The following is a 60,948-nucleotide window of genomic DNA, read 5'->3' on the forward strand; positions in this document are numbered from 1 at the left end:
TGTGGCCTCTCCCGTTGCGGAGCACAGGCTCCGGACGCGCAGGCTCAGTGGCCATGGCTCAGGGGCCCAGCCGCTCCGCGGCATGTGGGATCTTCCCAGACCGGGGCACGAACCCGTGTCCCCTGCATCGGCAGGCGGACTCTCAACCACTGCGCCACCAGGGAAGCCCAGCCGAACTATGTTTTTTAAGACGCATAACATAAACTATATGGGATTACAAAAGACTCCAATTATATTGAAATCATTGTCAAAACATTTTCAAAACCAAAATTATAGAAATGTGTCTTCTTTATGCTTTAAATAATACAAGAGTGCTAATAATCACTGTACTTGTGAAGTGGTAATGAGCAGAAACGATATTTCAAGAAATCTGCCATGACTGTAACATGATATGAAAATACTGTGCTTTCTATGGATGATAAAGTCACAGGTGCTATTGATACTACTGTGGTTTGTTACCTACACTATAATTGAAAGAAATGCTAAAGTTCAGTTAGACGTTAGTGAAAATAAAGTTGCAATTTTTCCCCAAGTTCATGTACCCCCTAAATTAAGAATTCCTGCCCTAATTTATCACTTATAAGTCACACTTTTATATACATATGACATTCCATTACTGATGCAGAGCCCTCAGAGTCTCCTTAATATTTCTCCTTAGGCATGGGGATGTGGATGGCTTGGCATACACTATTCTCTCAAGAAAGAGAAAAGCATTCCTTAATATCCAGGAGCTGGGGCTTCCCTGGTGGCACAGTGGGTAATAATCCACCTGCCAGTGCAGGGGACACGGGTTCAAGCCCTGGTCCAGGAAGATCCCACATGCCACAAAGCAACTAAGCCCATGCACCACAACTACTGAGCCTACACTCTAGAGCCCACAAGCCACAACTACTGAGCCCGTGTGCCACAACTACTGAGCCCGTGTGCCACAACTACTGAGCCTGTGTGCCACAACTACTGAACCCATGAGCCACAACTACTGAAGCCCGTGTGCCTAGAGCCCGTGCTCCACAAGAGAAGCCACCGCAATGAGAAGCCTGCGCACGGCAACGAAGAGTAGCCCCTGCTCACCGCAACTAGAGAAAAGCCTGCACGCAGCAATGAGGACCCAATGCAGCCATAAATAAATAAATCTATATTAAAAAATATATCCAGGAGCTGGCCTGGCACTCACAGATGGGCTTTAGTGTTAACCCTGGCTTCCTAACACCACCGAACCCAGAGCAAAGCCCTGTTTCCTTGAACCCGCCCCCAAATCACCCAACCAAAGCCCAAATCCTAGAATAAATCTTTCTAACACCCTCTTACTGAGATGCCCCACTGTTTCCCAAGGTGTGCGTTTTCCTAGGAGCAACAAGAAAAAAACCCAACTTGTTCAACTACAGATATGTTCCTAGTGGTCTTTGGCTGGAGGGCAGTGACACAGCACCACAAAAATCCCCCAAATCTTCTGGATGCCTGCCTGGATGGGCTTACACTTGCTATAGGGTTAGAATATAAAATACAGAATGAAATATGAAACACAACCCCATTATGAGCCGCTGTAACAATTGTTTAGGTGAGATCACAGGCTTTAAAGCCTGACAACTTAGATTTGGATCCAGACTTCCCACTTTCCTTCTGTGTGGCCTTGCACATATTACTTGTCTGTGCCTCAGTTTCATCTATAAGATGGGAAGTAATAATCGTGCCCACCTACTTGGGTTGTTGGAAAGAGAAGACTATGTATAAGGAGTTTAGGTCAGACCCTGGCATATAGTAAATGCTATTGGTGGTTGCTACTCTTGTTAATAAGATAATTATTGTCATTATTACTTATTTTTACTAGCATTAAGGGACAAACATTTGATTCCCACTGAGGGACAGAAAGAAGCTTAAGGATTTTCAAGAGGAAAAAAAAAAAGTCAGGTCTTTCGAGATTAAAGGACGTGGCAAATTAGTTTAAATTTAAAATCTTAGAAACGTCCAGCCCAGAGTTAAAAAACAACAACAAAATCCCCACAAAACTAAAAACCTTTTGCGAGGTAAATCCAGGCCCCAGAGGTCGGCAGCCACGGCTGCTAGGCTTTCGAAGCCGCCCGAGGCCTGCCGAGCGCCCCCGCCCGGCGGCCTCCGCACACACGATTCTCAGCCCACACCACTGGTCGCCCAATCGCAACCGCAAAGGCCGATTCCCAGCGGGGCGCTGGGCCGGGACCTCCCTCCTCTCACCCCCGCGTGCCGCCCACACTGAGGTGGCGCTTTCCCGCCGCCTAGCAACCGCCGGCGCAGGGGTGGAGCCTCTGGAAGGAGGGGCTTGCGTTCGCTCGCCGCTCGAGGCGCGACGCGCTGCAGTTCAACGTCGCGGTTTCCAGACGAGGCTTTTCGAGCCTTGGCCGGATCGAATTGGCTGTACGGCCGTCACCCGCACCGCGGCCCATTTGCGGTCGGAGGAATCGGGCCCTAGCCGGCCGCCGTAGCTAACCTCTCTGTAGTGGGCGGGGTCAAGGCCGGGTGACCCCCGCCGGAGCCGCCGCTGCCAGCGACATGTTCAAGGTGAGAGAGTGGCGCCGGGTCACAGCTGTCACCGCCCCTTCCCGGCCTCCTGGAGCCCTCCCCGCGCTCTCGTGGGCCTCTCCGGGGACCAGGCCCGGCTCGCCCCGAGGTTTTTCCCGCCTCCGGGCCGGCTGCGTCCTGGCCCCGCAGTTTATTCACTGGTCCGCGTGGAACGAGGCGCTGCCGGGCGGAGGCGTGAGACCCGGGGGTGGGTGGGTGAGGCCCTTTGGGTTGTGCTCTCGTGAATAAAACACTTAAAAACTTAAAGTACAAAGTATCCATCCTCCGTCTGGTGCCCTCTTGGGTTCGCGAGTAGTGTTAGGCCATTTCAGGGCACTGCGGGGTTCGGTTCTGGTTGCCTGGCAAGGTCAGGTTTCAGAACCTGGTGTATGAATGGGGGAGGGTCACCTTCGGAGAAACTGCTGCAGGAAGTCGGGGAGGCTGGCATGGGAATGGCTGGGTGAGAGGGAGAAGCTGGAACTTCTCTGCCATTTCCAGTGAACAGTATATGGTATGGATAGGTCAACTCCCTTCTTTGCATTCTATGAACTCGTGTCCTTTGAAAGAAATACACTTTTACAGGGAAGACTGTTTCGAAAATATGTGCACATGAAGGTGTTATTCTCCTAGTTTTAAAAAAGGTAAATGATATTTTCTATCATGAAAAACAAATCACAGGCTACTAGAAAGGAGTCTACAAATCGAGTCTTGAAGAAGCAGTGAACCCATAAAATATTGCTAATGAAATCTCAGAATTACACTACTCATTTAAAAGTCTTATTGAGCTTCTGCAATGTGCTTTGGGTGCATTAGGACAGACAATAAAATCAGAACATGGATTTGGCCATCCAATCCTGGCATTGCCACTTTCTAGCTGTATCACCTTGGACAAGTCACTTAACCTCTCTGAGCCTGTTTTCCTATTGGTGAAATTGGGGAAATAACATCTACCTCATAGGGTTGTTACAAGGAATAAATAAGTTAGTATGTGTTAAGCACTTGGAAGAGGTCCTGGCACACAGAAGTGACATCCAAGTATTTGCTTTTATTTTGTTTTCAGGCAGCTCACCATTTAGTTAGGACAACAGTTTCTTATGGGATACATAAGAAACTTGGTTCATTTGATAAATTTTTGTTGAACATCTATTACGTGCTAGGAGCTCGGCTCAGTTTTAAGGTTGGAACAACAAAGGATATGCTGTGATTAGTTTATATGGTTATCAATGTACTGTGGTAGTAAAAAGAGCAGGATCTGTCTGACCAGGGGTTTGTGGTTATTGGCCCTTCAGAGGGTCTGTGAATAGCATTCAGGGGGTCCCTGAACTCTGAGGGGAAAAAATACTCTTTTTCACTAATCTTTCACTGGAGTTTATCATTTCCTTCAGTTATGAATGTAGGTAACTTTGTTATCTATTTCTGGATAACGATCTTAAAACAACAATGATTTATTATTTCTCACCATCTATAGGTTAGCTGGGCAGTTCTGCTGGCCTCTCCCAGTGGCTGAATTCAGCTGGTGGCTAGACTATGAGGTGGACTTATTCCCATATCTGTGGGCCTAGGGCCCCTCAGTGTGGCTATCCTGGGCTTCCTAACATGGTTACTGGGTTCCAAGAAGGCTAGTCCTGATGCTAAACACCTGCTTGGACCACATTTGTTGATGTCAAAATGAGTCATATGGCCAAGCCCAGAGTCAATATGGTGGGGGACTACACAGCATGGATATGAGGACATGGGGTTGATTGGGAGCAATTCATTTAATAAGCTACTACAGCAACAAACTACAGTAGTATTAACAGTACCTGTCACCAGTCGAAGTTAACAGGACCAGTGTATGTCAAAGACATTGTCATGTCACATTACAGTTGTTGCAGATCTCCAAATATCATTTATGCTCACCAGTACATCAAAGTTATAGTAGTTATGACTCACAACTAGATCTTTTTAGTATTAATGAGCCAATAAAGAAGCAAATATTACTGTATCAGATTTTGGGTCTTAAAAACAATTATATTGCACTATAATTGGCATTTATGCAATTAGAAGCATTATGTTGAGAAGGGGTCCATAGGGCTCACCAGACTGCCAAAGAGGTCTATGGCACAAAAAAGGCAAGGAACCCCTGGGGACTTCAGGGGAGGCAAGTTTTGAGAGACAGGAGTTCCTCAGGTGGATGAGCTGGGGGACAGCAGCAGTGGTACTCCATTGAGGAAGTGCCAGTAGCTCAGCTGTGCTGTGTCAAGGGAATGCTAAAGGGGGCTGACATTGGTGAAACGTGTGCTTTGAGTAGGAAAACTCAGGACAAACCTTCGTGGATACCAAGATGTAAGGAGGAGGAAGAGGAAGAGGGGAGGCCAGAGATTTTCGAGAAGCAACTTTTGATAAGTAGAAGTAGGAGCACAAGAATGAGGTTTAGAAAATTAAGGGAGGAAAGTTTCCAGGACAGGCTATGTTAGGGTGCTTCCAGTTGAGAAAACCCAATTGCTTAAATAGTAAGGAAAATTATCTCACAAAGTCCAGAGGAAGGGTGGACGCCAGTGGGTCAACGATGTCCTCAAGGTCCGCATCTCTTTTCTTGGCTTTCCGAAGTAAGATTGGTTCCCCTTATGGGTGCAAGGTGACTGCCAGTAACACATGCTTTCCCATCCACTAGAGCAAGAGAAAGAGAGAGGACAAAACTCCCAGACTTGAATTACACTCTTCAGTCTGATTGGACCAGTGCCCCTGACCCAATAGCCAGTGCCAGGGGAATGCCATGCCCTGATTGGCTTAGACTAAACAGGATCAGCTCAGGATGGGATCACTACATTAATCACCTGGGAGAGAAATGAATCCATGAACACAGTGGGGGAATGGAGACTGGATGTGCAACAACAATGTCTATTACAGAAAGATGAGTTAGATGGGTTTGGAGAAGTGTTCACTGTTTTGGGCAATTTGGTTGGAAGGCTTTCACAATGTTTATACATGTAGGTTTACTGATGGAAGTGAAAGCTAGGTTAATAGGGGTTAGTGGCTGAAAGATGAGTAAATGGGGTTTATAAGCTTGACTGTCAAGGGAAGGAGGGATAATATAGTAACTAGAGGGACATGTTTGGTCAAGATTCTAGAGTTGTTTTGTGGTTGTTCCAGTATTTAAGATTTGGCAATGTTTATGGCCTCGGGAGGAATGTAGGGAGGGAACTTTTATAAAAGAGAATCCCTTAGCTTTGAAAAGGAGGAGAGATAGTCACTTCCACCGGTGAGATAGAGGGGAACGAAGGATGGCAGTAATTGTAGACTAGTGGTTCTCATCTGGATGGTACCACCTGCCTCGAGCGTGTTTTAGAAACTTGGTTGGTTCTTCACATCTTTAATTTAGTTGTGTTGAACATTCATATGCTGAAATACAATGCTTATAAGTCTTTCCTTTTTGTTCTCCATTGTGTTACCCGCAAATTAATATATGGGTCTCTTTTTTTTTTTGGACTTATGTATGTAGGTGGGTGATGAATTTTACTTCAAGATAGCAAGAGTTACTTAGAAAATTATTTGTCATAAAACGGCGGTGTCAGGTCTAGTAGGTGAGGAGCAGTGCTTCTCAAGCTTTCATGTGCATGCGACTCTTGTTAAAATGCAGATTCTGATCCAGGAAGTCTGGGTGGGGGCTTCAGAGTCTTCATTTTTTAACAAGCTCCTGGGTGATGTAGATGCTGCTCGTCTCCTGTCATACTTTGAATAGTAAGAACTGAGGCAAACTGGTAGATGAAGGGTTTCTTGTGTTTTTCAGGTGAGTGATTTTGAGTGTGGTGGGATTTGGAAGAGGCATTGGCCAAAGAACAGAAAAGATAAGTGAGAGGCTTTGAGGGCGCTGCTGAGAACTGCTACTGGCCGTCTTTCATGATTGCAGCCTGGAGTGGGGCTGAGCACATGGTAGAGCTTGATCATGTTTGAGAGTTACCAGCTTGGGTCAACTAGGACTGGAGGGCAGAAAAGTTGATAGTATAGGTGTTGGTGGAAAAAGTACAGTTTGTGTGGCTAGTTATGTGCATATACAATTAAAATATTTGTGTTTTAACCATTGTTTTGATTTAGCTATCCATCTTCAAGTCAGTAGGGGGCACTGGTGGATCACAAAACACATTTGAAGAGCTGCCCAGTGTTTGCATTCTATTGGAGGAAGCAGCTTTTCCAGGTGCTGCTGCAAGAAGCTTGAATACTACACCCAGTCTTCAGATTCATGTTACTAGGATTTCATTTGTTGCACAGATGTTTATCACAGTTCATGTATGGGCTGGGCACTCTGCGGTACCTTGGCAGGTATAAATGAAAAGACCCATTTTTTACCTAGGAGAGAGTCCCCCAATTTGGCCACGTATCAGAATTATTTGTGAGACAGTTTCCAAGGCCTTGCCCATGGGTCGGATTTAGTTTATAAGTGAGGTCCAGGAATCTCTAGTTTTGAAAAAGCCCCCCAGGTGACTGTGAAACTTGGGTTTCAGGAGCTTACAGTGTAATTAGTGGCACAGACAGGAACAGTTCATTCAGATGCAGTGGGATAAGTGCTCTGATGTAAAAGGGTTGGGGAAATGTAGAGCAGTAGGTAACCTTGACTGCGTATTAGACCCACCTGGGTTGCTTTTGTAAGTCCTTGTGTCCAGACTGCACCCAGACCAGTGCTATCAGAATCTCTGGGGTTGAGATTTAGGCATCTAGTTTATAGGGCATATAGGGCATGTAGCCAACCTTGAGAACTACTGACTTAGAGGAACAAGCACCAGCAGGGGGCATCAGGAGACTTGATAGAGGAGAACATGCCTTTGAAGCTGAGCAGACATGGTTGAAAGGGCCTTCCAAGCAGAGCAGAAGAGCTCATGCAAGGACACAGAAGTGAGAGTTCAGTGCCAAGTTAAAACCGTGTTCCCTAGGGTGAGACACTAAAGTTCTCTGTAGCTGTGTCCTCATCTATAAGACAAGGATAAGACTAGTACCAACCTTAAATTGTTGCGTGGATTAAATTAACTCAAACCCAAAGTTTAGCACAGTGTTTGGTACAAAGTAAGTTCTCTGTAAATGTGAGCTATTAATAACTTTTAGTTGGCGTCTTGTAGGAGGCTGCTACAGTAGTGTTCTGGTGGTGCACAGTCTTGGGACTTTACAGAAGTATTTTTTAGTGTCAGATCTTGGTAGTTCATTGGATGTGGCAGAGTTGGGAGAAGGAGAGTTTAAGGATGCTTCCCAGGCTTTTGGCTTGGAAAATTGAGTGGGTCTTAGAACTGTTGATTGAGATGGGAAAGTGGAAGAAGGCTGAGTTCGGTTTGCGGGGAGGTGATAACTTGCTTTTGAATAGGTTGGACTTGGAGAAGTATCTGTGGACATTAAGAGGTAATCAGTTGACATGGAATCCAGGAGTGAGGAGTTTTCCTGAGAGAGTTGTAGGCTGGAGATGGAGGGATCATCAGATGCTTCAAAGGCCAGAAGATGGCCTGGTGAAAGCTGGTCTGCATCACTTCCTTCCTGAAGGACAGAGATGTGAGCTTCCCTTAGAGCTCACTGCTCTTAGGAGCCTGAGATGACTGTATCCTTGGCTATAAGGGATTATTACCTATTGTGGCTCTTTGGTCTTGATGTAATGCCTTTATTGCCTATCTTTCTGAAATAAATTTTTTTTTTTTTTTTTTTGGCTGCGTTGGGTCTTCCTTGCTGCACACAGGCTTTCTCTAGTTGCATCGAGCGGGGGCTGCTCTTCGTTGCTGTGCACGGGCTTCTCATTGCAGTGGCTTGATGGCTTCTTGTGACAGAGCACGGGCTCTAGACGTGCAGGCTTCAGTAGTTGCAGCACACAGGCTCGGTAGTTGTGGCACGTGGGCCCTAGAGCGCACGGGCTTCAGTAGTTGTGGCACATGGGCTCTAGAGCACGCGGGCTTAAGTAGTTGTGGCACACGGGCTCAGTAGTTGTGGCTTGCGGGCTTTAGGGTGCAGGCTTCAGTAGTTGTGGTGCACGGGCTTAGTTGCTCCACGACACGTGGGATCTTCCCAGACCAGGACTCAAACCCATGTCTCCTGCATTGGCGGGTGGGTTCTTAACCACCATGCCATCAGGGAAGCCCTGAAATAAATTTTCTTGTCGTGAATAGTATGTTACTAGTACAAACTAAGGGGAGAATTACACTGATAACTGGAAAAGGAAAATCATCTGTAAATTGGAAAAGTACTGTAAGTTTATTTTACTTGAATATTATTTTAAATGTCACATATTTTGAAAGATAATAAAGATTTTCTGCCCTTACAGTTAAAACATCTCCGAGGGAATTCTCCTTGAGGAATTATAGTTTGTATCAGTTAATTTTCCCCAGTAATGCTTAAGCGGAAATTTATGGTTAGTGCATACAGCATGAAACTATGTGGATATTTTCAGGGGAAATAAAAACTCAGTCTAAAGGTATATTTTAGAATTTGGAAGCTATTTGTTTTTCACTTTTGCTGAGTTTTTCCTGATTTTTGCATGGCCTTATGCCAGTTTTATTAGAAAACTGGAACAGTGCCAGTTTCTTAATTTAGTGGGTTTTAAAACTTGTGTTCATTGTACACTAAAACTTGTAGAAGGAAGAATTTAGAGCAAGGGTTGTAGAGTTTTCATTATGCCGAGAGCCTATAACTTTGAATATTAAGCTATATTTTCATGATAATACCATTATAGTCAGTAAGTTGTATTTTGAATGAATATTGTTTTAAAGGCACTTTAAATACAGTCACGCTTTGTCTTTCTACTTCTTTCTAAGTCTTTGAAGCAGCGTGTTTTGTTCAAAGCCCACACTGGCTCCAACTTAAGGACGTCTTTGTTTGGTTGGGTGAGGAGCTAGAGATAGGTTCACAAGTGCATGTTCATTGCTTTAGCTGGGAGGGATACCCAGTGGTTTCTTTTTTTCAGATGTTCCTATTCATTCCTTTGAACAGTCTTTTTAAATAGGATATATGAAAATAATAAAGGTTCATTTTTGTTTTTTCCCCCATTCCGTAGATGTCAGTCCTTGTGAAATAACAGCCTACTTTTCTTTGTGCTTGCTGAAATGAATCTCCTCTCCCATTAGAGGTGCTGCTTCGTGTGTCGTATTGTGCCATGGGTTAAACTGGTGAGTGAGTAAGTAAGAACCAAGTGATACAGGGACTCCAACAAGTTTCCTAAATTGTTTGTTGATGGCTTACCTCACTTGGCAAATATTGACTGAGCCTGTTTGTGGAGTCACATCTTTCGGGAGCACTGTTAAAAATTGCTGTGTTTAGTCCAAATATTGACTTTTCTTGTTTTTGTTCCTTCAGAGATTTTCATTATGAATCCAGATTGTCATCAGCTGAATTCAGCCTTGCCCATGATTTTTTTCCCAAAAGAATGTTGTAGTTTCCTTTTCCTTAAAGAAGGAAAAGCCTGTGAATAACTGAGATGAGGTTGAAGGCAGTTTGTTGTCAGTGAGTTTGGCATTCTCTGTGCACACAGCGGTCTATTAGGAAATGAAACTTGGGTCTAGATAGACTTTACTTTGACAGAATACCTCTTCCTCTTAGAAGATGGAATTTTTTTTAGTTGTTTGAAAATGTAGAAGCATTTGAAAGGCAAATCTTGAAGTAAATGTTCCTCTGATTTTTTTTCCTGCCTATATTTCCTTAACTCATTAAAGATTGAATGGATCTTGGGATGCCATTCCAAGAGAGAAAAGAAATATGTATGTATTTTGGAGTTTTAGGTAAGCACTGTTAAGTTTCTGTGTGAATGAGGAAGTTCAAAATAAATTTGCAACACGGTAAATTATGTGTCATCTGTGTTCCAAGACTGTGCAACCAGTACAGCCCAACCAGATGACTCAAAACCTGCCTGAAAGAAACAATTATCTCACTCTTTGGCTCTGATGTTTCCTTCCTGTTTATCAGACAAGTTTATTATTTTTTTGCATGAATTTAACAAAATCCAATGATTATTTTTAAAGGTGAAACAATTGCAAATGAAACATATTTGCTTTGCTGTGCTGACCTAATTTTGGGTGAATTCTGCCCTCCAAAGATAAAATAGAAGCTGTCTTTCTCTTTAAAAAAAAAAGATAATGTTAATCTTGAAAACAGCGTTGGTTTTTTTTTCTTCACTTATCTCTTTAGACCACAGTGTGTTTATAGTGGATGAGGGAGAACTAGGAAATATCAGTTACCCCAGTACAGAATTACAGAATTGAAAGTTTATCATAAGATAGTTCTATGTTTGTCATAGTTGGAAGACAGTTTTTCTTTTAGTTGGTTAAAGTCTGAACTCTTAAAATATTGGCTTCATAATCCATTCACTATGAAACAGATTGAAATGATTGTGGTTTGTCTTGTTGTTGTTGAAGTGTAAGTGCTCCCAGATTTATACATCCAAATGAGTGCCTGTCAAAACTCCAAATGAGTCGTTATTGAGAGGACAGATTTAATTATCTTGTCAATACATCTCTTCCAAACATGCCGTCACTGATCAATATATTTGTTCCAGAAATATCATCCCTGATCAAAACATTTTGTCTCTTTTCATTTGGAGTTATCATCATACTCTCTGACAGATTGTTTAGAATATCCTCAGGAGCCAGCTATTTTTGTTTCTTGCATGTTACAAAACAAATTAATATTCATTGCAAAAACTTCAGGAAATTCAGTTAATACTGAAGAATCACCCTGTAGATAACCGTTGTTAACATCGTTTTCAGACTCGTTTCTGGGCATACTTAAATAGACCTCCTCAGTTTAACATTTTCAAAAACCTCACAAATCCTCCCCCCTCTTTTTAAAACAATCTAATTTATTTCATTTTCTAATCTGCTTTTATTTCAAATATATTGAGACTGATTTTCTTATAGGCTTAAAATTTGATGTGAAGGCATTTAGAAATGGAAGCTGTATGATCACATGTTAAAAGTAAATTTCCTTTATTAATGTGTTATATAAATAGTTACAGTGAGTCCTGATATGATCCATCAAGGTTACTGCTTTGGAGAGAAAATACTTATTTTTGAGGAGGAGGAGGCATACTGTTTGTTTTTTTTTCTGGTTGCATTTTTTTTTTTAAGTTCAGTAGTTTTTAATTATGCTGATAAAACCCACATAACATAAAATTTACCATCTTAACCATTTTTAAGTGTACACTTCAGTTGTGTTATATATATTCACATTGTCGTGGAAAAGATCTCCAGAACTTTTTCATGTTGCCAAACTGAAACTCTGTACCCATTAAACAAAAACTTCCCATTTTCTCCTCCCCATTTTCTCCTCCCCCACAGCTTCTGGTAACCACCAGTCTACTTTCTGTTTCTATGAATTCGACTACTTTAGACACTTCATATAGATGAAATCATACAGTATTTGTCTTTTGTGACTGACTTATTTCTCTTAACATAATATCCTCGAGGTTCTATATTTCATTGTATGTATATACATTTTACTTATCCATGCATCTGTCCACGGGCACTTGGGTGACTTTTCACCTTTTGGCTGTTGTGAATAATGCTGCTATGAACATGGGTGTGCAGATACATCCTTGAGACCCTGCTTTCAATTCTTTTGGATGTATACCCAAAAGGGGAGTTGCTGAATCATATGGTAATTCTATTTTTAATTTTTTGCAGAACCTTCATATTGTTTTCCTTAGTGATTGCACCATTTTATAATCCCACCAACAGTGCACAAGGGTTCCAGTTTCTCTGTATCTTCTCCAACACTTGTTATTTTCTGTTTTTTTGATAGTGGCCATCCTGAGGGGTATGAGGTAAGAATATATCTATTTTAAAAATTGTGTAAGTAATGCTGAAATAACTTGTAAAAAGTCAAACAGTACAGTTACAATAATTATATGGTTCCCATTATCTGCTTCCCTCTAATTCTCTTCTCAGAGAAAGCCTCTGTTACCAGTTTGGTGTATGGCCCTCCAGATTAGAAAGGATTGCTGTATAAAATGTAGGAACTGTACTGAATGCTCACTATGGGGGGGAGGCATATTCTTTTGATCTTTGGAGATTATGGACTCATTTAGTTTCTCTTTATTAATTCAGTTTATGACACAGTAAGGACAGCAATGCAGCCTGATGTGGGCAAAATTGTTGATTGTTTTCATCATTTTGTTTTACCCTAAGTTCTTTTACATAATTTATTTTTTGTTTTATGTTGTTGTTTTTTTTTTTTTTTTTTTTTGCGGTACGCGGGCCACTCTCTGTTGTGGCCTCTCCCGTTGCGGAGCACAGGCTCCGGACGCACAGGCTCAGCGGCCATGGCTCACGGGCCCAGCCGGAGCGGCACGTGGGATCGTTCCAAACCGGGGCACGAACCCATGTCCCCTGCATCGGCAGGCGGGCTCTCAACCACTGCACCACCAGGGAAGCCCTCTGGTTTCTTTTTAACTTCTTTTTTTAATATGGCTACTAGAAATTTTTTTTTTTTTTGCGGTACGCGGGCCTCTCGCTGTTGTGGCCTCTCCCGTTGTGGAGCACAGGCTCCGGACGCACAGGCTCAGCGGCCATGGCTCACGGGCCCAGCCGCTCCGTGGCATGTGGGATCTTCCCGGACCGGGGCTCGAACCCATGTCCCCTGCATCGGCAGGCGGACTCTCAACCACTGCGCCACCAGGGAAGCCCGGCAGGTGGATTCTTAACCATTGTGCTACCAGCGAAGTCCCACCTCATCTGATCTTGATATTAAAAGGGAACTTGTGGATTGAGAATGTTGATATGTAGCAGTCATGGTTTATGGTTGCCTATATTTGCTCCATCTAGAGATTGTAGCTACTTATGAGTATAGCTGAAAAGATTGTAGTGTGTCAGAAATCATCCTCATGTTCCAAACCTTTGTTTCTTTTGTTACTGCTCTTTACAGAGGCTGTTACTAGTGACTCTGAGTCTTTACATCAATCTGCTGGGTGACTTTGCTTAAAAAAGAAAGGAAGGAAGGCAGGCAGAAAGGCATAAACTTTGTTGATTCTGCCTTCTCTCTACAGTTGTTTCCCAGAATTTCCAGTCGTGGTACATTATTCCTTTTTCTGTGTTACTCCTGTCCTTTTTCTGGTAATGCATTTATCACAAGTGGTGTAATTATTCGTTTATCTGCTTTATTAGATTGTGGAGGCAGTGACCACATCTTATTGTCTTTGAAGTCTCTTTTCATTGTTTCATTAAAGAGTTGCATTGATGTTGTCCTTTGTGTGGCTTGTAAGGCTATTAAATGAGGTAGGGAAACCCAGAGAAAAAGAGGTTTTTGGAGAAAGAGAATTCATTATGAGGTAGCAATTGAAAAACCTGGTGAAGATGTCCATGGGGAGTTAGACAAACAAGCCTGAGCCTTAGGGAGTGGCCAGGCCTGGGAATACTGATTTGGGTATCAATAGCATAGGGCGGGAGTTGAAAAGTTAGATTTAAGTGAAATTGCTCTGGAGTGAGAAGAGGGTTGGTTAAGTACTACTCTGACTCATCAGCCTTGAAGAGATGGGCAGACAGGAAGAAAAGGCCCAAAGAGAGATGGAAGGAGTGCCCTACAGAGCTTATAGAATGGAGCTAGAGTAGAAACTTGGAAACCAAAGGAAGAGAGAGTTTGAAGATGGTGGAGTGATCCCCAGTTTCAGGGTACAACTGAGGTGCCAGATGTCCATTGGAGTTTAGTTACTGGGAGGCCATTGGTGGCTTTGGGAAGGCCAGTTTTAGATATCTTGAGTAGTGAGGGAAGGAGGGAATAAAGCAGAGAAAGCAGGCAGAATCTTTCTAACTTTGTGTTGACATATAACATACATACAGGAAGGTGCACAGATCACAAGGAATTTTTGAAAACTGACCATACTGGTATATCTTGCAGTCAAGAAGCCTTCAGGGCCCTTCTAGTCACTCCCCAGCTTGCTAAGGATATCCATTATTCTGCCTTCTAACCAGTCTTTTTTAAAAAATAATTTTGTCAGTGGAGGGAGATAGAAGAATAGGGTGGTAGTTAGAAAGGGGATTAGGGGTGGAGGGTATTGTTTGTATTGTGTTTAAGATGGGAAAGATTTTCTTGAATGTAAATAAATCCCATAACTTCTCTAGACTGGTTGACCAGTCACTGTTTCTTTTTATGTTTAAGATAGTTTTCATTTCATTCTTTCAGATGTTTTTAAGAGTAAGTACAATTGAGTATTTATACAAACTTAAGTTGAATAACTGTTCCCCAAGCATCTGCTTTCAGAATAGTGGTTTTCTAAACTTGGCTGATTGTGGGAATAGATTCTTGGGACTCCCTTAGGTTTACTGAGTCAGATACTCTGGGGGAAGGCAATGGAATCTGTGATTCTAAAAAACTCCCCAGGTGCTTCTGAAACTTTTTATGTTACACAGTCCTGGAAAATGAGGCTTAACGTTTTATGGAGAAGGAAACTGGTGTATGTATGTATATATTTTAAATTTATTTTACTGAAGTATAGTTGATTTAAAATGTTGTTAGGAAACTGGTATATATTTTGAGTGGAAGGTCTAATAAAATAATAGATCTGTTAATTGTGGGGGAATAAAAGTATACCCTTTTTGTTGTTTATTTATTTTTGGCTGTGTTGGGTCTTCGTTGCTGCACACGGGCTTTCTCTAGTTGCGGCGAGCAGGGTCTACTCTTCCTTGCGGTGCGCGGGCTTCTCATTGCAGTGGCTTCTCTTGTTGCGGAGCACAGGCTCTAGGCACGCGGGCTTCGGTAGTTGTGACTTGCGGGCTCTAGAGCGCAGGCTCAGTAGTTGTGGCGCACGGGCTTACTTGCTTCGTGGCATGTGGGATCTTCCCGGACCAGGGCTCGAACCCGTGTCCCCTGCATTGGCAGGCGGATTCTTAACCACTGAGCCACCAGGGAAGCCCCAAAGCATGCCCTTCTTAATAATGCGAGAGACTATATACTGGGTTTTCCATAAAGTTGATAGGGAAAGCAAATCGTCAGGGTTTTGAGCCCCACCATTCCTGAGCATCCTTGAATAATTCTGAGGGTGGCTTATTCAGTTTGAGAGTTTTACTTGTCCTTGAAGCAGTTTTACTGGGACGCGATCAGGAAGTGGTCCTGGAGCTAGAGTTCTGGGCAGTACACTTTTATTTGCAAAACAAGGATAGTTTAGCCTTCTGGGTACCCATTATGATCTGAGTGTAACCTCACCCGATTCATATCTTAGTTAACTGTGTACAAGAATCTGCCCTTGCTGCTAGAGCTGAAGGCTAAACTCAATCTTATGCCTCAGTCTTAAAAAACATTTTTTTAAGTTGTAACCTGAGTTTTTTTGAGTAAACTCTTAAGCTTCCTGGAAACTGTAAGGGCAGGGACCATGTCTGCTTAAGGGTTGTGTCCTGTTTAGCATGGTACCTGATGTGGAAAAAAGTCTAAGATGGAGAATATACCTTGATAGGCAGAGTATATAAGATATCTTGCTGGGGAATATAATCAGACAGAAAGAAAGAGTGTTTAACCACATGAGCCAGGGAACTCGGTGACACTCCCTCTGAGGTTTGCAAAGCTCACGGTCACCAATTCACCTGTTTCCCCTATGACTGTGGGTCTCTTACAGCTATATTTAAAACCTCAAACAAGCCAATACGTTGGGTCCTTAATTTGAGACCCTCAACTAGCTGAATTCCAGGAGGGGCATCTAGTGACTGAAGGGCACACTCCAGACGATAGGCTGGATGTAAAGCAATGCAGCCTTTGGATCTAGTTAGTCTGTAGCTGTAGCTTAGCACTCATTGAACATACAGCTCTTAACAGAGTGGGCTTGACTTTGATCTAGCAAGCCAAACTCATCTAATCCAAAGTAGAGAATGTTTAATCAGCTCTTGGAAGGTGCATGTGTACCCAGTTTCTGAGCCAAGCCATGTGCCCTGGGTGGAGAGTGAGCCTGGCAAACAAGGATTCTCAAAGACTGTCACTTGGGACAGTGAGTGCTTAGGTCATGGGTACACACAGTCTAGAAGTTCCAGCCCCTCATCAGAAGAGGTCCAGGGGAGATCTCACTTCCCAGGAGGTATTTTCATTCTGGTTGTACCATAATGGGTCAGGACCCCTCATGGAGAGAGAAAGCCTTTGTGTTCGTGTCTCACAAGGCAGTCCAACAGGAGTACCCATGGGAGAAAAGGTGATAAAGCTAGAGCTTTAGTGATTATGACCCAATTGGTTAAATCTTTCTTCAGGAGATCTAACTTCCAGGTTCATATTCTTTTTCTTCCTTGGGTAGACAAAAGGTTAAGAAGAAGATTCTTTGCCCCCTTTATTGCCCTCACACTTTCCTGGGGTGATCTCTGCCCATTTTAACAGACTTTCCTTCTTAAATTCTGATATTGAATGGGTTAGCCTGTATAATCAATATGAGCTCTAACAAATTATGATGGCCACCCAGTAGGGACTCAGCATTGAGAATCCCCATTTGTGATAACATCTGGTCAAGGCAGGATGGGGTAGTCTCTCACTATGAGGAGCCCTCTTTGATGCCAGAAAAGAAAGTGAACCACCCAAGATGCTGGGTAGTGCATCAGTGTCGGGCTTGTCTGCCTGTGGATCTTTTACCCAGGCTCTTCCTGTGAGTTTCCATTGCACAGGTCAGTACCACCTAGATCCTTACCATGGTCAGGTGTATGGCTGACTCCTTCCTAAGAATTACCCTTGACTAGCAATTCCCACCCATATTTTGGCATAAACTTGACATGGTTTAGGTCTGTGTGGATTTTTTTTTGACATGTAATTTACATACAGTGAGATGCACAGATTGTACATTGTACAGATTGTGCAACAATTTGAGTTTTGACAAGTGTATACACCTTCTGTAGCTCACACCCAATGAAGATATAGATCATTTCTGTCACTGCAGAAAGTTCCTTGTGCCCCTTCTTATTAGTAAGTCTACCCCGTGCAAGCTTCACCTCCCAGGCATCGACTATTCTGATTTCTATCACTGTGTATTAGGTTTAAGGCCACAGATCTTAAAATCTAGATGGTGGCTGCTTTGCAGACGCCGTCACCCTGGAACCTCCCACGCTGCCCAACCATGGTCGGCCCTACTGTGTTCTTTGACATTGCCATTGATGGTGAGCCCTTGGGCCGTGTCTCCTTTGAGGTAAGGGACCTGGAAACCAAGAAGTGACGGCTCATCCAATCCATAAAGCTATGTTAACAGATTGGAGCTGTTTGCAGACAAAGTTCCAAAGACAGCAGAAAACTTTCATGCTCTGAGCACTGGGGAGAAAGGCTTTGGTTATAAAGGCTCCTGCTTTCACAGAATAATTCCGGGATTTATGTGCCAGGGTGGTGACTTCACACGCCATAATGGCACTGGTGGCAAGTCCATCTATGGGGAGAAATTTGATGATGAGAATTTCCTCCTGAAGCATACGGGTCCTGGCATCTTGTCCGTGGCAAATGCTGGCCCCAGCACAGACAGTTCCCATTTTTTCATCTGCACTGCGAAGACTGAGTGGTTGGATGGCAAGCATGTGATCTTTGGCTGGGTGGAAGAGGGCATGAATATTGTGGAAACCAATGAGCGCTTTGGGTCCAGGAATGGCAAGACCAGCAAGAAGATCACCACTGCTGACTGTGGACAAATCTAACAATAAATTTGACTTGTGTTTTATCTTTAAAAAAATCTAGATGGTGAGAGATATCAGAAAATAATATTTATTCATGTAAATTGGTGCTTCTTAAAGCCGGAGGATGCCCCCCAGGAGACTTTTGTTAATGTCTAGACACATTTGTTTTGTTTTGTTTTGCGTTACGCGGGCCTCTCACTGCTGTGGCCTCTCCCATTGCGGAGCACAGACTCCGGACGTGCAGGCCCAGCGGCCATGGCTCATGGGCCCAGCCGCTCCGCGGCATGTGGGATCTTCCCGGACCGGGGCACGAACCCGTGTCCCCTGCATCGGCAGGCAGATTCTCAGCCACTGTACCACCAGGGAAGCCCAAGGCGCATTTTTGACTTATGGCTGGGAGTGATTGGCAGTGGCATCTAGTGGGTAGAGGCCAGGGTTGCTGCTAAGCCTCCTACAATGCACAGGACAGCCTCCCAACAAAGGATGATCCAGCTCAAAATGTCAACAGTGCTGAGATTGATAAACCCTGAAGTAAACCTCTGCAGAGAGAATTGTGGCCCTGGGGAGTGTTAATCTCTAGATCTCCCAAGTCTCTGGGGATGAGGTTTGTTTTTTGTTTGTTTTGTTTTGTTTGTTGAGAGCTTGCAGGAAATGGAAAGGGCAACTGCAAGAGGGACCTTTCTTGATTGCTACCACCCTTGTGGCCACAGTTCTTGCTGTGGAATGGGAGTGACTAACAGGAGAAGAGGGAGATGAAGAAAACAACTTGGGCAATAAAAGGGCAGGCTTAGCATAATATTAAAACTAGAAAAATGGACAAGAGGGAAAAATAAAGTAGAAATTAATGACACATAAAGTACAAGCAGCAAAATAAAAAATGAACAGGTGAGACTACATCAAACTGAAAAACCTCTGCACAGCAAAAGAAACCATCAAGAAAGCAAAAAAGACAACCTACAGAACAGAAAAAGAATATTTACACACCATATATCTGATAAGGGGTTAATATCTAAAGTATATAAAGAATACATACAACTCAATAGCAAAAAACAAACAAATAACCCAATTAAAAAATGGGCAAAGGACCTGAGTAGACATTTCTCCAAATAAGATATACAAAAGGCCAGAAGGTACATGAAAAGATGCTCAACATCACAAGTCTTTTGGAAAATGCAAATTAAAACCACCATGAGGGGCTTCCCTGGTGGCGCAGTGGTTGAGAGTCCACCTGCTGATGCAGGATACACGGGTTCGTGCCCCGGTCCGGGAGGATCCCACGTGCCGTGGAGCGGCTGGGCCCGTGGGCCATGGCCGCTGAGCCTGCGCGTCCGGAGCCTGTGCTCTGCAGCGGGAGAGGCCGCAGCAGTGAGAGGCCCACGTACCACAAAAATTAAAAAAAACAAAAAACAAAACAAAACAAAACCACCATGAGATACTACCTCACCTCTGTTACAGTGGCCATCATCAAAAAGACAAGAGATGAGGGACTTCCCTGGTGGTCCAGTGGTTAAGAATCTGCCTTCCAATGCAGGGGACGTGGGTTAGATCCCTGGTCAGGGAACTAAGATCCCTCATCCTGTGGGGCAACTGAGCCCATGCGCTGCAACTACTGTGCATGCGTGCTGCAAACTATGGAGCCCACACACACCCTGGAGCCTGAGCACCACAACTAGAAAGAAGCCCACGCCCCGCAACGAAGAGCCTGCGCGCCGCAACAAAGATCCTGCATGCTGCAGCTGAGACCCAATGCAGCCAAAAATAAATAATAAAATAAGTAAATAAATATATATGTTAAAAAAACGAGATGAATGCTGGCATGGATGTGGAGAAAAGGGAACCCTTGTGCGCTGCTGATGGAATTGTAAATTGGTGCGGCTACCATGGAAAACAGTATGGAGTTTCTTCAGAAAAATTAAAAATAGATCTACCATATGATCCAGCAATTCCAGTTCCGGGAATATATCAAAAGGAAACAAAAATACTAATTCAAAAAGGTATCTGGGGACTTCCCTGGTGGCACAGTGGTTAGGAATCCGCCTGCCAGGGCAGGGGACACGGGTTCAGTCCCTGGTCCGGGAAGATCCCACATGCAGTGGAGCAACTAAGCCCATACATCATAACTACTGACCCTGCACTCTGGAGCCCACGAGCCACAACTACTGAAGCTCATACACATAGAGCCCGTGCCCCACAACAAGAGAAGCTACTGCAATGAGAAACCCGCACACCACAACGAAGAGTAGCCCCCGCTCGCCACAACTAGAGAGCTCTCGCATGCAGCAACAAAGACCCAACGCAGCCAAAAATAAATAAGTAAATTTATTTTAAAAAAGAAAAGAATTTAAAAGGTCAACACAAGGCATTATATCAAATGAGGATGAAAAAGGGGACAACATGAACCCAAGATGCTTGGATGAGGAAGTGGGAAAAGGGGTGGGGCACCAGCTATTGACGGTAAGAAAGGGAATCTGAAACAAAGTTGGGGCGGTGCCTGCCAGCTGGCTTAGTGGAAAGTCCCCAGTTTCAACAGTGTTGTCAGTAGGTTGTGGACAAACCCAGAAGTCAGAAGCAGTGAGTTGGCACCTGTAGATACCAGCAGCCTAATAGGCCCTCTCCTGGGAAGTAGGGAGGGACCACACTGACTGTCAGTAGTGGCTCACTAACCTTTATCCTGGAAGCAAAAAAAAATTAGTGGCAATATTGCCTGGAAATAAATATCTTTTAAGTATTCCACTTAATGCTTTAGGGTGTGTTAATTATCTTTAAACCAGTTTAAGTAATAACCACTCCTTTTAAAAATAGCTTCTAGGAAAAAAAAGCTTCTAGGGCTTCCCTGGTGGCACAGTGGTTAGGAGTCCGCCTGCCGATGCAGGGGACAGGGGTTCATGCCGCGGAGCCTCTGTGCGTCCGGAGCCTGTGCTCCGCAACGGGAGAGGCCACAACAGTGAGAGGCCCGCATACTGCAAAAAAAAAAAAAAAAAAAAGCTTCTATCTCTTCATTTGCTTCTGAAATATGTCTCTTTCCTTGTTTGTGTGTGACTTCAGGCATACATTTTTTAAAATTTTTTTATTTTATTCATTTTTTTTGGCTGCGTTGGATCTTTGTTGTTGCGTGTGGGCTTTCTTTAGTTGAGGTGAGTGGGGGTTACTCTTTTTTTGGGGGGGTTACTCTTCATTGCAGTGCGTGGGCTTCTCACTGCAGTGGCTTCTCTTCTCGCGGAGCACGGGCTCTAGGCGTGCAGGCTTCAGTAGTTGTGGTGCGTGGGCTCAGTAGATGTGGCTTGCCGGCTCTAGAGTGCAGGCTCAGTAGTTGTGGCACACGGGCTTAGTTGCTCCACAGCATGTGGGATCTTCTCGGACCAGGGCTCGAACCTGTGTCCCCTGCATTGGCATGTGGATTATTATCCACTGCGCCACCAGGGAAGCCCAAGGCATACATTTCAACAGACCTTTTTAGGTTTTATTTGGCATTATATGTTTTGTGAGTATTACAGAGTAGCGTAGTCTTTCACATTACAGGCACTGCAGATCTCAGGAATGTGATTTCCGTGATGCCAAATCATGCCTAAGTAGTTAGAACAAGTCAACCGGTCATTTATTTTTTGCCTCTCTTCTGTCCATTCATGCAGGCATTAAACAGTTCTTGCGCATTTCTTATGTGTTAGGCACAGTTATAGACATGAGCAATACAGGGTAAGACACAGCCCCATCCTGAAAGGGCTTCCGGTTTGGGAGGAAGAACTTGATAGACATAAAAAAATGGATAAATAAGAAAAGAAAATCAGTAAGTCTCCATGCTCTTAGGCAATTGTACAGAAAGGCAAAGCAAATATAGAACATTCTAGGCAGAGGAACCAGCATGTGTGAACCCATGAGGCTGGGAAGCAGCATGGGAGAAATGTAGGGAGTTCAAGTTTTGTGGGAAAAGGCAGAGTGACAGATGAAGTTAAGAAGGTGGTTAGGGGCTTCCCTGGTGGCGCAGTGGTTGAGAATCCGCCTGAGGATGCAGGGGACACGGGTTCGTGCCCCAGTCCGGGAAGATCCCACATGCCGTGGAGCGGCTGTGCGTCCAGAGCCTGTGCTCCGCAACGGGAGAGGCCACAGCAGTGAGAGGCCCACGTAACACCAAAAAAAAAAAAAAAAAAAAAAAAAAGAAGGTGGTTAGGGTCAGGTCATAAATGGGCCTTGTTTGGCTCACATAAAAGTCCTAGGTAATGAATACCAAAGGATCTCCGGGTTTGCAGTTCAGAAAGATCATTCTTTTGCAGTGTGGTGGTTTGAGTCAACAGAGAGCCAGGTGAACATTTAGAATTAAGCTGTTGAAACAATCCAGGAAAGAAACAAGGGCCCAAGGGAAGATTATACAGGAGAAGATAAAGAGGAGAGAGTGAATTAAGTTCATTTAATAGGCAGAATTAACAGGACTTAATGACCAGTAGGATGGCGGGGGGTGGGGGCAGTGGAGATGACCTCAGAGTTTCCGATTGGGTTGTCTAGTTGGATGGTGGCACCATTCCTGAGAGAAGTAGTAGAGGAAGAGGGGGCATTTCCGGGGTAAAGATGCAAGATGGTCAAGTGCTGTGTATTAATTTTTAAAATGTATCACTTTTAAAAAAGCTTTCTAGATTCCACAGCACACATTCACCTATCAGGCCTAGTATAGACTTGGAGGCACAGACAGGATCCTGATGAGTTGGTTTTGGGTGTTCTTGGTATAGGGAGCTTGTGTCCCATCCAAGTAGAAATGTCCAGAAATAATAGGATAAGTGAGTTGGGAACTCAGGAGAGAGCTCTGGGCTGGAGCTGCATATCTAGGGGTCACTGGCTTCATGTTGAAGCCATGGGCATGAGTGACCTAGTCAGGGAGAGCAAGGCACAGAAAGAAACTGAGTTTGGGAACTGAGGTTGGGGGAGAGCAGTTCTGGGTGGGAATGGAAAGGGAGAGCTGCTCAAAGTTTGATTATTGGAATTATCGAAAGAATCTTCACTCTGTTCAATGAATCACTAGGTGAGATCATTAAAAACTCCTTCTCGGGCTTTCCTGGTGGCGCAGTGGTTAAAGAATCCGCCTGCTAATGCAGGGGACACGGGTTCGATCCGTGGTCCGGGAAGATCCCACATGCCACGGAGCAGCTAAGCCCATGTGCCACAACTGCTGAGCCTGCGCTTTAGAGCCCAAGAGCCACAATACTGATCCCGTGTGCCACAACTACTGAAGCCTGCGCGCCTAGAGCCCATGCTCTACAGCAAGAGAAGCCACCGCAATGAGTAGCCCGCGCACCACAACCAAGAGTAACCCCCGCTCACTGCAACTAGTGAAAGCCCGTGCGTGGCAACGAAGACCCAATGCAGCCAAAAAAAAAAAAAAAAAAAAACCCTCCTTTCCCTGTTGTTATTGGGGAGAGGAGGGGAGGTGTATCTTTTATTTTCCTTGAAAGGCTAAGTAGAAAACTCAGGAACTGCTGTTTTGGAAATGAAGATAAAGGTGACCTGGAATTTTAAGTCCACAAGAACATGTTTTTTAGTTTCTGACTTCCATAAAAGTTCGGGAACACATTCCTCATAATGCGCAATAAGTCTCTCAGGTCAGGAGTGACTGAGGTTGCACATGTGCCCATGTTATGTACTTTCAGTTTGTAGAATTGAGAGAAGGCTTAAGATTGTTTCTGTGTTTCAGGTAATTCAGAGGTCTGTGGGGCCGGCCAGCTTGAGCCTGCTCACCTTCAAAGTCTATGCATCGGCAAAAAAGGACTCATCTCACAAAGCTGCTGTGAAGGTTAATGAGGTAATATATTGTGATATATTTTGAATATGTGATTTAGTTACTATGGGAAGCATACAAATTGAATATCAGGAAGATAGGACAATTCAGAAGATATTTAAAAGGAGGAAATAGTTTTTCCTTGTGGGAAGCTGCTAGACTATGGCTTTTTTCAACTTTAATTAATTAGCCAAGGGCATAGTTAAGGAATATTTCCTAGATTTTTAGTGGGGCATCTGCTCTGTCCCAGTAGATTGTAAGCGCAAGTCACTTCTAAGTGATCTGCCTGCTTCCAGACGGCTTATCAAACCAAGAAAACATTCACATTTTTCCCTCTCCTAAGAAATTAAAGACCAGGGCTCATCCTGCTTCTTGGCTGGATTAGAGGCTCATAAGTAGATGCTTAATAAATACTAAATAAATAAAACAGGAAATCATCTCTCCATTGTTTACATTCCTTTTTGTCTGTACTTCCTACTGATTATTTTAGATATTTGGTTTCTTTTGACTTTGAGTAAAGTGTCATAAAGGTCTACCTTCAGTTATGGTCCGGGTTACTTGAATGGTGTTTACCTAAAGCTAAATGGCTTGTTTTTTTGCCCTTTACTCTCTTCTCACGCCTTGGGACAGTGGCATTTTTGAGGGTGAAGAAGGCAGCCATTGGTGGCTGTGAAACATTTCCTCTCTGGTGGGGAACGAACCTGCTATTCTGCTTTGATTAGCACTAGACTGATCACTAGAACTAAGTCATATGCTATTCAGTTATTCTCAAGCTTTTTTTTCCTATCCCACCTCTGATCCACCATTTAGAGTAATAGAATCCTTTTTCCAAACAAAATCTAAGATGAAATAACGAATAGTAATATATAAAATGGGTAAAAGGGGACTGCTTTGTCTGCTATGAGTAGGGTTGGGGGAGGCTAGGACACCTCATAGCCCTGCTCTCTTGGCCTTGTCCTTATTGATTAAGGTGCAGAGATTGTCTGAAGCAAGGTTCAGGGTGCACATAACCCTTATTCACTGTAGTTTGTGAATTATTACGAATTTAATAATTGATATTTCATTACTGTATACAATTCTTAATTTCTTTTTATTTTGTTTTTTCAATCTTTGCAGCTTTCACTCTACTCTGTTCCTGAGGGTCAGTCTAAATATGTGGAAGAGCCAAGGACCCAACTTGAAGAAAGCATCTCCCATCTCCGACATTATTGCAAACCATATACCAGTTGGTGTCAGGTACAGACAGCTGTTCTGAAAATGGAATGAATGCATTTGAGTTTAGAATCAGTAGTAAAAAGTCTATACTGGCTGCATGTTTTCAGAAAAAGGCACAATAAAGGGCCACAGCTTAAGAGTGCCTGACTTGAAAATGTTCGTCAGTGCCATCTCTGGAGGGGAGCAGAGAGCCCTAGCTTCCTGGTGACAGCTGTCACCATAGCTGCAGAGAGAGTTTCCTTCCCATTGGGCAGCCTGTGTCATGTTGACTAGAGAGCAGAGGCCCATGGTACCTATCTCTCTTTTTTTTTTTTTTTTTGGCCAGGCCACTCAGCTTGTGGGATTTTAGTTCCCCGACTGGGACTTGAACCTGGGCCATGGCAGTGAAAGTGCCGAGTCCTAACTACTGGACCGCCAGGAAATTCCCCCATGGTGCCTATCTTGTTGGTTGTGGCTATGAAAACATCATTGTCTACCAGGGGAGGATAGGGGGCTGGAACTTCAGAAGAAGGAAAAGGGTACAATGTAAACATTTATATCAAAATTAGGAAGTTTCTCTCCCCACAGAGATTCTACAAGTCAGTACCACTTTATTTTATTTAATTATTTATTTATTTATTTTTGGCTGTGTTGGGTCTTCGTTGCTGCGTACAGGCTTTCTCTAGTTGTGGTGAGCCGGGGCTACTCTTTGTTGCAGTGCGCGGGCTTCTCATTGAGGTGGCTTCTCTTGTTGTGGAGCACGGGCTCTAGGCACACGGGCTTCAGTAGTTGTAGCATGCGGGCTCAATAGTTGTGGCTCATGGGCTGTAGACCACAGGCTCAGTAGTTGCGGCGTACGGCCTTAGTTGCCCTGCGGTATGTGGGAGAATGCTATAATAGGAAGGTGGATAACTAAAAGAGGATGGAATTACATACTTGAGTACTTAACTGTTTCCCTTAGTGACCAAAGATCTGCATATACAGAAATCTGACTTTTACTGCTCAGGTTTTTTTAATTTGTTTGTTTGTTTATTTATTTATCTTTTTGGAGTATAACTGTTTTACAATGGTGTGTTAGTTTCTGCTTTACAACAAAGTGAATCAGTTGTACATATACATATGTTCCCATATCTCTTCCCTGTTGTGTCTCCCTCCCTCCCACCCCTCTAGGTGGTCACAAAGCACAGAGCTGATCTCCCTGTGCTATGTAGCTGCTTCCCACTAGCTATCTATTTTACATTTGGTAGTGTATATATGTCCATGCCACTCTCTCACTTCATAACAGCTTACCCTTCCCCCTCCCCATATCCTCAAGTCCATGCTCTAGTAGGTCTGTGTTTTATTCCCATCCTACCACTAATCTCTTCATGACATTTTTTTTTCTTAGATTCCATATATATGTGTTAGCATACGGTATTTGTTTTTCTCCTTCTGACTTACTTCACTCTGTGTGACAGACTCCAGGTCTATCTACCTTGTTACAAATAACTCAGTTTCATTTCTTTTTATGGCTGAGTAATATTCCATTGTATATATGTACTGCTCAGGTTTTAAATCAGGCATTTGTCATGTTCATGAAAGCCTGTGTGCAATTTTTAACATTGGAAACCGAAGTTTACAGCCTACAGAATGTTTTCGTGGGCTTTGATATGTATATTTGCCACACTTGATCTTGATTTTGAAAACTGATAACAGTAAAAGAATGTAGATGTGTGTGATGTGGTCTAGATTTATTTTGCTTGAGATGATAAACTCAATTTTCATCCAGAACTCGTTTTAAAATTTTTAATTTCCACTGTCTGTGCCAGTGCTGAACTTTTGTTCCCCAATTTAGAAAGAAAATAACATAAATTAGGCCATTATACTAAAGTACTGTAACCATATTATTGAGTTATGAAATACCTAAAGACTTTATACATAATGTGTTGTAACACACTTGAAGTTTTTTCTCTTGTTCTAGAAGATTTTTTAATTTTAACATCTTTATTGGGGTATACTTGCTTTACAATGGTGTGTTAGTTTCTGCTTTATAACAAAGTGAATCAGTTATACATATACATATGTTCCCATATCTCTTCCCTCTTGCGTCTCCCTCCCTCCCACCCTCCCTATCCCACCCCTCTAGGTGGTCACAAAGCACTGAGCTGATCTCCCTGTGCTATGCAGCTGCTTTCCACTAGCTATCTATTTTACATTTGATAGTGTATATATGTCCATGCCACTCTCTCACTTCGTCCCAGCTTACCCTTCCCCCTCCCTGTGTCCTCAAGCCACTGTGGAGAACAGTATGGAGATTCCTTAAAAAACTGAAAATAGAACTACCATATGACCCAGCAATCCCACTCCTGGCCATATACTCTGAGAAAACCATAATTCAAAAAGAGTCTTGTGCCACAATGTTCATTGCAGCTCTGTTTACAATAGCCAGGACATAGTGTCCATCAACAGATGAATGGATAAAGAAGGTGTGGCACATATGTACAATGGAATATTACTCAGCCGTAAAAAGAAACGAAATTGAATTATTTGTAGTGAGGTGGATGGACCTAGAGTCTGTCATACAGAGTGAAGTAAGTCAGAAAGAGAAAAACAAATACCGTATGCTAACACATATATATGGAATATTTAAAAAAAGAGGTTCTGAAGAACCTAGGGGCAGGACAGGAATAAAGACACAGATGTAGAGAATGGACTAGAAGATTTTTAAACCATCTGCTGGTGGTTAAGATAAGGTCAGCACATTTGCAAATATTTCTGTATCATGTAGGCATGACTACTGTTATTTCTCTCTTGCTCTTTTTTTTTTTGTGGTTATAAAAGTGCTTTGTCTCTACCTTTCAACCCAAGGTTGCTTTTTGTTTTTTACGTTTTCATCTGTGCATGATGCCTAGTGCAACAAATTGCCTCAGAATAGTTATCAACATGTTTATTTGTACTAGTTATATGTAAAAAAGCTTTTTTTTCTGATTACGCTGGTTTTATTTTCATATAGATTGAAGTCTTCATGAATGAAAATTTTTCTCATTCTTGGCTCCATTTTCAGGCCTACAAGTTCTAGTCCCTTTCTTCAAGAACTGATTTAATTTTTCTTCATAGTAAACAGATTATGCTAGCAAAAGAAGTGGGCAGTCAGTCTAGACATTGATCTGTAGTTTTTCTCTTTTCATGTGCAGAAAAAAACTAATAATGGATTTTAATGAAGCAGTGCTCAGGTTTTTTAATGTTCTTTATGTCCTCCCCCAAATTCAGCACTTATTATTTAAGGCCATTTAACAATATTAGGGTAACTTGCTCTGACTTGAACTGAATTAAAATAAACAAATCTTTTTCCAAGTGGCAACTGGTTCTGATATCTTCTGATACCCACGTATCTCTTTTCCCATCTTTACTGTACACTTTTTGAAGTAGTCCCGTGCTTTCTTTAGAATCATCTGATGTTCACGTACAAAGCCTTTTTATTGTTGTCGTTAAGAGAATGTTAGTATTTCATTTGCTCAGTTGGGGTAAATATTTCTCCAAACCTGGATATAGACTCCTTTTTCCCATTAAAGCTGGTCATTCCTGCTTCAAATGGGCAGTTTCCAGATATAGGCTCTAAAATCATGGCAAATCAGGAAATAGACTTAATATGAATGTTTTAATCTCACAGGGAAAGAATATCCACTTTAATTATCAAGGGGATTGATTTTTTTTCGTCCTCTTCAATTTCAATAGAAGAACGAAAAGGCTGGGTTGTTGAAACCACTCTATTTGAAATCTTTGCTTCCTGTGGCAATAATAAGCCATTCTGCTGAGCAATTTGTGGTGAAGGGGAAATGAGAAAAGGAAAAACAACACAAAAAACCCAGATAGACAGTATATCCCTTTGTTCAAAAAGTGCTAATAACATGATAATTTATTCAGTAAAGACAAATATATTTATTGCTACTTTCTAATCGGCAAATCCTATTGATTCTTTTTTTTCTCATCTTTTTAGGAAATGTACTCCCAAACTAATCCCAAGATGCAAAGTTTGGTTCAGTGGGGGTTAGGTAAGTCGATTTTTAATTAGGCATAATCAGTTTGTTTGACACTGGATTCTTTACCTGGGAGTCCATGGATGGGCTCCAGGAGATCTGTGAATTCCTTAAAATTGTATGTAGAATTTTAGAGCTATTTGGATTTTTCTGGAAAGAGGATCTATTTTTTTCATCAGATTTCAGAGAACTAGTGTCCCCAAACACTCAGGTAAGTCTCTTCAAGATCATTAGGATTGTTGGCCCAGCAGGTACAGATACACTGGATTTTCTTTCTTTAAATCTATTTCCAGGTGCAGTGTCCTAACTCATGTATAGGTTTCCAGAATCAGGATAGCTCATTGGCACAGCTATTAACACATGTTATAGAAGTTTAGAGACAGGAAGGAGCTGGGCTGGTGTGCCTAGGAAAGGCTTTATTGCATAATTTGTAGTGTTCTTACATGTTTTCATTTGTTTTTTATCACCTTTGATTGTTTTTCACATTCACTTGACACATACACTCATAAACTGGCTTCACAGTCAGTGTTCTAACTAATATCAGGAACTGATAAATTAATAGACATTGATCATATTTCATTCCCTTTATTGGACATCTCAGCCAGTCATCCTCTTGTTTTGTTTTGTTTTGTTTTGTTTTTTCGGTACGCGGGCCTCTCACCGTTGTGGCCTCTCCCGTTGCGGAGCACAGGCTCCGGACGCGCAGGCCCAGCAGCTATGGCTCACGGGCCCAGCCGCTCCGCGGCACGTGGGATCCTCCCAGACCAGGGCACGAACCCGTGTCTCCTGCATCGGCAGGCGGATTCTCAACCACTGCGCCACCAGGGAAGCCCCTACAAAATATTTATAGGAAATACAGGATGATAAAATACTTCATTATAATGAGATGAATTTGTTATGAACTACTTGAAGTGCCGATGATTGTTTTTACAAGTGTTTCCGTAACAGAATAAAATAAGCATGAGTACAATTTATTTCTTTGTGAAGTTTATCATAGTATTGATGCACTGATAACCCTGAGACTACTATATAAGTAAATTCTTCATTTGAAGACAGACATATTAGTGGCTTACCACTTCTTTAAATTATTCATGTATGTTAATTAATATCTTAATTTTATAAACACTTATTAGTGCTTATTATGTGTCAGGAACTAGTCTAAGTGCTTTGAAACTATTAATTTATGTACAGTCCTCATAACAACCTTGGCAGTTAGGTACTTTGTTACCTTCATTTTTTACCTGAGGAAGCTAAAGAACTCCTGATCTTTTATCTATATGTGTGACTGAGGTGTCTCTTCATTGTCGCCCATCATTTCCCATTGATTTACAGCAGTAGGCAGTATTTGCAATGTGAGTCTTTTTTTTCTTCTCTTGGACTCATAGTTACTGCAAAGACTTAAGGAGAAATGTTCCATTATGAGTTGCATTGTTGTCTGCCAAGGCAACCAGTCCATTTCCCAGGAGTCATAGCCAAGACATGTTGCTAGAAGCTGGGCTTCATATTTAGTGTAGTCTTACAGCATATCTTCTTTCCCATTTCTTTGTGATTTTCCCACTTTGGCTCAGCTCACCAAGGCATCTGGGTGTCCTTCTATCACCTGCTCTGTGTGCCTGTCTAGAATTGAAAATACCATGCTGGTAGGCAAAAATAGAGGGAAGCAGAAAATTGCCTCAAATGACCCAGACAAGAGGATGAAAAGTTAAAACCAGGTTAAAGGCAAAATAAGTAAAAGGCCAGACAGGAATTGGTGCAAAGAACACAAGCCCTACAGTAGTATTTAAAATGATCACCACATTTCCCAAAGAAACCAAGAAAAGGATAACTGGTACATGCCTAGTATTATCTAGACGAGAGAATTATTGAGTATTCCAGTTAGCTCAGTTCCATGTATGTCTGTTAAGTCACCATCATGGCAGGCATTGAAGAGAGAGGCTGATTGAGACAGTGGTCACAGCCACTGAGGTGCATATTATAAAGTGTTCAATACTAGCACAAATACAGAGACAGTCGTAGACCACCATTGAAGGTACAGAGGAAAGAGACTAGTTTAACAGAGACTGGGGAGATGGGAGCAGTCAGGGAAGGAGTTCTGAGATGAGTCTTGAAGGAACAGTTAGTCACCCCAAAACCTGGGGGTGGGAATTGGGAGGCGTTCCACACAGAAGGCACAGCATGACCAAAGCTTGGAGTGGTGACTTAGTGTTGCATGTGCTGGGAACTGGAAGCAGGTCGGGAGTGCTGAAGATGAGGTTGAGAGACCTGCAGGCTTTTCAAGTCATGACCTAGCTGAAATCCCTTTGTTAATTCATTCAGTGTCCATTAACTCCTAGCAGGGCTTCAAATAAGTATCTGTTGAGTGAACATCCACTATTTACCACTGGGGGAAAATGACATAGAAGTCTAAGCAGCCCACCATTAAGGAGCAGATAGTCTCTTGGAGGAGACATGAAATACACCCTGAATAATTAAAAACAAGGGCCGTACAATTAGGCACCAAATGACGGTAGAGAAAATAAATATGGTGGGACTTTAGAGGAGAAAGAGAGGTGTGGGCTGATGAGTATAGGAAAGGCTTTTCTGAGGAGGTAGGACTTAAGCTGGCTTTTATTTGGTGGCATTGGCTCAGGGGAGAGGAGAGGTGGCATCATGCGAATGAGGTCATAATGCATGGTCAGGCGTGGCAAGTAGACTCACATGTTGCATTTATTTGTATTTATTTTATCTATCAACAGTGACTATTTCCTGCATATACTTGCACTACAAGTTTCCTTCATTATCCAGATTTATTCTTATCTTGAGTTTAAATAATGAATTCAGGTGGCAAAAGATACATTTTTTTTTCTGAGTCTAATGTATTTGGTTCCTGAATTTTAGAGAGCAAGCAGCAAAGCTTCAGATAGCGACAGATCTATCCAAAGATTTATCCAGATTTATTCTGTTTCTGTGTTTGGATAGCAAGGGATTCCTGTATTTGTCTTTCTGCCCTTATGAATAATTGATTCAGATCTGTTGCCTTCAGGAATGTGAAGGTAATCTAACATTACTTTATTGTCAGAATGTCGTCAGGCTAAAAAGTGTTTGAAAATTGGATACTTAAGTTGTAACTAATAAGTCATGTTTATCTCTTACATAAAAAGAACTCGTTGAAAAGAAGCATATTAACAGAAAACGAAGAATACATTATATGAAAAACATTTGCTACTACATATGCTACTTATATTTGACTTTTTTGTATTGTTCTTTTTGTTTATGTTTATTTTTAATTGAAATATAGTTGATGTACATGTTTTATTTTTTAATGAGCAATTTATAAAACGGTTTCCTGGTCTGATTCTATTGTAGACAGCTATGAATATCTCCAAAATGCACCGCCTGGATTTTTTCCAAGACTTGGTGTTATTGGTTTTGCTGGAGTTGTTGGACTCCTTTTGGCTAGAGGTAGGTACAATTTTGTAGTTTTTTTTTTTAAACAGTTCATAAGGGAGACATAACATATACATTTGATTCTTTCTTTTCACTTACCAGTTTTTGGAATAATGAGTTAGTTCCTGAGTATAGCCTTCTTGATGTATAATTGATATGGTTGTTTTCTCCAATATGTTTGATTTTAAACATATATAGAAATTGTAAAAAAATTAAATGAAAGAAATTATATACTTTTGGTTACAAAAAGAAAACTCAAAATGGATTAAAGACCTAAATGTAAGGCTAGACACTGTCAAACTCTTAGAGGAAAGCACAGGCAGAACACTCCATGACATAAATCACAGCAAGATCTGTTTTGACCCACCTCCTAGAGAAATGGAAATAAAAACAAAAATAAACAAATGGGACCTAATGAAACTTAAAAGCTTTTGCACAGCAAAGGAAACCATAAACAAGATGAAAAGACAACCCTCAGAATGGGAGAAAATATTTGCAAATGAAGCAAGTGACAAAGGATTAATCTCCAAATTTTACAAGCAGCTCATGCAGCTCAATATCAACAAAACAAACAACCCAATCCAAAAATGGGCAGAAGACCTAAATAGGCATTTCTCCAAAGAAGATATACAGATTGCCAACAAACACATGAAAGAATGCTCAACATCGTTAATCATTAGAGAAATGCAAATCAAAACTGCAATGAGGTATCACCTCACACCGGTCAGAATGGCCATCATCAAAAAATCTACAAACAATAAATGCTGGAGAGGGTGTGGAGAAAAGGGAACCCTCTTGCACTGCTGGTGGGAAGGCACATTGATACTGCCATTATAGAGAACAGTATGGAGGATTCTTAAAAAACTACAAATAGAACTACCATACGACCCAGCAATCCCACTACTGGGCATATACCCTGAGAAAACCATAATTCTAGAAGAGTCATGTACCACAATGTTCATTGCAGCTCTATTTACAATAGCCAGGACATGGAAGCAACCTAAGTGTCCATCGACAGATGAATGGATAAAGAAGATGTGGCACATATATACAATGGAATATTACTCAGCCATAAAAAGAAACGAAATTGAGTTATTTGTAGTGAGGTGCATGGACCTAGAGTCTGTCATACAGAGTGAAGTAAGTCAGAAAGAGAAAAACAAACACCATATGCTAACACATATATATGGAATCTAAGAAAAATAAAAAAGGTCCTGAAGAACCTAGGGGCAAGATGGGAATAAAGACACAGACAGACCTACTAAAGCATGGACTTGAGGATATGGGGAGGGGGAAGGGTAAGCTGTGACAAAGTGAGAGAGTGGCATGGACATATATACACTACCAAACGTAAAATGGATAGCTAGTGGGAAGCAGCCGCATAGCACAGGGAGATCAGCTCGGTGGTTTGTGACCAGGTAGAAGGGTGGGATAGGGAGGGTGGGAGGGAGGGAGACGCAAGAGGGAAGAGATATAGGAACATATGTATATGTGTAACTGATTCACTTTGTTGTAAAGCAGAAACTAACACACCATTGTAAAGCAATTATATTCCACTAAAGATGTTTTTAAAAAAAGGATCATTTTTCCTAATAAGAACCTACTGAATATCACAGGGAACTCTATTCAGTACTCTGTGATGACCTATATGGGAATAGAGTATAGAAGAGTGTGGATATATGTATATGTATAACTGACTCACTTTGCTGTACAGCAGAAACTAACACAGCATTGTAAATCAACTATACTCCAATAAAAAAATTAATTAGAATTAAAAAAAAGGAATTAGTTATCCTTTATAGGTACATTTACTTAGTCAAATTCCTGTTGTTCTTTGATACAGAAAGAGTGAAGGTTCATTAATGAAGAGATCTGTCACACCTGGGAAACTGTAAATGTTTCAGTATTAAGATTAGGCTATTAGGGCTTCCCTGTTCGTGCAGTGGTTAAAAATCCGCCTGCCAATGCAGGGGACGTGGGTTTGAGCCCTGGCCTGGGAAGACCACACATGCCACAGAGCAACTGGGCCCGTGCACCACACCTACTGAGCCTGTGCTCTAGAGCCTGTGAGCCACAACTACTGAAGCCCACGTGCCACAACTACTGAAGCCCACATGCCTAGAGCCCACGCTCCACAATAAGAGAAGCCACCTCAATGAGACGTCTGCGCACCACAACGAAGAGTGGCCCCCACTCCCTGCAACTAGAGAAAGCCTGTGCACAGCAATGAAGACCCAATGCAGCCAAAAATAAATAAATAAAAATAAATTTATATTAAAATAAAAGATCAGGCTATTGTTCCTAGTAACAGTGATTTCATGGAGAGTTTATTAATTTCTTGATGTCTTGTGCCTTCAGTCAGTGATGATAAAAACTTTTAAAAATACTTAAAATTAGGGACTTCCCTGGGGTCCAGTGGTTAAGAATCCACCTTCCAGTGCAGGGGACGCGGGTTCCATTCCTGGTCGGGGAACTAGGTTCCCACATGCCACAGGGCAACTAAGCCTGCGTGCTGCAACTGCTGAGCCTGCACGCTCTGGAGCCTTTGCACCACAACTAGAGAGCCCGTGCACCACAACTACTGAGCCCCTGTGCTCTAGAGCCCACGCGCCACAACTAGAGAGAAGCCCGTGCACTGCGACGAAGAGCCTGTGTGCCACAAGGATCCCACGTGCCGAAACTAAGACCTGATGCAACGAAATAAATAAATATTTTTTTAAAATACACTTAAAATTAAAAGCTAACAAATATCAACTTAAAGATATTACTACACCTTACTGCTGGATTACAAAACATTTTTTAAATTCATTTAAAAATTATTTATTTATTTATTTTTGGCTGTGTTGGGTCTTCGTTTCTGTGCGAGAGCTTTCTCCAGTTGTGGCGAGCGGGGGCCACCCTTCATCACGGTGCGTGGGCCTCTCACTATCGTGGCCTCTCTTGTTGTGGAGCACAGGCTCCAGATGTGCAGGCTCAGCAGTTGTGGTTCACGGGCCCAGTTGCTCCGCGGCATGTGGGATCTTCCCAGACCAGGGCTCAAACCCGTGTCCCCTGCATTGGCAGGCAGACTCTCAACCACTGCGCCACCAGGGAAGCCCCTACAAAATATTTATAGGAAATACAGGATGATAAAATACTTCATTATAATGAGATGAATTTGTTATGAATTACTTGAAGTGTCGATGATTGTAAAATTCAGAGTTCACAAAAATTCCTAAATTATAAAGATTATGAACCCTGTAATCGGTCCTCATAAAAGATAACTATAGAGACTAGTTTGATAACCATTTCTCAATATTAAAAACCTTCCTATACATGCCTTAACCGCTCTTTTAGAATCTGGAAGAATGCTGCCCTGGTGCCACTCCCCCAGTGTGTGGACTGAGCTCCTGTTGTAGTTTTTGTGTCCTCCTCCCATCTTGTGCAGAATATGTAAGAATTAAATGCAGAGTTTGTTTTTACTAATCAGCTTGGGCAGTAGTTGAACCAGCTTTTTGTCCCAAACTTCTTTCCCCTCCTTCTGTAAAGCTGTCTAGAAAAGCATTCCTATCTTATTTAGATAGTGTTTAGAATTTATGAAGATCCCAAGGCCAGGGTGTTGGAATTTGACTGGGTGTTAGGGAGCCAGGAACGTGGAATCAAGTGAGATTAGCTTCCTCCTTCCCTCTCCATGGGTAGAGCATGTGGAGCAGTTTTACAGCCCTAAAGAGGGCTCCCTGTGCCATGTGTGCTCTTTACACTGTGTTTATCTCCTGCACGTCCACTGTGGTGACTGTCCTGAGGACGACTGGCGACTGTGCTCTCCTGGGCAGAGCAGCAGCAGCAGGACACCACTACTGCGGGTCCTTTGCCTTTGCTTTTGTTTTCTTGCTTGTTTATATGTTCCTCTCTCTTCTTCATTTTCCTGAGAGGGCTCGGTTGTATTAAAATAATTTGAAACCTTAATTCTTTTTCAGAAAAGTACACATGCACACATACTCATGTGCACGTACCAAACAACAGATCTTGTCCTGTGGGTGCTGGGGTACAAGGGCCTGAGGTAAACAACGTTGGTGTGGGGGGGTCCCTAAGCAAGATGAGTGGGGAGTAGGAGGGTAGGTATGTTCATGGGTGGTCAGAGTGATTTTCAGGCCCCTCCAGGTCCCTTATGCTGGCAGCAGTACGATGGGCTCATAAGGTCCCTCCTGGTGGAGTTTCTTTTCTTCTTTTTTTTCAGTCTAACATTTTATTTATTTTAATTTTATTTTTTAATAAAAATTATATGTATTTAAGGTGTACAACATGATGTTTTGATACACGTATACATAGTGAAATTATTAACAGAGTCGAGCTAATTAATATATCTTCTCATATAGTTACCTTTTTTGTGATGAGAGCACCTGGAATCTCCTCTCTTAGTAAATGTCCAGTGTTCAGTATTATCAACTGTAGTCATCATGCCGTACATTAGATCTCTAGACTTATTCATCCTACATAGCTGCACCTTTGTACCCTTTGACCAGTATCTCCCCATTTCTCCCACCTCCCCACTCCTGATAACCACCCTTCTACTCTCTGCTTCTATGTATTTGACTTTTTTAGATTCTACATATCAGTGAGATCTTGCACTGTTTTTTCTTTCTCTGTCTGGCTTATTTCACTGAGCATAATGTCCTCCAGGTTCATCCATATTTTTGCACATGGTAGAATGTCCTTCCTTTTAAAGGCTGAATAATATTCCATTGCAAATGTATACCACAATTTCTTTATCCATTCTTCCATTGAAAGACACTTAGTTTGGTTTCATGTCTTGTCTATTGTGAATAATGGTGCAATGAACATGGGATACTTCAAGATACTGATTTCATTTCCTTTGGGTGTATACCCAGAAGAGGGATTGCTGGATCATATGGATAGGTTTCTTGAGCATTCAGCAGATAATGGTGGTGAGAGGGTGGCCAGGACTGTGGTGAGGACAAGAGGTACTTCTCTGGAAGAGAGATGAGTGGATGATCATTCAGAGGAAGTGGGCCCAGCCAGGACACCCAAGGGTGGCAGGTGGTCGTTGCCACCATTGTTGCCTTCTTGTGGCTCCCTCCAGCACTGGCAGCCAGTGCTTCCCCTCTGGCAATGCTGATGGTTACAGTTTAGACCACTGGCTTCTTGGGAGGTGTGGGTGTGGAGGTAGGCAGGGAGACAGGGGATTGCACTTTCTTCCAGAAGTTCTGGGGCCCGCAGCTCATTGTGTGAACCACTAGGAGCTAGAAGCTCAAGAGCTGCTGCCTATCAGCTTTCCCTAGAGGAGTGAAAAATGGCTGGTTGGACGGTTTGCTGTCCTTCACCTGGTCCTCACCTTCATGAGCTGCCCAGGTGCTTAAAGCTTCAAGTGTACAGGTGGGCTTCCAGGGGTGTGAAAGGCTTTTCTCTTCTGGAGTAATTATAGCCTTTCAGTCAAGGCAATAGGACAGGGAGAGAAACATAATATTAAGAGTCTGGATTGATAGTATTTGTGTTCTCTTCTGTAACCCCAGTTCTATTTTGGGCGATTTGTCTGTTTAAAGTTTAAGACCGATAAACAGCACTGACATTCTTCTTTGTAAATATGAGTAACATACATTGCACTAGCATCTATACGCGTCCCATCTCAAAAACCCCGTGCCTCTGAGTGGAGACTGTTTCTTGTGTCAAGTCCACTTCTAGTGTATTCTCCAGTTTTACCCTCTACCAGTTTTCTTAATCTCATTCTCATTTCTCCCAGCTCTCCATCCTTCTGCCTGTTGATTTCCCCTTTCCCAAGGCTCTACGTATTCTCACAGTCTAGACTGAGACTCAGTCAACAACAGCTGTTGTCTTGGGACATGGCTCCACGCTCTCTTGGGTTTGACCCCCTTTGCCTGGGGTCCATGTTGTCTTCTCCTAGATTTGCTGCCATGCTGTTGAACTACATGCTTAAGTCACTTTCAAAAAAGCCTATGTGGGAGGTAAACTTTCCGAGTTTTTGCAAGTCTGAAAGGACTCATACCTAGTGATAGTTTGGTTGGTTGTAGAATTTGTTCTCCATCAAAACTCTGAAGGCTGCATCTTCTAGCACCCAGCGTTGCAGGTGTGAGAGCCAGCAACCAGTCTGCATGATTGTTCCTTATGAAGTGATTCATTTTTTTCTATTTTTCTGGAAGCTTTGAGGACATTCTCTCAGTCTTCAATGTTCTGAACTTCCATGGTGCTGTGACTACATATAGATGTTTTCATTCTTTGGTTGGGCATTTTGGTGGCTTGAGCCTTCAGCTGTAGGCAAAAATATCTTGTATTTATTTGAAAATTTCCTCTCATTCTTTTTCTTTCCCGAACTCGAATTCATTTGTGATTGAGCTATTTAAACTGACCCCATATGTCTCTTGTATTTTCTTGACTATTTTATTCTTTTTGCATTAGTTTACTTTGGTCATTTCCAAGAGCTCTTTTCTGCTCTCTTTTCACAGAACTCATTTTTCTTTTAATGCAGTAGCTTCTTGAATTTATTGATGATACTTAATAACAGGTTTAGTTTAGTTTAGTTTTGTTTTTGTGGTACGCGGGCCTCTCACTGCTGTGGCCTCTCCCGTTGCAGAGCACAGGCTCCAGATGCACAGGCTCAGCGGCCATGGCTCACGGGCCCAGGAGCTCCACGGCATGTGGGATCCTCCCGGACCGGGGCATGAACCCGTGTCCCCTGCATCAGCAGGTGGATTCTCAACCGCTGCGCCACCAGGGAAGCCCTAGTTTCGTTTTTAAGTTCTCTTTCCTTTAGGGTCATTTTTCCTTCTTGCTTGTCTTGATCTTCTTTTTATGTTGCAGGCTTTCCTCAGCTTTCCTCAGTTGTACAGTCATGTTTAAGAACGAGGCAAAAAACAAAACAAGAAAGAACAAGGCAATTGAAACTCTAATAAGCACTTTTTGCGTGTAGATGGGGCTTGCTGGCAAGCAGGTTCTCTCTCAGGGTGAGCCAAAAGGGGACTGCCCTTAGGTGGGGGGGGTGTGACAGTGCCCACCTGAGGAAGGCTGGACTCTCAGCACTAGCATGCACATGCACTCACACCAGCTGTCTCAGTTCTCAGCAGCAAATCCATGGAATTTCTTTAGCAGTACCCTGCCCCCCTTTTAAGATTTTGTCTGGCGAGATGGCATGGCCACAGGCAGTTTTGCAGAGGCATGGCATGGAGGAAGGAGAGGCTCACCTGGTCCATGCACAGGACTTGTATTTCTCCCCCATCTTGATCCCTGGTTGCCCTCTCCACCCTGCATGGTACCTGACATCTCTGGGCTGCCAGGGACATTCTGCTCCCTCCTCTGCTGTGGCCCCTCCTTAGGATTTAAAAGCTGTCTGTCCTCTTGCTCCCATCCATTCTGTTTTCTGAAACTTGGTTGACACTTCTAAATAGCCAATAGCCCCTCCATATATTTTCTCTTCGTTGTGGGTTTATTATCTGTATTTTATTCTTTTACTGTTATTTTTATGGGGTATTGGAAAGGAGAGGAGAGGAATGCTTGCATTCAGTATTTAAATAGGAAGCCAGTTTACTATGAAAGAATGTAAACCTTAGGAACCAAAATAATGTGTGGTTTTCTTTTTCAAACAATTTTTTTTCTGTTTCCTTAGAAATGGTGGTTCTCTTGAAAACATTGTATTGATGAAAAAAGCCAGGTGCAAAGGACTACATATTATATAATTCCATTTATAGGAAATGTCCAGAGTAGGCAAATCCATAGAGCTAGAAAGTAGATTAGGCTTCCCTGGTGGCACAGTGGTTGAGAGTCCGCCTGCCGATGCAGGGGACACGGGTTCGTGCCCCGGTCCGGGAAGATCCCACATGCCACGGAGCGGCTGGGCCCGTGAGCCATGGCCACTGAGCCTGCGCATCCAGAGCCTGTGTTCTGTAACGGGAGAGGCCACAACAGTGAGAGGCCCGCGTACCGCAAAAAAAAAAAAAAAAAGGAAGTAGATTAATAGTTTCCTAGGGCTGGAGGTGATGGAGGAATTGGGGGGTGACTGCTCACGGATGTGGGGATTCTTTTTGGGTGATCACTTCTAAAATTGATTGTGGTGATGGCTGTGTACCTCTGTGAATACACTAAAAGCCATTGAATCGTACAATTTAAGTGGGTGAGTTGTGTGAATTGTATCTTTCTAAAGCTATGAAAATGTGGTGGTCCTTTTTGGTTCATATATTAGGCACATTTTCTGTCAGTCTAAGACCAAAGAAGTCTTACTCAATGTTAGATATATGACACAATCTGTAATGGTAAAGGTAATGAATACTCTGATGGTGTCCATAACCTTTTTTTAATAGGTTCAAAAATAAAGAAGCTGGTGTATCCACCTGTTTTCATGGGATTAGCTGCCTCTCTTTATTATCCACAACAAGCCATCGTATTTGTCCAGGTAAGTTAGATCAAGTAAGCTTGCATGTCCTTTGTTCTTGCTATGTATGTATGAGTTTACTGCTTAATTTAATTTTATTTTGCAGCCTTTCTAACACCAGACTAAAATTTGTTTGCACATATAAATGAACTACAACAAATTTAAATGTTTTTCTGCACTATGTACCTCAGTTCTGGCCCCCCTTCCAATGTCAGTATTCAGAGAAGGCATGCTAATTTAAATATTAATCAAAGAAAATTTGCTATGCCTTTTTCTTTTTTGCATAATTACATGGAAATCTAGAGACTCAAATTCCAAAGCTGGTAGTTACAGGTCATTCTCAGATTGGGCTTATCTGGTCACAACCTGCCCTCCTTGGAGTTGCAGGCACGGGCCTGTGCTCTGGCCCTGTGCGCCTTCTCCCTCATCCTGGTGCTAGCCTCGCTTTCCTTGCTGGGGACTACAGGGAGTGCAGTCCCTTCTGCTGGGAACGCCTTTCTCAGAGCTGTCAGTTGGCTTGCTCCTTTCCTACCCTTCAGGCCTCAGTTTGATGGCATCCTGGCAAGTAGAACACAGTGGCAAGAACACGGGTAAGCTGATGCCTTAGTCAGCTTGAGCTGCCGTAACAAAATACCACAGACTGTGAGGCTTAAATAACAGACATTTATTTTCTCACACTTCTCGAGGCTGGAAGTCCAAGATCAAGGTGTCAGCAAGGTTGGTTTCTCCTCAGGCCTCTCTCCATGACTTGCAGATGGCTACCTTCTCCCTGTGTCCTCACATGGCCTTGTCATTGTGCGTGCACTCCCCTGGTGTATCATCCTTGTCTTATAATGACACTAGTTAGATTAGAGCTCTACCCTTATGACGAACTTGACATTAATTACCTCTCTAAAGGCCCTGTCTCCACATATAGTCTACTGTATTAACACTGTGGGTTAGGGCTTCAATATATGAATTTTGGGGGAATACAATTCAGTCCATAACAGCTGGACCAGCAGTTCTCAGAGTGTAGTCCCTGGACCAGCAGCATCAGGATCACCTGGGAACTTGTTAGAAATTCAAATTTTCAGGCCCCAACCCGGACCTACTGACTCAGACACTCTGAGGGTTAGGGCCAGCAATATGTGGTTTAGCAAGCCCTCCGGGGGATTTTTAGCAAGCCCATAATATTTGAGAACCACTGATAAAGACTAGACTCTCTCAGGGCAGTGGTGTGTGGACTTAGTGCGACTCTACATGTAGAGTCCCTTGGAAAAGTGGCAAGAGCAAGGCAGACTCGAGGTTTTGAGGTCCTAGACAGCTTATGGAGACAAGGACTCATTTGCCAGAATTGCCATCTCACACTGAGACTTGGTCCTAGGAGGAATAGCAGTGCCATCACCAGATTTGGGCCCTGAGGGCTCTGAGGCAAACTGACCTGAAACTGTGCCCCCTGGAGTCCTTGTGACAGTATCGAGTCTAGATTCCTAGATGGTGCCGCATTTGCAGGTGGGAGCCCAGTGGCTCCAGCTGCGGGAAATTGTTGCCTTTGGTGGCAGATACCAGTAAGATCTTCGTAGCATGGCCTTGACATTGTTTACGGCAGTCCTGGAGGCAGACAGTTACTGATCCTCTGCCTGCTTCAGCCTCAGCTCTGGAACAGTGAATCGTGTCTGCCTGCCCTAGATCATAAAAATAATCAAACATCATCTCAGTCTGTTATGGTTTAAATAGTAAATTGGCTGCTGGTTGAGAAGCATATGTGGCTGCCCTCTGAGTAGAGGCCTTTTTTTTTATCTTACATGCCACAGCATATGTTGCAAAAGATTTTTTTATATTCACAACCAAGATAGTAGCATGCAAATCTGAGTTGTATTCTAATTTATTTTTAAAGTCAGTGGGAAGGAGTTTTGTCTTTTATTTTGTACCTAGGGTAAGCCAGAGCAAAGCAATTAACTAGTTTCACTAGATATAAAACATTAGTGATCTGTTTGGGATGATGAAAATGTTCTGAAAATGGATGGTGGTGATGGCTGCATAGCATCATGAATGTAATTAATGCCACTGAATTGTACACTTAAAAGTGGTTAAAATGGTAAATGTTATATTATGTGTATTTGCCACAATAAAACAAAACAACATCAGCGACTGAAAGAGAATTTCTGATACCATTTTAGTGTCATTTAGTTCCTATTTCACGTTTCTTTTCTACTTCCTCTTCTTTCTTTTCTTTTTTTATTAATGAATGCCATGACCTTGGACAAGCCACTTAATCACTTATATTCTGTTTTCTGTTCAGTAGTGTTTGGAGGAAAGTACTGTAAGAAAAGCCTTAAAGTGATGGCAAATATTATTTTTCTCTCAAATTTAAAGCACTGAAAACAGTGCCATACTCATGATAAATGCTTGATATGTCTACCAGTGGGTCTGAGAATCATATCATATTCTAAGAACAGTTGGATCAACTGGAAGAATATAACTTCTAAGAAACCAGCATGTTGCAGCAACCCCTGGACTTACTAGCACTGTGATCTTGGATGAGTCACTTGGCCTCTGAATATTTCCTTACAGTCTTTGCCTACTTACCACATAGGGTTGTTATATTGAATAGAGATAAATCATGTGAATGTGCTTTGTAAAGTAAAATGCTATACATAGACAAATTATTATAAAAATTAGGAAGAGAATAATAACTGCTTTCAGAAAATTGAAGTACTGTCATTTAGAAGAATAATCAATATGGTCATAAGTAGGACCAACGAATGCAAATTATTGGAAGCTTTTGTGTGTGTGTGTGTGTGGTACACGGGCCTCTCACTGTTGTGGCCTCTCCCGTTGCGGAGCACAGGCTCCGGACGCGCAGGCTCAGCGGCCACGGCTCACGGGCTTAGTCGCTCCGCGGCATGTGGGATCTTCCTGGACCGGGGCACAAACCCGTGTCCCCTGCATCGGCAGGCGGACTCTCAACCACTGTGCCACCAGGGAAGCCCTGGAAGCATTTTTTTTAAGAAAGCTCAATACTTAAAAAAAAAAAGTTTCTAACAATTAAAGCCAGCAGGCCAAAGTTGGACAAGTACATTTTAAGGTAGTGAGCTTACTGACCCCAAAATATTCTCTGACCCTGGGGCCTACCTCTCAGGATGTTGTAGAAAGGATTTTGAAGCAGGAGGCAAAATCGCTATAGAAACTCAAAGACTTTATGTTTTGAGGGATCTGGGAAGACTGAGAGCATCTTTACTGGGGTCACCTATTTTTTTACCTAACCCCTAAAATGAATGATTGATTTTAAGCTTGATTTTCAGACTTGTTTGGCTGGTACGTGCTAGATGTGATAGGTAGAAGCCTTCCTTCTTGTCTGATCTTCAGGCATTTCCCATATCAGCAATGATCTACATTTTTTTTCCTTGAAATTGTGAAAGTTTGAAATATACACCTATAATTTATGGCAAATTATTTTAAACAGTAACTATACACAGGCAAGCTATTTTTTCTTTTTATGCTATCATTCTTACTATCTTTTATTTGCTTACATTGCACAGTTTTAATGTGTATGTCCCAAGATTCCTGTGTTTGTCGTATGCTTAAATACAGTTCTTTTGGAAACAGGACAAAAGAAAACAGAAAATTCTCTTCCTTACCACTTCATGTATGGAATAACAATGGATCTTTTATATTTTGTTTGAAGGTCAGTGGGGAGAAATTATATGACTGGGGTTTACGAGGATACATAGTCGTAGAAGATTTGTGGAAGGAGAACGTTCAAAAGGTGAGAAAGATCTTTTTCATTATCTTCCTTTTGGTTTAAATATGTGGTTTCTCTCGGGTTTTATACAATTCTTGATGCCCTATTGCTTGCTCTTGCTTTTTCTCTTTGTATTTCCTTATGCTTCTAGCTCAGATTCTCTGGTGACCTTTATTGGAGGAGCAATAGAACCTCTGTGCATATGATTATTTTCAGCAGGGCTGAATATGTGGGGACCATAAAATACATTCCACCCTAGTCTTAGACCATAATTTCCACTGCATTGTATTTACAGTTTGCTCAAAGTGTTGCATATTATCTGAAAGTTTTATCAAAACTAGATTCAAAGGGAACGTGCCATGCTCCCAGCAAAAGACAAATAACCGAGACTCCTCCTCTTGCCATTTCATTCATCATAGGCTTCATTCTTCACTTTATCAGTACTGTAACTGTTCATCCCCTAGCCTATGGGCCCAGTTAAGGGCATATACGGGACCAGCCACCAGTTACAGGCCACTGTGCTGACTGGTGGGCGAACAGCAGAGGGGAAAAGGTTGTGGAATTATAAGGACAGGTCATTTTTTTGTCTCTTCTCACAGCCACTTAGCTGATTAAATGTTGCCCATGTTTGCTGGGACATTCTCTCTTTCCTTTGATAAGGATTAGTGAATATAGAACAAGGCATCATGTCTCCTCCAAGCACTCAGAGAGGCACAGCTCGATAAGGAAGATTTAGGGTTCTTATTATTAACATACCTTCTGTATCATAGAATACTTTCGACCCTTGTCATCTCAAATCAGAATACCCTTTTAAAAAATATAAATACCTAGGGACTTCCCTGGTGGTCCAGTGGTTAGACTCCGAGCTTCCACTGCAGGGGGCATGGGTTTGATCCCTGGTCGGGGAACTAAGATCCCGCATGCTATGCGGCATGGCCCATAAATAAATAGATAGATAGATAAATAGATAAATACATACATACATTCATACCTATCTCAAAACTCAGGATTTCGAACTGGAATTTGGAAGTAACATTAACAGAATAAATTATAAGCCCTCCTCATTAGTTACATAAATAATCTTCCAGTGAAACCTTAAGACTAATTGTTGTACTGGTGATTTGTAAATGAATTAGTCTCTGTTGAGCCTGTTTAAACTAGCTCTTGAGTAGGAAGTTCTATATTAATATCAAGTGCCCTTTTAAAGAGTAAACGCTCATAGTTTTATTTTCATTTCTCTGACATTTTCTTTGGAAGCTTTCTTTCCTGTTTAAAAAATTCCTTAAGTCCACACTGAGTTTAATATGGGAAAGGAAACAGAATGTCAGGAAAACTATACACAGCTTTAGAAAGAAATGTGGAAAATGAAACTCCTCCTCAGTTCTGAGTGCTCACTGTGGTGTCAGTGCAGAACCGATGCACATGAAAGCTATGGTGGGGGTATCCCCTGGGAGCCTCTGAGCGCTCACTGTGGTGTCAGGCAGACACGTGCACACCAATGGGACTGTGGTTGGAATGCAGGCTAAGCAGAACAGCATTTTATGGTAATTTGAAAACGTTGGATATTACAGCTACTCATATTTACATACAAGTCTTTGGGGAGTGAGATAGTAAAGATGCCTAATTAGCCTGGGGTTGGTCTGCAAGTCTTCTCTGGTCTTCCTTCTATGCTCTTGCCCTCTTGAGCGTCACTGAGAGCTTAGTGTTCGTTCTTCCATTTATTTACTCTCAAAGCACGGTTGTCCTGACAGCTATCTGTTGTGAATAGAAGATAAAAAAATGGATGTTGACTACTGAAACATTTAGCACAAGTTTTAAATGAAAAATATCAGACGGCCTTATTAATTCAAGATTTGATATAGTTAGATTTGGGGAATTATTTGATATGTACATACTTTTGGTTGTAAATAGTTAAAAAAATTTGTGGACATTGTGTTTAAAATGGGGCCCTGAGGGACTTCCCTGGTGGTCCAGTGGTTAAGGCTCTGTGCTTCCAATGCAGGCGAACTAGATCCCTGCATGCCACAAATTTCTTTGACTATTTACAACCAAAAGTAGGTACATATGTTACATTATTATAGTACGAACAATTATGAATCAGATTGCACCTAACTGAGACTGGTAATTGAAGCCTAACTTGAAAACCAATTTCCAAACACGCTAAGAAACAAACAAATATCTCCTCCATGAGGTGTTCTTCAGTTCCCTTCAAAGAATTCCCGGGCCCCCCAAAATTCCTGTTCCAGGGTAGCTTAAGTCTTTGCTCTCATTAATAAAGCAAAAACAAACAAACAAAAAGTACTGAAACCCACAAGGTCCAACAAGTGGGGGGCAGGGAAATCAATAAAAGACAATGGCATTTCACTATCAAATAATGGGGTCCTGAAATTTTAAGTAGTATGAATGATGGTTCAGTTCTCAATTATATTATTTCCCATGGAGCTGTATTACTCTCAGAAACCCTCAGTCTGTGGCGTTTTTTGCTCTGCCACATCCCTTTTCCCTTTTAGGAATTAATTCTAAATGTTTGCACTGAGTCTTCTATCAACGATGCTTGGATGAGGTGGTCTTTCAGTCCTGTCATGGTTCAGTGAAGAGAAATTTATCTGCTTCAGCTAAAATGAATTCTTTGTCAGAACTGTGAAGCAAAGATGGGTGTGTCCAGAAATATTGTTATCATAATGGGTCTAGGTTTTTCTTTCTTTTTTTGAGATAAAAGAACATATAAAATATATATCATAAAATACAACATATATAATATAAAATAACTGCATATATATGTATATTTACAGTTTAAAATCCAACAATATAATAACCATACATATACCAACAAACCATCCATCTTTAAAAATAGGAAATTACCAATGTCTTCCAAGTTCTTCCTGGGCCCTTCCATATCCCCAGAGAGAACCACTATCCAGAGTTTTGTGCTTTTCATTCCATTGTTTTTCTTTAAACTTTTTCTTTTAGTTGAACCACATAACGTATTTATTCTAAAACACTGTTGTTGAGCTTGCCTGTTTTTTGCCTTTATAATACAAATAACTATCAAATATACATATAAATAAATATATAGTTTAGATGGAGTCTTACTATATGTGTTATTTTGCAAGTTGTTTTGTTTCCTAAACATTATGTTTATGGGTTGTGTATGCTCATAATTTATTAATTTACACTGCTATGGAATATTTCTTTGTGGGAAAATACCCATGTTGATGGCTAGCCAAGTGGCTTTCAGTATATTGTTGTTGCACACACAGCTTTGAGCGTATTTTTGTACATGTGTCATGGTTTATTAAGAGTTTTTTAGGCCAGGGACTTCCCTGGTGGCACAGTGGTTAAGAATCCACCTGCCAATGCAGGGGACACGGGTTTGATCCCTGGTCCGGGAAGATCCCACATGCCGCGGAGCAACTAAGCCCATGCACCACAACTACTGAGCCCACATGCTGCAACTACTTGAGCCTGCGCTCCTAGAGCCCGTGCTCCACAACAAGAGAAGCCACTGCAATGAGAAGCCCGTGCACCGCAACGAAGAGTAGCCCCCCCTTGCCATGACTAGAGAAAGCCTGCTCTCAGCAACGAAGACCCGACGCGGCCAAAAATTAAATTAAATTAAATTTAAAAAAGAGTTTTTCTAGGCCAGGATTCCTAGTTCATAGGGTCTGCACCTCAATTTTACTAGATGAAAGGTTTTCCATTTTTGCCAGTCTGGTGCCTTTAAAATAGTTTTTCACTGTGGGGTGTGTTTGTGTGTGTGAGTGTGTGTGTGTGTGTACGTGTGTGTGTCTTTACTTTGTTCCCCAATTTTTATTTTGAAAAAAAATTTCAAAACTACAGAACAGTTGCAGGAATAGTATAATGAATACACCCTTCACTTAGATTCACCAATTAACGCTTTGCTACAATTGCTTTGTCTTTTTACACATGCTTGGGTGCTCACACACATGTATTTTATTTTTCTGAACCGTTTGAGAGTTAGTTGTAGATATTGCGCTTTCTACCCATATCTAATTCAGCATATATTTCTCAAGAACATAGTCATTTACTGATATAATCACAATGCCGTTATCATGCTCAGGAAAGTTGACATTTCATTGTTTACATAGTCATTATCTAATATACAGTCCATAGTTAGATTTCCTCAGTTGCCACAATAATGTGCTTTCCTTCAACAATTTTTAAATTGATTTTTTATAGCTGAGTGAATTATTATAAGGCACACACCCTTGTAACCATCATCTAGGACAAAACCCCAGAATTTTGCCAGCCTCCCCAGAAGCCCTTCCATATAGCTCACCCCAATCACATTCCTCTCTTTCCATCCAAAACTACCTACTCTCCTGACTTCCATGGTAGGAAGTAACTTCCCTGTTTTTTCTTAATGGCTTTATCACCTAAGTCTTTACCCCTGTCACTTTAGTCTTGCCCATGATTATTTCTGACTTGATATTCCTTTTAAGTATTTTTTTCCCCTTTTAAGTCACTTTTAATCTACAGGTTCCCCTTCCATCCTCTTATTTTCCTAACACTGTATCTGTTAAGGGAACCTGGCATGTCGGACCTGTAGAGTTTCCAACAGTTTGGGTTTTGCGGATTGCACGCTTACGGTGCAGTTGAACGTGTTCCTTTCTTCTGTACATTTCCTGTAGATTGGCCACTGGATCCAGAGGCTGCCTAATCAAGTTCGTGTTTGATCCTGTTGCCAAGGCTATAGGTCTATGTAGGCATCTAAATTTTTGCTTCACTTTACCGTTTTGGTGTTAGTGGCTGTTGAGGCTCAATGCCTAGACCTACTGATTCACTGGGAGTTGGCAAACGGTGATACTCTACTTCTGTCATTTCATTTTCACATAATAGCTAGAACACTTTAATAGGAACTACTTCCCCTCATACTATTTAGTTACTCAGTTATAGGAAAGATAGGATAAATGCTCAATTTTTGCTCTTATTTATCTGGTTTTCAAAATAATAAATTAGGGCTTCCCTGGTGGTGCGGTGGTTGAGAGTCCGCCTGCCGATGCAGGGGACACGGGTTCGTGCCCCGGTCCGGGAAGATCCCACATGCTGCGGACTGGCTGGGGCCCGTGAGCCATGGCCGATGGGCCTGCGCGTCTGGAACCTGTGCTCCACAACGGGAGAGGCCACAGCGGTGAGAGGCCCGCGTACCGCAAAAAAAAAAAAAATAATAATAATAATAATAAATTGGTTCCCTCTCATCCTCAGAAGGTCACCAATTAGTGGAGTTTTTTTTAGAATCATTTTGAATTTGTAGATTTAAATATATTTGGGTTTGAATGCTTTGTATTTCTTATCCTTGTTGGAGTTCAGATTGTTCCATTTTGGCTAATAGAAGTTGGCTCTGCGTCCTTTTGACATGACGCAAGGACTCTGCAATAGTTTCCTCGCTGTCTGGCATGTCAAAATGGTCTCAGAATCTCTCATTGTTGTTTTAATGTATGTTCCTTTGATTATTAATGAGGTTGAGCATCTTTTCACATGTTTATTGGTTTCTTCCTGAAATGCCTGTTCATGTCTTTTGGCCATTTTTTATGTGGGTCATTAGTTCCTTTCTTAATGATTTATAAGAGTTCTTTATTTTTTTCCTAGATACTAATATTTTTGGTCACATGTTTGCAGATGTCTTCTCCCAGTTTGAGGCTTGTCTCTTCAGTTTTGGTGTCTTTTGATGATCAGAAGTACTTAATGTAGTTGATTCGTAGATCTTTTCCATTACGGTTTTCACTCTTTGACTCTAGGTGTTTAATAAAAGCATGAAACTATTGATAGTTCATTGCTAATCTGAAACCCTTTCAGAATAGTCCCAGCTCAAAGCCTGAGTTTCAGAGATGGAGGCTATTTGTGGGTATCAGGCCCCACGGTCACAGATAGCTCTTTTGGAATTGGCTTCTACATTAGCCAGACACAGCAGTGTGTTTCAGTAAAAGTCATGTTTAATTTTCACTAGACTTTTTTTAAAATGTGACAAGTTACTATCTAAGAATTGTAGAATGACTGTTAAAGACCAACAATAACTAAAAAAAAAATCTTAATAATTCTTTGAAGGTAAGGAAAATATAAAAGAAATATAAACCTGTTACTAACATGAAAACTGAGCAGAACTTCTAAAGCTGAGCTTTTAATAGTTGTATTCAAGCCTTTGCTGGCTCAGCAGGAAAATGAAAGGGAAGCAGCAGCCATCATCCTGAGTAAATGTGTCCTGCTTTCTTTTTCTCCATTCGAAATTCCTTAGCTTTCTAAACACACTCAAGTTTTGCTGTAAGTTATGTGACTTTAAAAAGATCATCTTTGAAATAAGGCAGTCCCAGAAGGAGAAATACTGTATGATTCCACTTAAATGAAGTATCTAAAATAGTCAAATTTATAGAAGCAGAGAGTAGAGTGCCAGGGGCTGGGGGGAGGGGAAAATGGGGAGTTGCTAATCAATGGGTATAAAGTTTCAGTTATGCAAGATGAATACATTCTAGAGACCTGCTGTACATATAGTGCCTGTAGTTAACATTACTGTATTGTACACTTAAGAATTTGTCAGGAGGGCAGATCTCATGTTAAGTGTTCTTACCACAATAAAATAAAAATAAGGACAATGTGGTGGGTTTTCCATAAAGCTAAATTTGTTCTGAATTTGTGCCCTTTCTAGTTCTTGGTCCTAGGCAATGATTTTTCTTTTTTTTTTCTTGGCTGCGTTGGGTCTTCATTTCTGTGCATAGGCTCTCTCTAGTTGTGGCGAGCAGGGGCTACTCTTCGTTGCGGTGCGTGGGCTTCTCATTGTGGTGGCTTCTCTTATTGCAGAGCACGGGCTCTAGGTGCGTGGGCTTCAGTGATTGTGGCACACAGGCTCAGTATTTGTGGCTCATGGGCTCTGGAGCGCAGGCTCAGTAGTTGTGGCGCATGGGCTTAGTTGCTCCGCGACATGTGAGATCATCCTGGACCAGGGATTGAACACATGTCCCCTGCATTGGCAGGCAGATTCCTAACCACTGCACCACCAGGGAAGTCCCTTTCTTTTTTTTTAAACATCATTACTTAGCAAAGTAAAAAGTAAGAAATCCTGAAAAAAGAAGTCTCCTTTTTCGAAAGGCATACACTTTTGGTATGAGGAAAAGTAGACAAGGCAGGATGCAGCATGATCTGGTGGCCAAGAGAGTGGACTCCAGAGTGGGTGCACCAGGCTATTCCCCCAATCCCACCTCTTACAAGCCTTGAAACCTTGGGAAATTGCTCTGGTGCTCTTGGGATATGGGGGTAGTACCTCATGGGGCTGTTTCAAGGATTGAGTTTATCCATGTGAGAAGCTGAGAAAATGGACAGACTTTAGAAATGGTAACCATGATAGATGTCATGTGACATCTGCATAGGAGAAGGTAACATTTCCTGATGGAAAATGGAGCCCTAGGGCTTATTATACTCCTTAGTCAAAAGTCCTCCTATCTGTTTTAGTTTCCTATTGCAGCCATAACAAATGAACACAAATTTACTGGCTGAAAGTAATACAAATTTATTATCTTAGACTCTGTAGGTCAGGAGTCCAGTGCTAAATCAAGGTGTCAACAGGGCTGCGTTCCTTTCTGGAGGTTCAGGGGAGGATCCGCTTCCTGCTCACTGAGATTGTTGACAGAATTTAGTTTCTTGGCAGTTATAGGACCAAGATCTGCTTTGCTAGCTGTCAGCTGAGTGTAGTTCCCAGCTTCTAGAGGCTGCAGCATTCCTTGACTCCCAGCCCTCTTCCTTTGTCTTCAAAGCCAGCTGCTGCAGATGAGTCCTTTTCATGTCCCATTTCTTTGACCCTGTCTTCCGTCCTCTTAGACTATAGGAACCCATGTGATTAGATGGAGCCCACCCAGATAATCCAAGATAATCTCCCTATTGTAAGGTCAGCTGGTTAGCAAACTCTAATGCCATCGTAATTCTCCTTTGCCATGTATGGTAACACAGTCACAGGTTCCAGGATTAGGGTGCAGACATCTTTGAGGGGGCCGTTATTCTGCCTACCACATCCAGTGAACTGGAATTTCACTGGGGTCTTTAACAGGTCATTTACGTTTACCTTTTTATTTCCTCATCAAAAAAGTTAAGTGACCTACCACATAGGATAGGTAATTTTTTTAACATCTTTATTGGAGTAAAATTGCTTTACAATGGTGTGTTAGTTTCTGCTTTACAACAAAGTTAATCAGTTACACATATACATATGTTCCCATATCTCCTCCCTCTTGCGTCTCCCTCCCTCCCACCCTCCCTATCCCACCCCTCTAGTTGGTCACAAAGCACCGAGCTGATCTCCCTGTGCCATGCGGCTACTTCCCACTAGCTATCTATTTTACGTTTGGTAGTGTATATATGTCCATGCCACTCTCTCACTTCGTCACAGCTTACCCTTCCCCCTCCCCGTGTCCTCAAGTCCATTCACTACATCTGCGTCTTTATTCCTGTCCTGCCCCTAGGTTCATCAGAACCATTTTTTTTTTTAGATTCCATATATATGTGTTAGCATATGGTATTTATTTTTTCTCTTTCTGACTTACTTCACTCTGTTTGACAGTCTCTAGGTCCATCCACATCACTACAGATAACTCAATTTCGTTTCTTTTGGGATAGGTCATTTTTATTGAGCACTTGCTATGAGCTTGGCCCTGGGTGCTAACTGTATGCTCAGGAAGAGTCTGTGAGGCAGTTTCTATTATTATCTCCATGTTATAAACGAGGAAACTGCATTTTGGAGGAATTAAATAATTGATCAAAATAATTCAACTGGTGAGGGGATCAGACATTTCAAGTGTCTGATTGCTGTACCTCAAAAGTTTGGCTGGAAACCCCCCTTCATATGGCAGTGCATACTAATTAGAAATAAATATTTTGATTAAAACAAATGTTTCAATTTTGCTAATAGAAATTATTATTCATGGATATGGTAAGAAAATAAAATTTCTACTGTAGCTTAGCCAAGTTAACACTTAAAATTAACCATCACAGTGCAGTGCTGTTTAGCTTATTCCTCTAGCCCTTTGCAATCCAATATGGCAGGCACCAGATGTTGACTACATGAAGTGTAGCTGATCTGAACTGAGGTATGCTGTAAGCGCAAATTCACACCAAATTTAGAAGACATGGTACAAATAAAAAGATTGTAAACTATCTCATAATTTTAATGTTGATTGATGTTATATTGATTACATGTTGAAATAATAGTATTTTAGATGTGTTGGGTTAAATAAAATGTATCAATCACTTTAAAAAAACAATGAAATCAATATGTATTGAAATTAGATATAAGGAGAATGGTTGCATTGTAAAATATTTTAAATAAAACTGTCTGAAAATGCAAAAAAATTTGATTTCTGGCTTGTGCTAAGTCACAAACTGTCTTTTGAGTCAGAATGTTGTTTTTGCTGAGATGATGATGGTTTCTGCCAAGAGAGATCTGATTTGTAATAGGGTGGATGGGTTCAATACTTCATTAGTGAGATATTTGACTGTCATGTTTTGTTATACTATAAGTGATATGTAATCAAACAAGAAAAATTTCCTAGCAACAGAGTTGTTTTCTTCAACCAGAAGAATGTTTTTATGTGCTCATTTTCTTAATGTCCAAAGGATAAAAAAAGCTTATGAATTTAGCATCTTATATTCTTATCTTATTCTAAGATAATATATCTTATCTTATATTTTTGAGATTGAGTTACTGGCAAATATAGGTAGTAGAATATATAAGAATATCACTAGAAGTATTTGGCAAGCATTATGTTAAGGTAATTCAGACCTAAAATACATTTAACTAAGTAAGGAACCACATGGTTTTTATGACAGACCCAATTGTTGGACATGGTTATCTCACTTGCCTTCATAAGCCTCTTTTTATCTCTTCTTCATTAATTACATACCCAAACTTTTTTTTAAATACTCATCAGGTCTCTAGGTTCTACCTCATTTCATTTGTTTATTCAACAAATGTTTGAATACTGTGTGCTAGGAGGTCCTAGGAGTATTGTGCCCTCAGGAAACATATATATTTGTGAAGGATTCAAACATGAATGAAAGAATTTCACAAATCAGGAAGTTCATGGGTGCTATCAATGTGAATAAAAGGTTCTTATCTGAATCGAAGGGCAGAGGACTGGGGAAAGCCTTGATCTAAAGGATGAATGGCATTTAGCCAGGCCAAAATGGGGATTGACCAGTCTAGGTCAAGGTATTTATTTTGCAAAGGTCCTATCCCAGGAAAGAGCTTGGCAAGTTGGAAGAGCAACAGCAAGAAGGCCTCTGGTGTGTGTGTGTGTGTGTGTGTGTGTGTGTGTGTGTGTGTGTGTGTGAAAGTGCCTCTCAAGGAATAGTGTAAGGCATAGGTGCTGAGTCCTGTAGAGCTCTGTTCAGAGCAACAAGTAGACCTGGATATTGTATGATGATCCACCAAGCAATATGTATGGCCTTTTCCCCCAGAACCCCATCATCAAGTGAATGTGGTCTGTAGATCGGGTGACTATAATTTATCATCCAAACTAGGATACTCTTGAGAGTGAAAGGGGGCACTATTAATTATTCTGGGACAATAGGTATAAACCAGTATGTATAACTTGGGCAAGCCAAGATGTATGATCACTGGGCTTAGAGACAGGTTCTCAACCACTTCAGTAAGCCTGAAGTTGCCTGGAAACCATGCTCTGCAATTACAGGGTTAGGCATGTGTTCCTGCTTTCTCACATTCCCCCCTCCTTCACCCATGGATAACTCTGAGAGACAGCCACCGGCAGAACCTGCACCAAGTCTAGAGCACAGAATCACAGCCCTGTTGCCCACCCAACTACAGCCTAGTGTTTTTCAGATTGCCATCTCAAGAGAGCTCAGATCCTTGACGTACATCAGGTCTTATTAATGTGTTTTCAAAATTAAAGTCTTTAAAACATCTGGGAAAGAAAGTAAGGCCTTAGACATTTAGCACATGAACTTTTCCCACTAGAACCTTTCCTACCTTACTTCTTTTTTTTTTTTTTTTTTGTGGTACGTGGGCCTCTCACTGTTGTGGCCTCTCCCCCGTTGCGGAGCACAGGCTCCGGACGCGCAGGCTCAGCGGCCATGGCTCACAGGCCCAGCCAGCCGCTCCGCGGCACGTGGGATCCTCCCGGACCGGGGCACGAACCCGCGCCCCCTGCATTGGCAGGCGGACTCTCAACCACTGCGCCACCAGGGATGCCCCCTACCTTACTTCTCATTGATGACGTGACCTAATTATATGTTCCCAGATGGTGGCCAGGCGGAATGGGTGCGGTCTGGTTGTAACCTCTTTCAAGTAAACATGTTTTGTGATTTGGCCCTTATGGTGGATGGTATACGGAGCGGAGTACCCACAGGAAACCGTCCCATAGGTGTAAAACCTTTTTTTTTTTTTTTTTAGTTTCAGATCATGATGACTATTCTTTTTTTTTTTTAATTGGAGTATAGTTGATTTACAGTGTTGTGTTAGTTTCAGGTGTACAGCAAAGTGATTCAGTAACCTTGTTTAACAATTACAGTGGCATGAAGTAGTAAAGAAATCTTTTCACTATTGATTGGATTTTTTATCAAATCAGCTGTTGGCCAAATCTGTGTAGTGAGGATTAATGGAGCTTTATTTCCTGCTCTCCTCTGTGCCTGAGTCACTTTCTACAGCAGGGCCCTCAGGGAGCCCTAGTAATTCCTTCAGTTTACTGAGACATGGGTCACTTTGCATCAGATAATTTTCAGTCACATAGTGAAGATGTGCACTTTGAGACAGTCTACTATTTCTTTAGAAGTTTTACTATTTCTTTTCAAACTGCATTAATATTCTTTCTGTTTTACAAGTCGGAAAATGTGAAGAATTCACCCGGAAATAAGTAGAATACTCCATGCTCTGCCCATTTTAATCAGGTAAAGAACAAGAAAACTCTGTGGTTATTTTTAGCATTATTAGCACCAATTGAAATGACTTGTCTTTAATTAATTTAATTTGATTAATTATAGCCATTTCAACTTCGTGTGGACACATAAGGGTCAGGATGATACTTCATTCCATCTTTAATTTCTGGGCTTAAGTGCTGTGACTTTTTAATTGTGTTTGTTCCTGAGAAGTACCTGGGTTTTTTAGACAGGCTAGAACTCGACATTTGGGATTTGTCTATAAACCTATTTCAAACAATTATTTCTTAGGCTTATTTTTTTTTAGACGGCACTTCACTATACTATAGTAAGCACAGTTGTATTCATCTAATAATCATTCAATTAACATTTGCTGAATGCATGACTGTTGTAGAGAAGCTCAAGATTATAGAGTAAGTGACATAGGAAATTCATAGCTGTTGTCTTTCTTTGTAGATTTGAGTAACTTTGAGTCTAGAGAAATTTAGGATGGTATCTGATAAAGTCAATCATTGTGATTTCTTCTGGTCGTATACTCAATTCACCATTTGTTTTCGTTCATATGTTCAGTATTTACCCACTGAGTACTTGCTAAGTAGAAAACACTAGTTATGTTAATATTATTTTGTGTATATATTAAAAATTATATAATAGCACTTATGATTTCATGGTAATTAGATTATATTGAATTTGGAAACAATCTAAATATTCAGCTACAGGAAAATGGTTTAATTATGGTATGTCCATAAAGAGGAATGTTATTATGTTTCAATAATATTTAATTACATGGGAACATATGCACAATTATTAAATTAAAAAAAAAAGCTAGTGTGATAAATTTTTAGAGAGGATAATGACCAGGAAATACAACAAAAAATTTAAGTATGTATCTTCAGATAGTAGGATTATGGATGATTTTTATATTTTTTCTTCTATATAACTTTATGTATTTTTAAATTTTTTGCAATGAATATGCATTTTCTTTATAATAGAAATTTGTTTAAAAAATCAGTGTCACATTTATCATAAGTCATGGCTACTATTTAAAACTCATGAAAGCTCTGGGTTTGAGGTTTTCTTTCTCAAGTTGTCTCCGTGTTTTCAGAGACCGAGAGAGTCATATAATCTTAGAATTTGAAAAGGATCATCTGGCCCAACCCCCAGCCTCAAGCTTAAATTCTCTGTAGCCCTGTGTGTTCCCACTTTTCACCACCACTGATAGGAAAAGCACCCCACAGGACAGCCATCTTTGGGCAGTCCTAATTTTTAGGGAGCTGTTTCTTATACTAAGCAAAAATACATCCCCTTGTAACTCCTACACAGTGGTCTGATCTTGCCTTAGCAGTCACAGAAAATAAATCCAGATCCTCTTTCACATCACAGCCTTTCATATAGTAACCCCAAATCAGCATTTCTCAAATTTTATTCTACAAATTACCTGGGAAGCTTGTTATAAAGCAGGGGCATAGGCCCCACCCCAGAACTGGCATCTCTGGAAAGTGGGGCCCGATGTGCATCAGATATGCTGTTAGAAAGGCGACTGGTGGGTAAGCAGCCAGGAAGTCACACATGTCCTTCGGAGACTTTACACTGAATATGGTTATATTTCTTTACAGGGGCAACGAGCCACAGAATAGGAAAACTATGTACATATCCATTCTGTCAAAAATATTCTGGGCCAGAGTTCAGCTTACTATATACACAGCTTTGATTTCATTTTTAATTTTTGTTAGCTCTTTATTGGAGATGTAATTTTTAATTATAAAAGTGATGCATATTTGTTGTAAAGAATTTTTTTTAGATAAATAGTTTCAGAGCTTGTCTTGTCCTCCATTCCTTTCCCAGAGGTAATTTCTGTTGATAGTTTGGTACGTCATTCCAGACTTTTTTCTTTATGTGTAACATACACATACACGCACACGCACATGCACATGCACACGCATCCATACATGCTTTGGGGGTTTTGATAGAATGAGATCATATTCCTTGTACTGTTTTGCAAGTACACTGAAAGCTCCCTGCAGGCACATACTGCAGTTATATTATCACACCTAAAGAAATTAACACTAATTCCGTAACATCATGTAATGTTCAGATAGTTTGCAGATTTCCCTGATTGTCTCATTAATAACTTTTTACAATTATTTTGTTTGAGTCAGGATCCAAACAAGATCTGCCCACTGCATTTGACTGATGAGTCTCTTAAGTCCCTTTTATTTCTTTGTCTTTTAATTTTTTTACAAAGGTATAAACTGTCTTTATTTTCAGATGTTTTAAGTCCCTTTTAAACTGTAATAGTTCCTTCTCCCTCATTTTCCTCTTATCATTTATTTGTTGAAAAACTGGGCTTATTTATCCTTTAAATTTCCCATGCGCTGGCTGTGGCTGAGTGCATCCATTTAGTGTCGTTCTGTTTATCTCTTGGTTCCTCTCCTCTCTGCATTTCCCATAAACTGATAGTTGGATCTGAAGGCTAAATCAGATTCGGGTTCAATTTTTTGGTAAGAATACTTTGTAGACAGTGTTATGTTTAGTTATGTTGAATGAATGAATGAACTTGCTTTTTTTTTCACTTAATCTGTTGTGTACATCTTTCCCTGTTGGTTCTTATAGATCTATCTCATTCCTCCTTTAGCTGCTCATAATTTCCTAGTATGGACTACCATGATCTATTGAATCCTTATTAATATAGATCACTGGCAGTTTGTAGTTTTTTTTTTAACAATGCAGTAAATCTGTTGAATTCTTAGAGAAGTTCAAAACATTAATAAACAGAGAGAGAAAAGGTAAGTTAGTGGTTTAGATGTTTAAGAATTTTTAGTTTTATATTAAAAGATCAAGTGAGTAGTCGCTGGCCTCTAAAATATTTATAAACCTCTAATTGCTAAGTAGATTCATTACATATTAGGAAAAAGGGAATCTGGAGAAGAGTTGGTTTGTCTTTGGTGTCTTTGATGTGTGTTTCATTCCAGAAAAGAATGATGGGGTGATGTGAGGAAAGGTGTGCATCAGACTAGCAGTGATATAATCACGCTCTCCTCCGGCAGATGGATGGAAATGTAGTTGTTTGGTTTTCAGAAGGGGAGCAATGTAGTGTGTCCTGTGCCATTTAAGCGTTTATTTTTAATTTATTCACCCATCCATCTGTTTATCTCAGATACACAGCTAGCTGAGAATCTGCATGTAATATTGATGTAACACAAAACCCTTCTGGGTTGTAGTGTGCCCATTTATAAAATGGGAATAATTACAGTTTTCGCGGCTCATTGTGATCCTCATGGTCATTTAATGGTATTATAAGTATTTGATGTGATCACTTAAACCTAAAGAATTTTCAAAATGCAAAATCTTAGAGCTGTTTTTATTTTGGGGGGAACTGTTTATTTATGTTTTTCTTTTTCTTTCAGTTCCAGGTAATCATTGGAAACTCCATATGGTAAACCAGTATTTCTACAGAAAAATGGCAGAGAAGTCAGTATTGAATGTAGTAAATTGGCATTCTTCTTCAGGAAAAACTATACTAGGCCTCTTTGTTATCTTGGGTGATGCCGTACTCCAAGTGGACTAATCTGACATTCTTTCACCTAGAGATAATGTTTAAGCCTTAGAACTCCTCGTACTCGTGTTGCTATTTATGTACATAATTAAAATTGTAAGTTAAAAAAAAGTCCTGCTTTTTTTTCTCTTATTATTCACTGAGTGACAGTTTAAGTGTATCTGATGTCCCTGTGTGTGTCTCTGAGTGTACATGTATGGGGGGGGTTATGCATGCATGGGGTGTGTGTGTGTGTGTGTGTGTGTGTGTGTGTGTGTGTGTGTGTGTTAAAACCATTCACTCTGCTTCTTAGCATCAGCTGTCAGGCAGTCTCCAAAGGTCCAGTTGAGAAAAGTGGCTCTGGAGCTGAGAGACGATGCTTCTATTGCCAGCACAAGGAACAAAACTTGTAAGTAATAGTTTGCCTAACCCTGATGAGAAGACATACAAAAGAAAACAATGACCGTGACCCCTTATTGTGTGCCATTGCCTCCCAGCTTGTACAGATCTTCCGGTTCTTGACTGCCAGCGGGGGATGCATAATGATGTAGTCTCTGCCAGTGGAGGAATGGTATGTGGTTGTGTGTGTTGGTTCTCTGTATGTAGGCCTTGTATTTGCCTTTGTGGCCTCTAAATGCACAGCTCACTGAACTCCGTCTTCCCAGTGCTGGTGGGAACAGCAGGAGTTTCTTCTGACTTGTCAGCCAGCCAGGAAGGATGGGTGGGGAAACTATATGAAAGAGGATTGAGAATTTCCAAATTTCAATCAAGCTTAGAAATTATAAGTCATCTTTGTATTCTTACAGTGTCAGTTTAATTCCTAAATTGTTGACCTTCCAGAACTGATGGCAGTTGGTAAGATAGCAATACACAAATGGAACATGCACATGTTAATGTTAAATACATTTGACAGAGCCAAGATGACAGGAACGGTGCC

General features: G+C 41.5%; 2 protein-coding genes across 2 annotated transcripts; both read left to right on the forward strand.

Annotated features, from left to right (window-relative positions):
* The first annotated feature begins 2,139 nt into the window (after positions 1-2,139).
* Positions 2,140-60,143, forward strand: APOO (apolipoprotein O). The gene is made up of 9 exons (XM_059050652.2): positions 2,140-2,535; positions 23,764-23,871; positions 24,964-25,083; positions 29,018-29,072; positions 32,403-32,498; positions 40,790-40,881; positions 44,528-44,608; positions 56,423-56,488; positions 59,884-60,143. Exons 1-8 carry the CDS (start codon positions 2,527-2,529, stop codon positions 56,456-56,458), a joined length of 597 nt encoding a protein of 198 aa, XP_058906635.1. The 5' UTR covers positions 2,140-2,526; the 3' UTR covers positions 56,459-56,488; positions 59,884-60,143.
* LOC131748526 (peptidyl-prolyl cis-trans isomerase A-like) lies at positions 17,492-18,142 on the forward strand. Its single transcript, XM_059050656.2, has 2 exons — positions 17,492-17,614; positions 17,682-18,142. The coding sequence occupies exons 1-2, from the start codon at positions 17,492-17,494 to the stop codon at positions 18,105-18,107; spliced, it is 549 nt and encodes a 182-aa protein (XP_058906639.1). The 3' UTR covers positions 18,108-18,142.
* Positions 60,144-60,948: the final 805 nt, after the last annotated feature.

Source organism: Kogia breviceps, chromosome X (genome assembly GCF_026419965.1).
Source record: "Kogia breviceps isolate mKogBre1 chromosome X, mKogBre1 haplotype 1, whole genome shotgun sequence".
NCBI classification, from domain to species: Eukaryota; Metazoa; Chordata; class Mammalia; order Artiodactyla; family Physeteridae; genus Kogia; species Kogia breviceps.

Excerpts from the sequence above, each read along its gene's own strand:
- APOO (XM_059050652.2), top strand. Across the intron at positions 32,499-40,789 it reads TGGACTCCTTTTGGCTAGAG|GTTCAAAAATAAAGAAGCTG; the intron begins GTAGGTACAATT and ends TTTTTTTAATAG. Across the intron at positions 44,609-56,422 it reads GGAAGGAGAACGTTCAAAAG|TCGGAAAATGTGAAGAATTC; the intron begins GTGAGAAAGATC and ends CTGTTTTACAAG.
- LOC131748526 (XM_059050656.2), top strand. The coding sequence starts at position 17,492 with ATGGTGGCTGCTTTGCAGACGCCGTCACCCTGGAACCTCCCACGCTGC. Across the intron at positions 17,615-17,681 it reads TGGGCCGTGTCTCCTTTGAG|CTGTTTGCAGACAAAGTTCC; the intron begins GTAAGGGACCTG and ends AACAGATTGGAG.